General features: G+C 36.5%; 3 protein-coding genes across 4 annotated transcripts; 2 read left to right on the top strand and 1 right to left on the bottom strand.

The window, feature by feature from the left end:
• The first annotated feature begins 5,221 nt into the window (after nucleotides 1-5,221).
• On the top strand, nucleotides 5,222-33,915 carry LOC131154936 (pentatricopeptide repeat-containing protein At4g38150). 2 transcript variants are annotated; one of them, XR_009136704.1, is made up of 3 exons: nucleotides 5,233-6,736; nucleotides 9,867-9,966; nucleotides 33,900-33,915. XR_009136704.1 is itself a non-coding variant. In XM_058107779.1 (2 exons), the coding sequence occupies exon 1, from the start codon at nucleotides 5,414-5,416 to the stop codon at nucleotides 6,707-6,709; it is 1,296 nt and encodes a 431-aa protein (XP_057963762.1). In that variant the 5' UTR covers nucleotides 5,222-5,413; the 3' UTR covers nucleotides 6,710-6,736; nucleotides 9,867-10,021. The 2 variants fall into 2 exon arrangements, 1 of the variants encoding a protein (XP_057963762.1); XM_058107779.1 differs by lacking the exon at nucleotides 33,900-33,915 and having other exon boundaries at nucleotides 5,222-6,736; nucleotides 9,867-10,021.
• Nucleotides 7,514-36,735, bottom strand: LOC131154935 (pentatricopeptide repeat-containing protein MRL1, chloroplastic). The gene is made up of 19 exons (XM_058107778.1): nucleotides 36,353-36,735; nucleotides 33,979-34,750; nucleotides 33,592-33,823; nucleotides 33,247-33,310; nucleotides 33,008-33,152; nucleotides 32,804-32,919; nucleotides 31,274-31,402; nucleotides 30,938-31,111; nucleotides 30,633-30,797; nucleotides 23,994-24,134; nucleotides 23,149-23,248; nucleotides 21,662-21,770; nucleotides 21,445-21,536; nucleotides 20,133-20,223; nucleotides 19,385-19,616; nucleotides 19,203-19,295; nucleotides 18,767-18,815; nucleotides 9,806-9,899; nucleotides 7,514-8,326 (listed from the first exon to the last, which is right to left on the bottom strand). The coding sequence occupies exons 1-19, from the start codon at nucleotides 36,662-36,664 to the stop codon at nucleotides 8,092-8,094; spliced, it is 3,345 nt and encodes a 1,114-aa protein (XP_057963761.1). The 5' UTR covers nucleotides 36,665-36,735; the 3' UTR covers nucleotides 7,514-8,091.
• A 1,269-nt stretch (nucleotides 36,736-38,004) lies between these two features.
• On the top strand, nucleotides 38,005-39,854 carry LOC131155530 (HVA22-like protein i). Its single transcript, XM_058108746.1, has 6 exons — nucleotides 38,005-38,067; nucleotides 38,685-38,780; nucleotides 38,874-38,972; nucleotides 39,059-39,115; nucleotides 39,213-39,276; nucleotides 39,381-39,854. Exons 2-6 carry the CDS (start codon nucleotides 38,749-38,751, stop codon nucleotides 39,615-39,617), a joined length of 489 nt encoding a protein of 162 aa, XP_057964729.1. The 5' UTR covers nucleotides 38,005-38,067; nucleotides 38,685-38,748; the 3' UTR covers nucleotides 39,618-39,854.
• Nucleotides 39,855-59,413: the final 19,559 nt, after the last annotated feature.

Raw genomic sequence — 59,413 nt, 5'->3', positions numbered from 1 at the left:
GGATTTTCAAATCACTTTTGCTGAAACATAGGTACTTATCAATAGTGTCACGTAGAATATCTCAAAATTCACTTCACTACTTTTTGGTGTGTCTTCCCTGGATTCGACATATACCTGCTGACAGCTCCCACTGCTTGGCCAATATCTGGTCTGGTACCAACCATCACATACATTAGACTTCCAACGGCTGAGGCATATGGTACCTTAGCCATGAAATCTTTTTTTGCATCTGTCTAGGGAGACTGATCCTTAGAGAGACGAAAGTGACATGCCAATGGTGTATTTACAGCTTGGGCGCTGCTCATGTTAAACCTCTGTAAAACACGGCTGATGTACTCTGACTGAGATAACCACAATGTTCCTTGTTATTTATCTCTAGAGATTCACATTCCAAGAATTTGCTTTGCAGGACCTAAGTTTTTCATATCAAATTCCTCTGACAATTGCTGCTTCAGTTTTCTGATCTCTTCTATATCTTATCCTGCTACTAGTATATCATCAACATATAACAATAGGATAATATAGATAGTACAATACCTCTTGAAGTAGCAACAGTGGTTGACATTGCACTTCTGAAAATTATTCCTCTGCATACAGCTATCAAATTTCTTGTACCACTATCTAGAAGCTTGTTTGAGACCATACAAACTATTTTTCAATTTGCATATAAGATTCTCTTTACCTTTAATTGAGAAACCTTCTGACTGTTGCATATAAATTTCCTCATCAAGATCACCATGAAGAAATGTCGTCTTCACGTCCAACTACTCAAGATGTAAACCCTATGAGGCAACAATACTCAAAACAAATCTGATGGTTGTCAGCTTCACAGCTGGTGCAAAAATATCAGTGTAGTGAATTCCTTCCTTCTGTTTGAAACCTTTGACTACTAACTGGGCTTTATACCTCTTGGATTCATCATGCTCTTCTTTAATCCTATACACCCATTTGTTGTAATGAGCCTTCTTACCTTTGGGCAACTTAGCTAGTTCTCATGTTTTGTTGGAGTTAAGAGACTTCATCTCGTCTTTCATTGCAAGCTCTCACTTGCTCGATTCTCCTGCCTGACATGCTTCAACATAGCATTCATGTTCTCCTCCATCTGCAAGAAATAAATAATTCACATACCTCATATTTGGTATATGCTGCCGAGAAGATCTCTTAAACTCTGGTGCTGGAGTAGGAGGTGGTGGTGCAACAATCTGCTCCATAGGTTCCTCTGCCTGAGGATTCTCAGTGTTCTTCTGAGGATCGGTGTTCCGCTGACGTGTCCTTACACCTTCTAAGACATCATCCACATCTACAAAGGTTATTTCAAACTCTGTAGGTTCTGTTGTGTGTCTATCTTTGTACATTACCTTTTTATCAAAAATCACATCTCTGCTTATGATCACCTTTTTGTTTTCATTATCTCAAATGCGATACTGATATTCATCTCCACCATAACCGACGAAGGTGCATTTCCAAGATTTTAGATCAATCTTATTCCTAACATGATCATTGATATGTACATATGCAACACAACTAAAAACTCTCAAATGTGAACGTTTTACCTCTTTACTGCTCCATACTTCTTCTGGTAGACTATAGTCCAATGGTACTGATGGACTCCTGCTAATCAAATAAGTTGCTGTGTTGACTGCTTCTACCCAAAACATCTTTAGTAAGTCTGACTACATACGCATACTTCTAGTTTTTTCTGTCAACGTTATGTTCATCCGCTCGGCTATGCCGTTGTGTTGAGGCGTACTTGCCACAGTTCTTTCCATTCTGATATCATGTTCATAACAGAATTTCTTGAACTTGGTGTCATCATACTCACCACCGCTATCTGTTCTCAACCTCTTAATTTTCAAACCAATTTCATTTTCTACCATTGCTTTCTAAATTTTAAAAGCATCAAAAACATCAGATTTATATTTTAGGAAGTAAATCCATACCTTATGTGAATTATCGCAAATAAATGTTACGAAGTAATGCTTCCCACTTGTGGATAAAATGGTTGTTGGTCCTCATACATATGAATGGACTAGCTCAAGTCTCTCATTCTTTTGGGTACTGATGTTTGTCTGAAAACTGACTCTTTTCTGTTTCCCAAATATGCAATCCTCACATGTGTCAATATTCACCGACAGTAAATCACTCAACTTTCCTTTTGAGTGCATCACCCTGAGTCCTTTCTCACTCAGGTGTCCAAGTCGTTGATGTTATATGTTTCTATCATCATTTCTTGTAGCAACTGTAATAGAAATGCATACATTAGGATTTACATAAAGAACACTACTTTTCTTACCTCGTGCAATCGTCAGTGCACCATTCGAAATCTTCCATTCATCACCAATGAAAGTTGTATTATATCCTTCACCTGCCAGTTGACCAATTGAGATCAAGTTTTTCTCAAGCTTGGAATATATTTGACATCTTTCAACTTCCATACTGACCCATTCATCTTGATCTTCACTGTCCCCTTGCCGGCAATGTCACAAAGTTGATCATTGTCAAGGTATACTTTACCGAAATCACCTGGTGTATACTCCTCTAAGCAATCTTTACTGCAAGTGGCATGGAATGAAGCTCCAGAGTCTAACATCCAAGACTCCTTTTTGCTCTCTAAAGAGCAGATCAACATATCATCATTTTTTAAAGCAACATTTGCTTCTGTCTTCGCCCTCATCTCATATTCTTTCTTCAGACTTTTGCACTGATTCTTATAATGACTAGTTTTTCCATAGTTCTAGCACTCAATAATTTTTGTGCCCTAAGAACCTGTATCCTGAAAACCTTTGGGATTTCTGGATTTAGGCTGCGTGGGCCTAGATCTGCCGCGGTTGTTTGATCTTCTATGCTTGTTTCCTCTACCTCGACTTTCCATATTCAAGGCTGAACTCTAAGTGGAACCATGGTTTGACTGCATTCTGATTTTTTCCATCAAAATCATGCTGACGACCTCATCGTATACTAGCTTTGATTTCCCTGCGGAGCTATTGATTGTAGTAACAACATCATTCCAACTTTTAGGCAACTGACTGAGAATCAGTAAGGCACGAATCTTACTATTAAATGTAATCCCAACTGAAGCAAATTGGTTCGACAACTCGTTAAAACTATTTAAATGTCTACTAAAACTTTCGCCTGCAAACATGGTCATAGTAAATAATCTTCTCATAAGATGTACCTTATTAGCGGCTGATGACTGTTTGTACATATTAGAAAGTGCATCCATCAAAGACTTGGTGGATAATATATGTTTGATATTAAATGCCACAAACTTTGACAACGCCATTCTGATAGCTCCGAGAGCTTTTTGGTCAAGCAACTTCCACTCGTCCTCATTTATAGATACTAGCTTACCCTTCAATGGTAAGTACAACTCCTTCCCAAACAAGTAATCTTCAATCTGCATCTTCTAGAAACCAAAATTGTTGTCATTGAATATCTCGATCTTTGAGCTCTTTTCATTTGAAATCTTTATTTACTGATCTAGAGATGGAATTAGCTCAAATGGACACCACAATTGGATCTGGAATGGTCGAAAACCTTAGAAACGGTTCAAGTCATTCGAAAAACGGACCCAAAATGACTCTGAAAAGCCCGGTCAAAGATTTGGTCAACAAAATATTCCCAAACTTAACGGAATATTCTTTCCGTTACTTGACGCCGTTATTGATGTGGCACTATAGGGCCCACTGCTGTCTGATTCTATGGGTCCCACTACTGATGTGGTAGTTGATGTGGCGACTGACATGGCAGCTGACGAGGCACTGACTCAGCGCTAACGCAGCATTGACAAGACGCCGCTGACGTGGACGGCTGGTCAGGTCGGTCAAACCGGATATGGACCTGGAGCAGGTTACCGGGTCGGGTTGAGGTGGCTAGGTGAGGAAGATGCGTGAGGTGCGTGCAGGCCCGTGGCCGGCAGGTCAGCGGCGCGTGAGGACACGAACAACTCTGGCGAGGCACGTGTTGGCGTGTGTGGTGCCGTCTAGACTCCTTTCAAGCTCCGGCTTGCACTGTTGCCTTCGTCTCAACGAGATGAACGTGATGGTAGCCTCAAAATTTAATTTCGAGCCACTGGACAGAGCTCTGGTTTCGGTGAAAATATCAAATCTGGCCTTTCTACTTCAAACTAGGCTCTAATACTACTTGTTAGGATCCTGTGAGCAATAAACAAGCACTAAAAATTTAGAAACACTAGAAATTTATGTGGTTCGGTCAAGATCGACCTACGTCCACGGAGCACACCACAATTCACTAAACCACCGGGAAAGAAAATACAATCTCTCAAGCCTCTCTTCTCTGTTCCTCACTCCTCTACACTCTCTTCTTCCTCTCTATATCTACCTCTCAACAGCTCCTCTATTTATAGATAGCTGGAATAAATCACAATAAATAAAAATTGAGGAATTACATTCATCTACAATAAATGGACATGGATCACAGTTGCGATCTCCAGCTTGCATCTCCTGGCTCCAGCTACCACGTCTCCAGTTTGCGTCTCCTAGCTTCAGCTACACAACAGGAGCGCCCTCAATTCAACTCATTTTCATCATTTTTTTTCCTTAATGAAAAGGGTGATAAAGGCACCTAATGTAGCAAATTTTTGGGCTTATTCATAAGACCAACCAGCATAGTAACTCCACTGAATGTATTAAGGGCTCTCAAGCACTAGATGGTTTAGATGTCTCACTGCATGTTCCATTAATGAAAAGGGTGATAGGGGCACCTAATGTAGCAAATTTTTTGGGCTCAATCATAAGACCAGCCAACATAGTAACTCCATTGAATGTATTAAGTGCTCTTAAGCACTAGATGGTTTAGATGTCTCTCTGCATGTTCCAAAAGACATTACTTGCATAGAGCGACTTGACTTATATTTAATTTTCAACTTTTGATGTTGAAATCATGAAAGATTAACAACCATTACTAAGATACTCATTCAATGGTGATTTACCATGACTCAACTTTTAGTATTATATTTTGTTCACAAAATGTAATGGATTATAAAATTAATAGAATAAAAAATTAAATAAAAAGTATGATGAAAAAATTAGATGATAAATTTTATTTCACTATGCTATTTCTTTCTAAGTATGTATAGGTAGGTGCGAAGATTTCAAACGAGGGTGCAAAGTGCAATTATTCCTAACCACATAAGCATATTTACGTTTTTACCTTTATGGCCCTTCATATTTTTAAATCACCAATATGCCCTTTTCATGTCGAGTTCGCCATACTGTCTTCCGTCTCGCTGAAGTGGACTGGTTACAAAACCCTAAAACGCACGCAGCAAAACCTCTTTCCAATTCTTTTCTTCGCCGGAATTCCTATTTGAATCTCTCTTTCTGTTCACTTGCTAGTTTGAAGCTCATTGGTAACATAGAGAAAGCATAACACGAGTGCCGTCGACGTCGTCATGCCCGCGTTGCCAGGTAGGGTGGTTTCCAAGCGCATTTTCTCTAAATTTCTTTCGAACCCCCTTGCCTGCGTATCTGAATCCATTGCCGGCAATCGTCCTATTCCGTTCTCGTCTTCACCGTTTCTCCGTTTTAGCTCCATCGATGGTAACGCTCAAAAAAACGACCGTGGCAATGATCGCCTTAATGGTGACGATGGCGATAGTTACTACTCCAAAATTCACCAGAATCCGCCTGAGCCCATTCCCAACCGGCCATTGAGGGGTGAGAGACGAGTCTATAATCAACCCGACCGTATCTCGCAGAGAAATTTAGGGCTTCGAAGGAATGATGATGATTACGGCGACAGAGACGTGAAAACCACTGCCTCCGCCACCAATGGTAACTCGTACTCGCGGAATAAGCCCCTGTATAGCGGAGGAGGAAACAGAGGCCGCCCGCGATCCGCCGGGGAACTTTTCCCCGAGAAATTGAACAATATTGGGGATACAGGCAGTGGAAAAGCATCGCCGGCCAGAACATCCGACAATAAACTATCAGACGACAATTTTCTCGAAAGATTCAAGCTTGGAGGTGATCATAAAAGGGAAGAAACTAAAATTTCTGATGATTTCCTGGAAAAGCTCAAGCTTGGAGGTGATAAAAGTGAAAAAACACCCCAAAATGCCAGTACTAGTACTCCCCAATCCACTGGCAATGCAGAGAAGCAAGAGCAGCAGCCCCAGCCAGAGGATGCAGATGAAATATTCAGGAAAATGAAAGAGACCGGCCTCGTCCCAAATGCCGTAGCCATGCTCGATGGCCTCTGCAAGGATGGGCTGGTTCAAGAAGCCATGAAGCTGTTCGGGTCAATGCGGGAGAAGGGTACATTCCCAGAAGTTGTTATATACACGGCGGTGGTCGAAGGGTTCTGCAAGGCACAGAAGCTCGAAGATGCAAAACGGATTTTCAGGAAGATGCAGAGCAATGGGATTTCCCCCAATGCCTTCAGCTACACAGTGCTGATTCAGGGGATGTGTAATGGTGAGAGATTGGAGGATGGCGCTGAGTTTTGTGTGGAGATGTTGGAGGCAGGGCATTCACCAAATGTGGCAACCTTTGTGGGGGTGGTCAGTGGGTTTTGTAAGGAGAAGAGTGTGGAGGAAGCAGTGAGATTCATTGAAAGGTTGATGCAGAAGGGGTACTTTGTTAATGAGAAAGCTATTAGGGAGTATTTGGACAAGAAAGGACCATTTTTGCCATTGGTCTGGGAGGCAATTTTTGGGAAGAAGAAGAGCTCAAGGCTAGGTTTTTGAGTAATCTTGCTCAGAGCAATTGCTGTTGTAAGTTCTATTCTTCTGTTCTTACTAGGTGAAAGTCAACTTTTTGTTGCTCGTCTTTGCTTGCAATTGTGGTGATGTGATTATTTGAAAATGGCATCAATGTACTATCCCAATGTTTCAGTTTTGGCTTCATAACAATTGGTCCTTTCTTGTATCTGGGTGTTCTTGGTTCAGTTACCTAAACCGAAACTCTAAAAGCCGAATTGAACCAAAGGTTTTGATTTGGTATTTTTGTGAATCGAAACAAATCCAGACCCATCCCATGGGTTAACTGACGATTCAGCTCAGTTATCCAATCCGAACTATTATGATTTGTTTAAAGAATTTTGGATATTTTTTACTTGGCTTTTGATTTAATGTGTACACTTGCACTTTATTAATATAAATCAATCGCCCCAAAATATTTGTAATTACTATTCGTCACTTTAAGATATATTTTATATTATTACATTATAATATATCATGTAAATAATATATATTATAAATAAATACATATATCAGTTCATGAACATTAAAAACCCAAACCAAACTAATAGTTGAAAACCGTTTAAAAAATACAACGGCAACAACAACCAAAACTGAATCTATTTTCAAATAGGATCAGTTATTTCCTGAACAACCCTACCTATAACACAGACGCTTTCTATACTTTTAGAAAGCGTATTCCCTCTTCTTCAAATGGTACCCCCACCCCCACCCCCACCCCAATCCATCGGAGGGATGAAGAAGAAAGAGGAGGGCATTTTTACCTAATAATATTGTTATCCTGCTAATACATTGAAGAAAGATGAAGGTAAAATTTCAATATGCCAACTGCATTGGGAATTCTTGAATATTTCCAGAACTGAAAAGAAACAGATACTAGACTTAAGATTTTAACAGAAATGCAATGTGTAGCTTTCTCCAACATGAATTCATGTTGTTTAATGCACCACTGTAACATAGCAACCAGCATTTTATTAAATTTCTTAATGCCATAAAACCTAATCTATAGCCGCTGGGGTGGCATGGAGTGTGGATATTGCTACTTTCATAACTCAATATGCCTCTCATTGTGGACGCCGGGTTGCTGGTACAGGACTTCTATCTGTTCTTCACTAAAATTGCCTGAGCAAATTCAAGTTGGCTTTATTTCCTTCATATTTTGTCAGCCTACAGTCCTCTTCCACAAAATTGATCAAAGCAGCTTCGATCTTTGCATGTTTTCAAAGAAGAGCCGAGACTTGGGCTGCAAGTGGAACTTAGGGTTGGAAGTGCACATTTGATCATTGATCATTGGATAAAGCAAGAGCTTGTGTCGAGATTGATTGCATAACTTGGCCTCTGAGCTACTTGTAATCAACAGATGTTTTCCCTCAATCCAGGGACAGATTGCCAGTTCGAATATTACGCTGCTGATGGGTGATTCCTTTTGCCAACCATGTGTGGGATGAGCTTAATTCCTCTGGTTTCCCACTGAAAGGAGAGCCAAGCTTTGGCTGAAACCATCTTCTAATGGCTAGACCACTGATTCTGATTTTCCCGAATGATTCGTTTCCTTGGTAAGGTAGACCTACCCTCCTCAATAATGCTGCAACTGCCTGGCCAATCCTGTTGACAAAAATGGTTCAAACATACAACAGGGCTTAAAACAAACGAGACGATGGATGTATATCCAGGGATTTATACCCCTAACACAAAACCACAATCCTTAGCGGAAAAGCAATATTATATTACACAATCAGAATGAAAGCAACTGGCTTTAATCAACACCCAACCTATAAAACAACAAACAGCATACCATTTTCCGCCAACTAACAAGGTCGGGGGCAATTTCTTATGACAATTTAAGGGCACCCAACCCATTACACAATTAAGATAACTCAATTAATGAACTTATCATATCCTCAATCTTCAGCTAATTTGATTCGTGGCAATAGAAAGATTGTCATGCAATAAAACATATAATTAAAATTATTATTGTCCTTACAAGAAGTTTATATTACATACAAATGGTTGAATAGCCATCTTATCATGCTAAAATTTAATATTATACATCCAAACAATAAGATAATCTAGAACAAAATCCTATTATCCTAACCATAACTTTTGATAATTTAAATCTTGGCGCTACAAGGATTGTGTCCAATTATATTTTATTTTATTTTCATTTCTTTCAGTTTTATTATTTATGCACATTGGATATGTGCTTTAATTGAATTTACAATTTAATTTCTTATGCATCAAAATTCTCAAGTGCAACACACATGAATGCTGTATATGTGTGTGCAAATGGGTATGCATGTATTCCAATAGTCCATTTAGACAATGAGTCATGCTATATGTGGACTGTGTTTCCAACAATGCACATATTTTTTATTCAAATATGTCAAAAGCCTTTTGGAAAAAAAAAAAGGAAATAAATAACTCCTTTAACATTCTCTCTGTCTACAAATAGGGATAGAGATTTTGGGCCAAACAGAATTGCAATGGATGCTCAGCATAATTGAAAATAATTTAGCATATCGTGAATATTCCTCATTTTAATTTATATGCCGCCAATGGGTGCCTAGCAGCACAAACTTAGCAACCCTATCATGCATGATTGTTTTTTGAGATATTAATGAGTTAATGGATGTGTTTTCCTCTTTCAAGGTTTCTCCCCTTTTTTTCTCTGGTTAATACATGAAATGGACATGCTTAGTCCTAAGTTTCCCCAAATCTTGTAGTTGCTTTTATTTAAATGATAAGAAAAATAAAAATGCTTAAGTTGTGGAATTGGGATTCTTAGATCCAAGAACAGCATAAATTGGGGTAATAACAAATCTAGGAGGCAACTCACAAAGTAGATACTGGATTAAGAAACTTAATATGTGTATTAACGACAGATTATTTTATGAGGATTTGGTTACCAAAACAGCATAATTGCAATCTGTACCATTAGCTCATTCTTCTCCCTTCTCATCTAAGTCATAAAGTCCCCACATATGGACCAAGAAATATATCAAGAAATTTGTAAGTTAAAAAAGAAGAAGAAGAAGAAGCCTAAAGATGATTACCATGTTAGAATTATAAAAATGCTCTTCTCACCTTCCTGCAATGTTGATTGATTTCTCCCCATTTGGATACTGAATCTGCGTCTTCTCTGTAGGTAGTAAAATGGTAATATTTGGTAGCTTCGTACCTGCGAAAATTTGGAGGGAAGCAAAAGCAACCAAGAGACTTGTCATTAGGCTATAAAATGCACAAAGGTATCTTCTGCAGATTTGTAATCTCTTACTAAGAAATGGTATCATATTTCTTAAATAGATTCTCTTAACAAACATTTGGCTTTACTAAGAAAAGAACTCCAAAAACTGCTAGAGTATGTGAGAAAGAAAAGAGATAGGAATACAGTGGGCCAACCAAAAACAGACTACGCATTGAAAGAACCCTCGGTCAATGCACCCCCAAGCTAATAAATATTTGTTATAGCTTATGAAATTTTGTCCAAATTTTAAATGAAAAGGTTCACATGCATGAAGGATTTACTTCTTTTGAAAACCAATACAGTTTTCATAACATATTTGTAGGCATTAGCTGAAGGGAACAAAAACATCCGAAGCCAGTTTATGTAGGACAATAGGGAGATGGGAGAGAGGAGAGAAAAAGAAGAGTGAGAAAGAGGAGGGAGGAAGCAGAAGAAAGAAGTGTTGTAGGTAGAGAGGGGAGGAAAATTCTAATTGATTCAGAACTGAATCTCCTAACTGTTTGTTCCACAACATAACTACCTAATATTTCTCTATCTTAAGAGTAAACTAAAAACATAATCACACTTTAACCCCCTAAAAAAAGCCACAAAAAAAAAAAAAAAGTTTTGAATTTTATACATGCATCCAGTTACACCTAAAATATGTAGGCCAAATAGGCAGCCTAAATGTGCTGCAGTCCTCTGTCACCAGTTAGAAAAGAAAAGGCAAAAATGTGACGGATATTCCAGAAGAATACCATTGAAGACATGCAAATTCTGCAGAGGCATAGACACACTCAAGCAAAGATACATATATACCCATAAGAATAGATCCTCTATTGAACAAGTCTGGGGGGTGTTAAATTGAATAATAAAACATACTAAAAGGGATCAAAAACATGCAAATTTAGAGATGTTTTGGGAGGGTAGTGGATAAAGTTGATTTGCAAAGAGCATATATATCAAAGATTTGATGTAGGAGGAAGAGATAGGTTGACACATAGATATCTCATCACTATCTTAATGATTTTCAACTGTGCTCCTGCATATTATTTTAAAAGCACTGGAGGTTTGAGACAACATAATCCCTTGGCCACCACTTCTGGTTATTATACCGGTCCTTATTTTGAGCAAGCTACTTCACAAGAATATGGAAGTTGGGGCTTTGGTGGTGAGCCTTTCAGAGGCATTATCATAGTTATGATTGTTTGTTTTATGATTACAGCTGGAACTCAAGGTTCATCTAAGTAGTTTCACCTGAGAATTTCAGTGGAGCATTAGCAACGTGCAATAATAATCTATTTTCACACACATGGCGCCTTTACAAATAACATTGAAACAAGTCTACCTAGTATATTTGAGATGGTTCATCAAGACACTTGTCAATTCCCAGTGGTACCAACATCCATGGATGTCCATTCTTTGGGAATCATAAAGAGGTGAGAATAAAATACCCTAAAATTCAGGGCTGGGGCTTATGCCTAACACAACTGCAGTAGTGAAATCAGAAAAGAGAAGTTGGACAAATAATGCTACAATTGAAACAAGATGTCATGCTACCAACACACAAGGAACTTTTTGGCTGTTAGTAATAAGACATTGTTTTGACATCACAAATATAACACCTAAGGGAGAAGGCTCCCACACCATCAGAGGTTTGGAGGGCACAATGTACAATCGTAAGCCTAGGATTGCAAAAAATCATAAGAACAGCCAGAATCACAAGATATAAAGGGAATACAATAGCATTCTAAAACTAGACAATTAGTAATAAACTATGCTGGATTTTGATGAGCAGGGTTGGTAGGCCGCCTCACTCAGCTGTGATGGTCTGCTGGTGTGTGTTTCGTTTGCAAGTTTTTCATAAGACTGAGCTGGACTCAATGGTATTGGACTGGATAGGCTATGATGATTATCCTGATTTGCCATTTATAAGGATGTGATAAGAACATCAGCGAATTCTTTTTGCATTTTATGCCTTTGGTCTGCCTTAGCCTGAGCTAGCTGGTGGGAGGAACTCGCCAGCTCTAGCCCACGTGCATGAGCAAATAACCCCCCCCCCCCCCCCCCTCTTTATCCTGTCCACCAAACATGGGCTAAGCATAACTTAGCCAAGCCTAGCCACTCCTAGCCCATGAAACAATCACACCCCCAAGGTCCTGTGTTTGAATCAGCCCAATTCCTAGGGTAATGTGGTCCTTGCGAAAATAATGAAAGAATTAAGAAGTGGTAGTTACATTAGAGACCAATGGAGGCAGAAGCTCACCTCTTTACTTCACCCATATAGCAACTGATAAGTAGGTGGAAAATCATCCTAAGAATCAGGATTGCATATGCAATCTCAAGTATAGGGCTGAAAAGAATCCTCACCAAAAAATTATTGAGCTCAAAAGAAGTCAACAACTCACTACATTTGAAACTAAGAAATTTTGATCTTTTGTAGGGAAATCTCTTCTTCTGGTCTTTGAAAATTGAACCAGCCCATCTTTTGTAATTCAATGCAACAGAAACCCAGTTTAACTCTTGGCCAACATTCATAACACATGCGCACTGAAATCAGTATAATTGTTGAATATCCTTTTTATCATCCACAGCCTGGAACTCAATAGATTGTTTTGAATATTCTGGTATTTGCAAAACACTTGCCATGATTTTCCCAAGGCACATATTTGCATGAAGCGGTTGCTCTCAAGACCTGAAGATATTCATTAGCACTCAACAGCCTGATGCTTTTACCACCAAACCAGACAATTATAATACTAAAGGAACCTGATGTTTTGTTTGACCAAGCAAGATCCTGGAAGGGTTGAGTTGTATACAGTCTTATCCAATGCTATTACTTGATGTTGGTTTGGCCAAGCAAGGTCCTGGAAGGGTTGAGTTGTATACAGGCCTATCCAAGGCTATTACTTGATGTTGGTTTGACCAAGCAAGGTCCTGGAAGGGTTGAGTTGTATGCAGTCCTATCCTTCAGCATTTTAGGACAATATAGCCACTCTTTTATACTCAAACCCACAAATGTGCATTCAACAAATGAAAACCGTCTACCATTATGCTGGATAGTGGCCCTACAAGAACTACAGAACATCAAACTTAAAGATGCGCACTAAAATCAGTATAATTGTCAACTATCTTTTTTATCATCCAGAGTCTGGAACTCAATAGATTGTTTTGAATATTCTAGTATTTGCAAAAAACTTACCATGATTTTCCCAAGGCACATGTTTGCATGAAGTGGTTGCTCTCAAGACCTGAAGATATACATTAGCACTCAACAGCATGGTATTAAATAACGGCCGTTATGTAGCATAACGGACGTTACGTTACGGAAAAATAGGTGGCCGATACCGTTACAGGCCACATTAGTGGCAAGCAGAAAATTCACGTGGGTAAAATCTGTTATGGAAATGTAACAGCCCGTAACGGCCGTTACACTTACGTTACGGCCAACAGCCCATTCCAGCGTAGCTTATCTCCTCGAATCTGCTCCAATAAAAATCATGCAATAACCTAGTGCTAAACAAGCCCTAGTGTCTTTTATCCCTCTTATCTCTATGTCTTTCTCTCACTTTCTTCTCCCTTTAGTATCTTCCCTCTCTATATCTCATTACCTCTTCTAAGTCTCTTCACCTCCCTCTTTTCTCCTTCCTTCTATGATTTCTATGATTCATACTATCTCTATCCTCGTGATTTTGATGAGAGTTAGCATAAAGAGTCCATTCACAACCAATTCACCATCAACCCATTTAAATCCACACCATCCCTTATAAGGTGCTCGATTTTTTATCAAACAACATGACAAAGTAGCAACAACAATAAACCAAACCTTCAGTTATCCTAGGTGTGAGGTCAGCTACATGAATCCTTTTCTACCAATTCACACAATTGAGGACATTTTTGTCTAACAACTTGAGAATTATTAAATCTTTTCTTACTATTTCATTCCATATAATTCTAGGTCTACCCTTATTCCTTCTACTACCAGTAAAAATAATTATCTCACTCATCCTCATTGGTGCATTATTTGGCTTATGTTTCATATTCCCAAACTATCTATGCCCTGCTTAGCTGCCTCCTTTTAGCATATCTTCTACCAATGCAATGCCTAATTTATTGCGAATATGTTCATTTATCTTGTAATGTTATGCTACTCATCCACCTTAGCAATCATATTTTGGCAACATTTACTTTTTGGATATGTCGTTTCTTAGTTGTCCAACATTCTTATATATATACCATGGCTAGTCTTATAGCCATTCAATAGAACTTTTCTTTTAATTTTAAAGGGTATTCTATGATCGCACACCACACCTGAAGCAGTGTAGGGTTTAGGCACGTCTAAAAGTCGTTTACAAAAGTTAATGAGGAAATTTTCGCCTTCTATTTTGGTTCTTTCAGAGCCATTTTCTGATGAAAGTTTGATGTTGCAATGGGCTGGCTTTCTAAATTTTCAAATTTTTTGCGCGAATGCATCGGTGGGGGGTAAACTCTGGGTGTTTTGGGAAGAGGAAGTGCACTTTGAGTTACAACATATGTCTGATCAAGTTATTTTGGGTATTTTTAGTTCTGTGGACCAGAATTTCTTGGCTTCATTTGTTTATGCTAAATGTTGTCAAACAAATCGCCGGGAACTTTGGAATGATTTGGAGTTTGTAAAGAGGGATGATTTCCCTTGGTTAGTGGCGAGAGATTTTAATATCCATTCAAATTCGGAATGTATTGGTGGTCATACGAGGTCGTTATCGGCTATGGAGGAATTTAATACTTGCTTGGACAATTGTGGTCTTATGAATTTGCTTGTTACTAGCAGCAACATGTCTTGGTATAATGGTCACAGTGGAGATTCTTGGAGTTTGGCAAAATTGGATAGGGTCCTCTATAGTTCAACTCTTCTTCAATCTTTTCCAAATATTTATTTTGAGCATGGAAATAGGAGGACTTTAGATCATAACCCATTGATTATTAGGTTGCATAGAAATTTGCATCGGTATGGTCCTTCTCCCTTCAGTTATCAGAATATGTAGAGCACTCATCAGTCTTTTAAGTCTTGCGTGGAGGAAGCCCATGGCTCGGGTTTAGTTAGACTTGCTGCTGGGTTTAGTAAGACTTGCTGCTAAATTGAAGCATACGAAAGTTGCAATACGAAATTGGAACAAGCAGATATTTGGACATGTGCATCAGAACATTAAAAAATTGGAGGAAAGTATGGAGGTTCTAAAGGCTCAGCTTCAGGAAGGGTATTTGCTAGAAATTGAGGAAGATTTCTTTCTTTCTAAACTCGAGTTGGAAGCTTGGGAAAAGAGGGAGGAGATTCGTATTTCTCAGCTAGCCAAAAAGAAGTGATTGGAGGCGGGGGATAATAATACAAAGTTCTTTCATGCATTTTTGAACCAAAAGAGGAAAAAGACTATGATTCATTTATTGAAGCTTCCGAATGGAGATGTGTTGGATTCTATGGAGGCTGTTCATGAGGGTGCAGTAAGGTATTTTCAAACTTTCTTAATAGGTGCAGGACCCAGTCGAACAACTTACCTTGATGATATTATATCTCCTATGGTTTCTGAAGAGGAGAATATTGCTCTTTGTCATGTTCCGTTCGAGATGGAGGTAAGGGATGCTATTCTTTCTATCCCGAAAAATAGTAGCCCAGGTTTAGATGGTTTTGGTTCAGCTTTTTTTCATGATTGTTGGGATATTGTAAAAGAAGAGGTGATCAATGCAGCTAGAAATTTTTTTGCTGGGTCTCCTCTTCCTATATTTTATTCAGCATCTTACATTGTTCTAATCTCAAAAGTTCAGAATCCCCAGAGTTTTGACAAGTTCAGGCCTATTAGTTTTGTAATGTTATTTAAAAACTTTTTCGAAAATTATTGTTGCAAGGATGATAGGTTTATTGTTTGCATTGATTTCTCCGGAGCAGAGAGCTTTCATTCCCGGTAGAAGTATATTTGAAAATATTACATTGGTGCAAGAAATGGTTCATTCTCTATATAAGAAGTCTAATGGTGGAAATGTAATTATCAAAGTAGACATGACTAAGGCTTATGATAGGGTCGATTAGGATTTTTTAAACTTGGTTCTGAAAATTTTTGGATTCTCCTAGAGATTCTGTGGTTTAGTGGCGAAATGTGTTTCCTCTCCTTGGTTCTCCATTATGATGAATGACACTTATAAAAGTTTTTTTAGACATTCTTGAGGGCTTCGCCAAGGAGACCCTCTATCTCCTTATTTGTTTATTATTTTACAGGAAGTTCTTTCTCGGCTTCTAAAGGAAAAATTTATAGAGAATAAAATAGGAGCTTGCTATCATCCTTGTGGGGCGCCTTTGGTATCTCACCTACTCCATGCGGATGACATTCTTATTTTTGCCAATGGTAAGAGAAGTTCCATTCGAATGCTTATCAAGACTCTTAAGAAATATGAGGATTGGTATGGCCAAATGATAAATAAAGACAAGTCAAGTATTTTTTTGTCAAAGAGAATTGCTTATGCTCGAAAGCGATCCTTGTTAAGGATGACTGGCTTTGTGGAAGGAGGGTTCCTTGCTACATACTTGGGTGTTCCTTTGGTATCGGGTCGTCTTATGACCCATATTTTAGAGCCTCTAGTTGCTAAATTGAGGAAGAAGATAGCGGGTTGGAAATTTAAGCTCTTATCTCAAGGAGGCCATTTAGTTTTAATTAAGCATGTATTATCATCAATGGCGCTTCATCAATTGGCGGTAATTGACATTCCTTATATTCTCTTCACAAAGATAAATTATATGTTATCGAATTTTTTTTTGGAGTGGAGTAAATGATAAAAGAAAAAGGAAATGGTGTTCCTGACCTAATATATGTAAGCTTGTTTGTGAGGGTGGTTTAGGTATTAGGGGTTTTGAGGAAGTAAAAAAAAATCATTGCATATGAAGTTTGTGTAGAGATTGTTAACTATGGATAATCTGTGGACTAAATTTTAAAGTCAAGTATTTGAATAATAGACACCACTTGAGAGAAATAAGCCAGATAAAGGAACCAAATTTTGGAGATCGATTGCTAGTGTGATACCTGAAGTATTAGAGCATGTTCGTGTTCAAATTAAAGAAGGGTTGGCCTCTTTCTAGTTTGATCGATGGTTAGCCTCCGGTCCCCTTTGTGCTAAGGTTCAAGAAATCAGAAACCATAAGCTACGAACACAAGATTGTTGGGATAGAGATGGGTGGAATGTTGATTTATTAGTGGATTTGTTAGGTGAAAAACAGACTGAGGAAGTAATGAACTCTGCTATTTCTTGCAAGGAAGGTCCAAATACAGTAATTTGAGAACCTTCAACAGATGGGAAATTTACCACGACAAGTGTTTGGGAAATTATAAAGGAGCGTAAAGAGGAATTCTTAGTTTCAAAATGGATTGGGCATCCTATGTTGCCAAAACGGGTGTTAATTTGTATGTGAAAGTCTTGGTTTGCTTGTCTTCTGGTCGATCTCATATTCAAGAAGTAGGTGTTCAGTTGGCCTCTCGGTGTGATTGTTGTTCAAATGCCAAGATTGAATCTCTAGACCATGTGTTTTGCACGGAATCTTTTGCTTAGGAGGTATGGAAACAAGCAGCAGTGGCGTTGGGTGTTAGTTGTATAGCAATGAATACATGGAAAGCCAGAGTTAATTTCTGGTTTAGTTGTGCAAGACGGGCCTCACAATTAGGCATTTTGGTAGGTCTCATACCTAGTCTCATCATTTGGAGACTTTGGACTCGTCGATGTAGAGTCAGGATGGAATCAATTCATGATTCGGTAAGAACTGTGTGGCTTGATATTAAATATTGACTGAGATCCATTTTGGACAAGTTAACTAAATGTGCACCTGCTTCTTGCATGGATATTGCAGTTTTTCGTGCTTTGGATATTCAAGTAAAAAATGTGAGGGTTCGTCATCCTCGTGTAGTCAGATGGTGTAAACCTGGAATAGGTTGGGCTAAGTTGAATGTGGATGGAAACTGTAGAGGTAACCCAGGTAATTGTAGTGGTGGAGGCATGATAAGAGATGAAAGAGAATTATTTAAAGCAGCTTTTTCCTCATTACTGGGTTATGGAATCAATAATATGGCTGAATTTGAAAACGATTATTATAGGGATTAATCTATGCAAAGTTCTCGGATTAGATCAAGTGGAGATTGCCTGTGACTCTGATTTGTTGGTTCAGTGGATTAATTTTGGGAAGTGTTCGGCTTGGAACTTATGGGAATTGTGGGAAGAGCTTGTGTTAGCATTGAGAGACATACATTATAAAGTGGAACACGTTTACAGGGATGCGAATCAAAGTGCAGATTTCTTTATCAAGCAGGGTGAATCTGGTATATCTCAATCATATAGTTGCCAGGATGAGCTTCCACAGCAAGTCAGGAGAATGATTAGATTAGATTTATTGGGATTTCTTTCCTTGTGCTCATGATGCTTTGTGCCGGTGTTTGTGAAGGTTGTAGTGGTTGGTTTATTCCTCGAGATTTTCCAAAGTTTTGTTTGTTTTCCACTTATAGTTGTTTAGTTCTTATTTATTTGTTTGGTTGTTGGTCATTGGTTTATTGGTTTTGAATAAGTTGATTAAATCAGTTTTAGATTCTTGGGGTTTATTTTCCCCAAGTTTCAAGGTTAGAACCATGGTATTTCTCCGCCATAAGTGAAGGGTTTTCTAATAAAGCAAGGAGGGGCTGCCCTCTTTATTTATTTATTTTTTAAAAAGAAGTCCTCCATTTCACTCAACTGCTCTATGTTTACATGCTTGACAAAGCAATATGAGTAAATCTCGCTGTGAAAAGTGAAAATAAGAGTAGTGTAGATAATTTTACCAGCAGCAAGTCGATACTTGAGGCCTTTCAACACTGTTAAGAGATATACCTGGAAAATTTTATAGGAAAATTAGTAAACTTGAAATCATGAGCTGCAATAGCATGTATTTAGGCTGTGCAGAGATGCAGCAAAATGGGGCTTTAATTAATCCATACTAGAGTTGAAGCACATCTTATATAGTTATATCACAGTAATGTTTGGTAGCTAGAAAGTTGAGATGCTTCAGTTTCCAGAAGGCTGGAAACGTGTTTCTAGCAATATTATGAACAGTTGAAACATCTTCACTGGGAAATTAAAATAAACAAACATTTCACAAGGTACTAAGAAGGGCAAAAATAAAATGGAGAAAATGGCCGTGGCACAAACTAAGATATTTTTCTGTGTAACATCATTGTAGCAGTAACAAACTGCAGTTCAGTAGAAAGACAAGCTCACCTCAGCAGTGTGAATCTGCAACTTCCTTGCATCAATGACAATGGGACTTTCTTTGAGAGATACACATGGAACAATTCCAAGTGAAGCAGCTTCCTAAAATTTGGTGACAATTGCATATCAATGCTTAGCTTCATGATAAAGCATGTGTTCAGAAGGATAAAAAATTTTAGTTTAATACTAGCCTCAAGTAATGAAAAGGCACGAGGGTCGTATTCTCCAAATCCATCAATCAATGAACACAGGTTTGAATATTTTGATGTATTAGTATTGACTCCTAAATTTTCAATGAGCCTGTTTCTCAAAGAACCATCATGAGGAAGCTGCAGGCACCCCAAAAGTTGAGAAAAAACTTCCATTGTAGGGACTACATCAGTTTTCATTGTTTCACGATAGATCATTAAAGCCAATGATGTCCTGCAGAAAATTTCAGATTACAAAAGCCACTCAGAGAACAATTTGACAATGCAGGGTATTTATTACGATACCTTCTTATGTTGGTTGATTGCAAGATGAAAAAAAAAATGATTTAAGAAATAGTTTTCAAAGCACCAATTCATTGACAAATCAAGTAGAGTGGGGGAGCAAGTTGAAACAAACAAATCAGAAGGGTTTTTCTCGATACAAGCTAGAATAAAAAATTCCCCCTTTGCTCTCCTAAGAAAAAATAAAGGCAATAAATCAAATATCTAGTATTAAAAAAACCATAATTAATATAACTGCATAAACCATAAATTGCATGATATATTAAAGAATCATTACTTGGTTTTCGTGGTCACATTTAGGAATATATTTGAAAATTCAAAAAATTTTATAAAACATGTCCCACATGATCGCTCGCAGCAGCACCAGTAACTTGATGTTGCTCATGGTTACCTTTAATATAAACGCATTGCTAGGAGAATATTAGCAACAGTAAATAGAATCAAATACCATTCATTATCAAGATGTGGCCGTCCTGTGTCGAAAGACAAAGCAGGCTCACCAAGTGTACAAGCCTTCTTGAATCTCCGCAAGCACATGCCTTCACAGAGAGATTATTTAGTGGATTACTAAAACCTGATCAAATTGAAAACTCTACCATTTAAAATTAAACGCTTCAGGTCTTCAAACATGAGTGACTTCGATATAGGAGGGAAAAAACCCAATGCACGCTTTCTGGTGGAGCTCAAAAAACAGTACAAATAAAATTAAAGCCATGAAAAGAAAGCTAGTAACATGATGATTGTAGATGTAAGTTGGAAAGCCAAAATTAACTTTACAATAAGGGACCTCTATAAGAAGCATTGTTACATTTGCCTAATCCTGGAAGCCATGTAACAAGTCAGCCAAGAACAATCAATTTTTTCATATTTTTTTAATTTGTAAAGAATTTAGAGAGATGGATGATCTTGTGTAGTGTATTGCGCTATATGGGATAAGCTGGCATTTTGTTTTATTTTATTTTACTCCTTTGGCAAGACAATCTAATGGGCCAATTAACATTGAGGTCTGTCACTATAGGATCAAAGTCCACTGGTGAACTTAACCACATGTTATTAAGGTATAAGGTTTCTGAGCAATAAATAAAAAAATGCTATGTGCTCTATGTTGTTCAATACTTCAGGGGCCACTGGATGAAAGGTTACAGGTTTACACCTTTGCAATCAGCTAATGTGTCAACAGTTTTTTTTTTTTTTTTCTGGCCAACAGTAGCTTTAAGATCAGTAATTCTACGTCAGCTAAAAGTTTTTAATCACTCAACAAAAAGAGGGCGCCAGCTCAATATTGTTCATTGAAAGAGGGATGGCATGGGCTTAGATCCAGGCATTCAGATAATTGCACCATGTAATTAGTATTCTAGAGTTAGCAACAGCACGTGGTTACCCATACAACTGCTAAAGATACTATAATACTGGGAAAATATGTCCAAACATGGGAACTAAAAAATCATGGTTTTCACTTCTATAGTCTGGCAAATTTTCTTAGTATTAAGAGAGCATTTGGACAACCAATAGAAGTTCATTTTTATTATGGAATGGAAGAAAAATGCGTATATTGCAATTTGCGTAGTTTTGCTAAATAATAAATAACAAATAAATATATGATGCCTTTTGCTGAGATGCCAAAAAAAATATATTTCATGTGTGCGCTAATTTCATATGCTGCATAAAACCAGATAAAAGGAAAAACAAAAATATTGATTCATTTTCATCAAATCATTAAGAAAAGAAAACACATATGAAAGGCAAAATATTAAACTTACCAATTAGGCATCTACACATAACAAGCTTAGGAGCAACACCATCCTTTTTGGCTTGAGAAAGGAGCATGAGACCTGCTTCTAGATCATCCTTCCTATAAAAGAAAGGGGAGGACAAAAATGAATGAATAAATAAACAAAAAAAAAAAAGATCAAGGTTCATGAGGATAGCATGAAATATAAATTCTATTTGCAACGTTGCGAAGTCTAGAGAAATTACTTTTCACTTGCTACTAGAAGAACAGAGTATGTGATGGTATTTGGGTACAAGCCTGCATTCTTCATTTCAGATAAAACTTCCATAGCCTTTGGCAGTTGATCCCCATCACCTGCAGTTTAGTCTGCTTGTAATCTTTGAATCCAATGATGCTACAATATCATATAATCCCATTTTAAACAGAGCAAATCAATAACATGCTTTCTACTCATTCAGGTCTCAAATACATCAGAATACATAGAGAATCCCAAAAATGGAAGGGGGAAAAACGTAGTAGAATTGCATCATTCAGGAATACAAAATTCATGTGGCACCTGAAAATATAAAACTTATGAAGTTCTAAAAAATTTTCTTGTACTTTCATATCACATTGGAATCCATTTCAATTAACTAACGACTTTATTCAAAAAGTTAAAATGCTAACTGATATATCACTAATATGCAAGACCCCTGCCACTGAAGACTATGGCAAGTTTCCACAGGTATCTATTGCTTACAAATTTAGCTAACTTTCACCGGAAATTGAACCACAAGGAAACAGTTTTGCATCAATCAGCATATAAAAATATAATTAAAATGATAGGGAAAAACTTTATAAGCTTACAATTTCATATTGATTCAGATATTTTAAAATTTCTTAAATAATGCTTATTCATGCTTCTACTGAAGGAGTACCTTGTTGTGTCTTTGTAATTATCAGGCTACATCAAACGCCACTAATACCAAACAGAAACATCTTGTATCCTCACTCCCCTCTTCTTCAAACTTAGGTTGAATTATTGTACATTGGCTCAATAACATCTCTCCCTCAGAAAATAGTTCCTTAGCCTAAACCACCACCAACACCTCCTTCCATAATGGAATCAACAGAATAAAGATATGTTAGATGGACATTCTATCAGCGCAAGAAATTTATACTTCTGCTTGAATATCCCTTAATAGCTATTAAGATAAGGCACTGCAACTAAATTCTTGCAAGGCTTTCATCATTTATGTTTCATTATAAACATTTTCTTTATGCTGAATTATACTAGGGAAAATTCATCTTTATATTTCATAAACCAAACAGACAGAAGGTTTCCTCTTTAAGTTTGGGTAAGCCTGCTTTCTCTTTAAGGCTAGATGTTTTTTGAATATTCACACACACACAGAGGACTTCCTCTTTAAGTTTCGGAAGTCCCTATTTATGAAGCTTGCCACATTTGGATTTCCCTATTCTCATAGATGATTTTATTCATTGTGAACTTAGGTTAATGGATAACAAGGTAATTTAATAAAATGATATTAGAATGTTTAGAACTTCAAGCTCACAACTGCATGGATACACTGATCTCAGCTCTACCATAGGGTTGTTAATGTACAAGCATTGAGAAGAAGATTGAGTCATATTCTAGCAACACAACATAGATATTAAGAAGCAGATTTGAGTTGTCGTCACACTAATATTTTTGTATTGTGTTGATGAAAGTCACACAAGAAAATAGACCTACACAAGGCAGTTATTAAGGCATTCACAGTTGGAACTGTTGGACTTAATTTAGTGGACTTGATATCTTCATATAGCTCCAGTGCCTTCTGCCAGTTTTTGGCCTGAAAAAAAAATAAAAATAAATATATTATGATTGCTGGAGCAGATTCTACACTTGGTGTGCAACTTTGTTTTATTCACCAGCATATTTTAAATGCAATATCATGTAAAAACAATAAAGAAACCTACTTGCACACATAATATTATGTTTCTATATGTGTGTTCTCACCTAACTTCAAAAGATCATCATTATGCAATGATTTCTAAGTTCAAACTTCTTCAAAGACCCAAAACTTCAAATGCAAGTGCATTAAGCAGCACAAAATGGTGTTTTTTATTTCTTTTCACTTTATTGGTTTTCTGGCTCTGTTGATCTGCCTTCTTCCTTTCAAATATCTTTGAAACAGATTTTAGTATTTACTATTTTTTTTTAATTAAAAAAAGAAAAGAAAAGAAAAGAAAAGTTCAGGGGATGCAAACTGAAATAAAAAATAAATAAATGGGTTTCATAATCATAAAACTTGATTTCACATCAAAGTCATAAAAGTTGTTACTCACGGCTTAAATCCTTGGACGTGCTGCAAATCCATAGATAAACAACAAGTGTTTCAATTTGCTATTAAAATCAGATTGTATTCAGAGACTTTAAAACCTACTAATAAGTTGCCCTTATTATTCATGGAAAAATTAATAACAAAAATTGAAATTAAGAAAAAAGAAAATTTTGTATTAAAAAAAAAAAAAGTGTCTGTGTGTATATTAACAAATTAACACAACTTTATCCTACAACTACTAAATGGTACATACATTGCAACATGCTCCCATCAATGAGCTATATGATATGATCCCTAGCTGTACTCCTCGCATCCTGGCCTCATGTAGGATTTTGAAGGCAGCATCCAGCTTTCCAGCGTGCCCTGCAACATCTATTAATGCACTAAGAAACATCTGCATGAAAGCAAAGAAACTTGGGTAAGTGAGCAACCAATATGTTGCAAAACTATTGTTAGTATGCAATTTTTTTTTTATAATCTGGGGACTCCAGCCACCGTCGCACCACTTTGGATATTATGGTGAGGCATCAAACCCGCCCTGAGGGGAGGGGAGGGTGAAAGCCGCCCGCCCATTGATGCACCTCTGGTAATTCACTAAGGTAAACTCTCAAAGGAGAATCGAATTCGTGACCTTGGGGTCACCAAAATTACAAGTCGCCCTTACCACTTGAGCCAACCTAACTGGGCGCTGGTATGCAACTTTAATCATTAGTCAGCAGTTAACACAAACTATTGCAATCATTATCATTACTATTATCACCTTTTTTGTAATCTAAAAAAAAAATCATCATCACCTCTTTTTCTTTCCACAATAATGTATTGATGTTGGTCAATAAAGAATTAATTGCCATCCTTGCTCCTACATTTTCATTGGTTTTATAATGAATTTACAATTTTTATGGCAACTGTTATACCCCAACCAAATCTTAGTCATGGTTGGTTTTGTTCATCTCCTTGGTCTAATTTCAGTTTTCGGATTTTGAGCTATCTCCAATCACAAACCAAAAAAAACCCTGTGTTCCTTGTGTTTTGTCCCGGTGATGGTATGTCACAGAATATGCTTCAACAAGTTGATACTCTCAACTCCTCTAGGCTATTATTATGTAAGTTAGGAAATAGTGGAAGTGTTTTAAGCTACAAATATTAATTCCACACTTCATCAATCAAGTACCAACAAGAATAAATTGGAGTTCTAATAGAATCAAGGCTATGCAGATGACATTGTAGCAACAAGTTATGATGTAGGGAAGAAATGCAAAATGAAAATTAATTTGGCTGGAAATGCTCCCCGAGAAGCTTCACACATCAAACCAAAAAAATCGTGTTGTGATAATAAAGCCATCATTACTTCATTAATATTGTTCATACCTACAACAGTGCCAAGCAAAACACAACAAGATGGATAGAATGCATAGACCATGTCAATTTCAAGTCCCTAGAAAAAGATTGAATGTGCAAATTCAGAATTACATCCATAAATAGGGCACAAATTTTCCCCCTTTTGGAGCAGTATGGCTGTGAAAAAAAAAGACTTCAGAATAAAAGTAATCACATTAGGTATGTAAACAACATAAATATTTATAATCTTGAAAGAGGCATGTTAGTATACTTCCTAAGTTACCCTTGTACCCTTGTATATTTCCTAAGTTATCCTTGTATACCTTGCCTTCTTTAGCTATAAAGCCTTGTACAGTGTTAATAAGAAATACTGAGAGTTTCTCTTTTAACATGGTATCAGAGCCCTGGTTACCAGGAGGTCCTGGGTTCTAATCTTGCCGTCCATCTTTATTCTGTGACATTATTTGTCATCTGTTTATCTCTCCACGTGCTATCGGGCTGCACATGCTGGGGAGTGTTAAGCTTGATATATATTGTTGGCCCACAACCTAACACCTTAAGCTTTTAGGTAAAGTGGTAATCTAGCATGGTATCAGAGCATAGGGTTCTTTAATTTTTTTTTTTTTTTTTTCAGCCACCGCCGTCCGCTCCAGCTCTCCTTCTGGTTTCCGGCACCCCTCGTCAATCCTTTGGCTCCCTCTCAGTGTTCTCCGGCGTTGTCTTAGTTCTCCACCGTCTCGCGTCTCCTTCTCCGGCGTCGTCTCTGCACTCGTCGTGGTCATGGTCTCGCGGACTCTGCTGCTGCCACTCTCCGTTCTCAGCTGTCTTGGTCTCGTGTCCTTCTTGATTCTCCGGCGATCTTGCTTATCGGCGTTGTCTCATCGGCTTTGTCCCTCCGGTAGCAACAGCATCGGCTCCACTGCTGCGGCTTCTGGTGGTCCCTCCGCAACGGCCGACTGTGCTCCACTGCAACTCTCCTGACACCAGAGAAGCGCCCCTTCTCTCTTTACTGTGATTCCAATTTCTAATCATTTTTTTTTAATTCCTACTCTCCAATAGAAGCACACTACTAAACACCAAAAAAAAAAAAACAAGCTGCTGAGTTCTTACTCTCTTTACTGTATTTCAAATTTTCCAAAATTGTCCTTGCATTATTATTATTTTTTTAATGGCGTCTTTCACCGATGTTGCTCGCCCTATCGAGATTGTTTTGAATGGCTCCAATTACAATGCGTGGGCTCAACAAATGTCTATTTTTTTGATTGGTTGGCAATTATGGCGTTTTGTCACTGGAACAAAACCGAAACCTACCAAAACTGCCATGCAATCCATAGAGGAGTTTGATGAGGCTCTTGATGAATGGGAAAGTACTCACTGTAAGATTCTTTCCTGGTTTATTAATACCTCAATTCCTACTATTCAGAGTCTTCTTCCTAAGTTTCGTAATGCCAAACTTGCTTGGGATTTTTTGGCCAAACGATACAACTGTGGCAGTGATACTGCTCTCGAGTTTCAGTTAGAAACTAGGCTTTCTCAGATGCATCAAGCACCTGAACAGTCTATTGCCGAGTTTCATGCTCAAGTTAGTGGCATTTGGGATCAGCTTTCTCATGCTGACCCTGCTTTTTCTGATGAGCAATCAATTAGGCTTTTTGCGGCATATCGGGATCGTCGTCAGTTGCTATACTTTATGATGCATATCCGGGATGAATTTGAGACTACTCGAGCTTCTTTGTTACATCGATCTCCTCTTCCTACACTTGAGGTTGCTCTTGCGGAGCTCATTTATGAGGAGACACAACAACAGACTCGTCGGGTTCATTCTACCTACATGATCTTGGCTACTGCTCCATCTAGCTCCTTTACTCCTGCTGCAGCTGTTGCTTCTTCTAGACCACGACATTTCAATGACCAGTGCCACTATTGTGAGGAGGACGGTCACCGTATTTCTGATTGTCCTAAGAAGAAGGCCAAGTATGCTAGGGATGCTCTCAAGGCTAAGACATCTTCCTCTTCCAGGCCTGTTGCTGCTGTCTCCACCAACTCCTCAGTTTCTGCTCCATCTTCTACACCTCCTTTGTCGTCTCTTTCTGCAGCTGACCTTGAGGCAATTATCACCTAGGTTCTCTCCCGCACTTCTACTGCCTTATCAGTCTCCATAGGTACCTCTACACCTTAGTTTATTGATTCTGCCTGTTGCAATCATATGACCTCTGATTCTTCTTTAGTGACGCATAAGCAGTCTGTAACTCCTGTTTCCTTGATTTATACTGCTGATGGTTCGCATATGTTTGTTAGTCATCTTGGTCATGTTTCTACTCCTACTTTTTCTGTCCCTAACACATATGTTGTGCCTAACTTGTCTCTCAATTTCCTTTCTATTGGTCAACTTGTTGAAAGTGGTTTGATTTTAACCTTTTCTCACAAAGGTTGTGATGTGCAGGATCCGAAGACGGGCCAGCTTGTTGGGATCGGGCTTAAAGTTGGTCGCCTTTTCGAGTTCACGTCTCTACATTTGCCTCATTTGTGTTCTCCCCCATCTCTTTCTGCTGCAGTGTCTTCCCGTGTTTGGCATTCTCATCTCGGTCATACCTCATTATCTCGTGTTCAGTCTTTAGCTTCTAGTGGTTGCTTGGGAAATGTTAAGTTTGAACCTTTTGATTGTATGTCTTGTCAACTTGGGAAACAGAAAGCTTTACCTTTAATGAAAGTAATTATCTGTCTTCTTCACCTTTTGATTTGGTTCATTCTGATATTTGGGGACTTGCTCCTGTCCCTACTAAGGGTGGGTCTCGTTACTTTGTTATTTTTATCGATGATTACTCTCAGTTTACATGGATTTATCTTTTGCATGATCGCACTGGTTACTTACTATTTTTCGTGACTTTAAGCAAATGATTAAAACTCAGTTTAATCGCACCATTAAAGTCTTTCGGTCCGACAATGCCTTAGAATATACTTCTACTCCTTTCATTGCAGAACTTCACGAGGCCGGCACCTTATCCTATCGATCCTGTCCATTCACCTCCCAACAAAATGGTCGTGCTGAATGTAAGCATCATCACATCCTTGACACTATTCGCTCTCAACTCTTCTCTGCATCCCTCCCAGAATCCTTTTGGGGACAAGCTGCTCTTACCGTTGTTTACACTATTAATCGGGTTCCAACCCCTACTCTTTCTAATAAATCCCCATATAAGGCTCTCTATGGAAAGGTACCTGATTAGTCTCTTCTCAAAGTATTTGGTTGTGCTTGCTTTGTTTTGCTCCCACCTCATGAACATACAAAACTTGAACCTCGTTCTCGTCTCTGTTGCTTTCTTGGTTATGGCATTGAACACAAGGGTTATCGATGCTACAACCCCATAGCCAAGCGTCTTCGAGTCTCTCGACGTGTTCAGTTTTGGGAACACAAAATGTTCACTAGTATCTCTCCATTTTCTTCTAATTGTCCCTCATACTCTCCCATTTTCACTGACCCTGCCATTGATCTCTCTCCCGGTTTTTCCTCTAGTGCAGATCATGACAGCTCATCAGGCGATCACTCTGTGTCTGCCTCTCCCAAACCTGGCCCGTTTGATGATCATGCCATCGCATCCACTCCGCCTGAGTCCTCTGATTTGGATGTACGTCTTTCTAGTCGGGTAAGGGCACCTCCTACCTATCTTAGTGATTATCACTGTTTTTCTACTCTTGACTCCCTTCACGAGCCTCGCGATTATCGTGAAGCTTGTTCTGTTTCTGTTTGGCAACAAGCTATGTCTGAAGAACTTGACGCCCTTCACAAAACTCATACTTGGGACCTGGTTGACCTGCCTCCTAAAAAGACTATAGTTGGGAACAAATGGGTGTATGAACGGAAAACGAACTCCGACGGTTCTGAAGTAAGATATAAAGCTCATTTAGTGGCAAAGGGCTTTACTCAGGAATATGACATTGATTATGAGGAGACATTTTCCCCTGTTGCTCGTATTACCTTCGTTCGCTCGCTTTTGGCTATTGCCTCTGCTCGCCAATGGCCTTTATTTCAGATGGATGTCAAGAATGCCTTCGTACATGGTGATTTGGCTAAGGAGGTATATATGCAGCCCCCTTCGGGATATCCTCATCCTTTTGGTAAGGTATGTCGTCTCCGTCGTGCTTTATATGGGCTTAAGCAAGCTCCCCGTGCTTGGTTTGCCAAGTTCAACTCCACTATTGCACAGCTTGGGTTTGCCTCTAGCCCTTTTTACCCGTCACATAGCTACTGACATCACTATTTTACTACTTTAAGTTGATGATATGATCATCTATTTTACTACTTTAAGTTGATGATATGATCATTACTGGTGATGATACTTCTGGTATTCATAAGCTTAAGCAATTTCTGTGTCAGCAGTTTGAGATGAAAGACCTCGGTTCTCTTCGCTACTTCCTCGGCTTAGAAGTGTCTCCTACCTCTGATGGCTACTCTTTGACTCAAGCTAAATATACTTCTAATCTTCTGACACGTGCCGGTATCAAAGATTGTAAGATCACCGATAGTCCACTGGAGCCCAACATCAAACTCCGTCCTACTGATGGGGAGCTTCTTCCTGATGCCACTCGTTACCGACAACTAGTTGGGAGCTTGATTTATCTCACTGTCACTAGACCAGACATTGCCTATGCAGTGCACCTTGTTAGCCAGTTTATGTCGGCTCCTTGTTTCGTTCACTATGCAGTTGTTCTTCACATCTTACGATATGTGAAGGGAACCCTATTTCATGGGCTTTTCTTTTCCTCTCACTCATCCTTGACGTTGCAGGTTTATTCAGATGCTGATTGGGCAGGGGACCCCACTGATCGTCGGTCTACCACTGGTTTTCTTTTTCTATTTGGTGATTCTCTTATCTCTTGGCAAAGCAAAAAACAGACTGTTGTTGCTCACTCTAGTACTGAGGCTGAGTGTCGGGCTCTTGCTGATACAACTTCTGAGCTTCTTTGGCTTCGTTGGCTTCTCCACGATATGGGTGTTCCTCAGCCCTCGCGCACTCCACTTTACTGTGACAATCATGGTGCTATCCAGATCGCTTACAACGATGTTTTTCATGAACGCACCAAACACATCAAGATCGATTGTCATTTCGTGCGTCATCATCTTCAGGAAGGGACACTTTGCCTCCTGTCAGTTCCTTCGACTGATCAATTGGCTGATATCTTCACAAAGGCTCATCCACCTGGTCGCCATCGTACTTTAGTATGCAAACTCTAGTTGACATCTTCAATACCACCTTGAGTTTGAGGGGGGATGTTAGTATACTTCCTAAGTTACCCTTGTACCCTTGTATATTTCCTAAGTTACCCTTGTATACCCTGCCTCCTTTAGCTATAAAGCCTTGTACGGTGTTAATAAGAAATACTAAGAGTTTCTCTTTTAACAAGGCAGAACCACGAGCCCTCCCATTTCTTCCCTTTTTGTATGAATTCTAAATCATCTGAATATAACCAACCGAAGCTAGTCTTTTAGTCACGAGTCCAGAAAAATATGGTGTACTTTTATAGCCAGTCAAAGACCGAAAGTTAAAAGATATACCTCATCTAGGACCACGCCTTTCCTTGTCATGTCATCGTAAACATTGCATGCAAAGTCCCAATCACCAGTCTGACTGCAACTATTGACAGCAATAGTGTAAACTTCTGGAGTGCCCTTGATTTTGTATTGATGAATCATCTTGTATACTTCTCGTGCCCGATCAACCTATAACAATCCACAAAACCATGTTTATTGAAACTAAATACCAACAGGAAAATATGGAAACAGATATAGGAAACCAAATGCATAAATCAAAAGGGAAATTAACAAAGTTGACATATCAGAAAAAGGGAGAGAAATCTCACTTGACCAGCATTCGAGCAAGCCTTTATCAAAGCACCAACAGTTATATGATCGGGTTCTATCGGCTGTGTCTCGGCCCTCATTTCTGCCAACACATCAAAAGCACGATCAACTGCTCCTGATTGACCACATGCAGTGATAAGTGCATTGAAGACAACCCGGTCTGGCTTCACTTTCTACTGCATATAACATCCAATTAGCATGAAGATTTATTTGATGACTCAATGCAGAACTAAGCAAGAATAGTGACATCCTAGTTTTCTAGCATCAAGCACTAGAAATAATAAGTTGACTTATAATTGTAGAAAGGACTGAGAAATCTACTGCTAGGATCATACCTTAGACGTCATTATTCCATAAGCACCAAATGCCTTTGGGACTTGCCCAGCTCTGGCACAACCATCTATAAGCGCTCCATACGTATGAACATTAGGTTCCACTCCAGCATTGACCATTTCATGAAATGCCTAGAAAGACATCATCAAAGTAATCAAAGAATAAGGGAAACTCCTAATAAAATATAGAAAATTTCACTTTTCAAAGAAAACTCAAAAATAGAGAATAAACTTGGCTATCAAAGGTGCTGAAACATGAAACACAAATATAGTCAAATATATGTTAATCAGATAGGAATTGACTTTGTGAGAAGAATTTTTTACAGATAAGGATTTTGCGGAGAGCATGGCCTTCAAAAGGCCCAAATGGACTTCAGCGATGGACTAATAGAAAAACCTAACTATAGGCTAAAGTCCAGGTTCCCATGTAGTCAGCAGGACAGGTCTCTGCACTTCCTCATCATCCTCTTGATTCATTTACTTCTTTCAATCAATAAATTCTATCACAATGAATACACAGGCAGTGTTACTCCTCTTGCAAGTTGCAGCATATATATCGACATAGATAGCAACAAAGTTACAAGAAGAAATGGTTCAGTTAAACTAGAAAAGAAGAAAAAGGACTTCATTGGAAAAAAAAAATGTAAGGGAGATAGAGAGAGAGAGAGAAAGAATAGTTAAATTATGGGAACCACTTGACTGAAGAGTTTATAAAGAAAAGGAAGTAGTTGGGGGGTGGGGAAGGCAAAATTAGAAAGGGGGAGGAGAAGCGGGAAGGAGTGGAGGAAGGCAGGAAAGTAAATGTTCATTCTTTGTACTTATTTTTACCCCTTCAATCTCTGGAGCAAGTCAGTCGAGTAGAATTAAAATGGGACATTATCTACTTAATTTTTTTGTAGTAAACAAACAACTTTGTTCTAGGGTCTATGGTTCTTTTATGGGTAAATTGTACCAATATTCCCCAAACTATGACCCTTGTCTCATACTCTCCCCAAACTTCAATTCGTCTCACCATCAGTCGCAAATTTCCAAAATGGAATCAATTTTTTTGTCCCATCATTAGTCTGAATTGGGGATTTTGGATGGAACTCCATGCTGGAACCCCTTTATTCAACTAAATTGCAGTAGTGGTCCCCAAGCTATTGACTAACTTTCATATTCATCTCCAAACAGCTAACTAAAAAATATACAACACAAACAACATTGCCGGATGAGGAAAATGGCCACCCCTGACTTTATGTACTGTCAAGGAGAAGAAGGATAATAAAGAATATGTTGCATATTAATTACTGAAAAAAAGAACTGCACGAGAATACTGAAAAAAGGGCCTAAAAGCAAGGGAGAGAACAATAGCCAAAAGCCTCAAGTGTTGATTGTAATCAACAGTTGGAACCACGGTATTCCTCCACTATAAGTAAGGGGTTTTCTAATAAAAATAGGAGGTGCCACCCTCTTTTACACAAAAAAAAAACAAAAAAAACAAAAAATGATTGTAATCAACAACATAAGATGCCAAGAGGAAAGAGGTCATACTTCAAACATTGCATCAACCTTTCCACATTTAGCGCAAGTTGATATTAGAGTTGTGTAAAGTTTGCAATCAGCTTTAAATCCAGTCTCCTTAACAAGTCGCAAAACCTGAAAAGCTCCTATGTACAAAAGGAAATCATAAGGAATTTGAAATAATGGAGATTCTGGCAAGGAATCCATGGATAAACTGAATAAACAGTAATGAACCTTCAGAATCTTGAGAACTGGCACACACAGACATAAGCATATTGAATGTACTCAAGGTAGGATTTGGGATTAGCTTCATGAAACGAAAAGCTTCTTTACCAGCCTTTTGACTTTTGCAAGTTTTGAAAAACCTTGCATGATAAACCTAAATTAGAGAATTTGATATATTAGCAATAGGGTAACTTAAAAAATTAGCAAGTACAAAACATTGAGTGAAAGTCGAGGGAATACAGCCTTACCTTATTCATGTCTAACAAACCTATTCTTTCCAGATGTTCAAGCAATTCCACACACTCAATTAACCTAATAAACCCAAGATTCATTCAAAAAGAAGCTCGAGAAAAAGCATCAAATCAAATGCATATTTTCACAAATCAAGCATCAAAGAAAACTCATAGCAACCGTATATTGTCACAATATTACAATTTCAGTGCCACAAAATATTTTTTTAAAAAAATAAAATTGCTTCAACTTTTACCCTTTTCAAGTTTTGACCTTGTAAAGCAATAGTTCTCCTGTGGAAATCTGTATAAAATCAACAACCAAACATTGATTTAAGTGTAAATGTAAAAGATGAAAGTTACCTCCCATCTCTCAGCATACGATTGTAATCACTGAATTTCTCTGAAGGAAGATGTTTGTTTTTGACATGTAAATCATTTGCCTTAAAGAGCTCAGGCAAATTTTCAGGGTTGTTGCTAGGAAAAATTTTCCTGCCCCTGTCTCCTGGAAATTGACCAGATTTTCCTAAATATTTTCTTTTGCAGGAAGAGTCTTCTTTGTAAGATGCACGAGGCATCGTTTCTCTAATGTAATCTGAATGAACAAAGATCCTTTATATAAAATTAGTACAACGAAAACTCAAATTATGGGACTCATTGATGTAATGCAGGGCAAAGCAGGACAAAGGAAAAGTCAATGGTATGCTGCAACATAAATGGAAAGTGAGATCAGACAGCCAATCACATAACCTGTGGTGTGAAGATATTCTCCTGCTGATAATTCTGCTCCTTTTACAGTGAAATTCCTTGATGAAGAAAATCTATGGCCATCCATAGGAGAGGCGTGGGAGGATACTGCTCTCAGGACATTTGATTCTGCTGTAAGTTTGGTAGCAGACAGATTTTCCACATAAAATGTGTGAAGCTCTTCTCTAACAAGTTTCCTGGATATGTCACTATGGGTGACAACTCCACCAACTTCCCCTAGTTCATAATTGTGTATTTTATGTCTACTCACTTCTGCTGCTGCATTATTTACAGGGGCCAGAGAAACACTACATATAGCTTTAACTGTAGCAGTAGACAACTCAGCGATACCCTCAATTTCTTTTCGTTGTCGTTCCTGTTGCATCTCAAAAATTTCCTCTACAAACATAAGAGGTTGCACACCAGAATAAGAAAGAAGAATATGTGAAGGAGATGGGATGTTCGCTTCAAATTCCTTTATGGATTCAGAATCACTATCACTGGTGACAAGAACATCAGAACTAGGTGGCTCCAAAGCCTTAGTGGGTGTAAATTCTTCATGTGTAAAAGCAGTTTCCAGAACTTGCTGCAGTGCATTTTCATCTTCAGATGGATAATTATCTTGTACAATGTCATCCACAAAAGATTTTCTTTCTTCAGCAGAGGCCTTCCTAAGAAAGTCTCCATAACCCATAATCCAATTCTCAATAAACTTTCTTGAGATTAAGATTCCATTGCCCTCTTGGAATAATGCAAGAGTAGGTTGACCTGACTCCTACAAGATCAGCAAATACAGTTGGGTCTTGCATCATGTGAACCCAATTTAAACCAATCTCAACTGCAATTAACCATGCCGATTCAAGAATTTTTCAAATCGAAAAGAAAACTAAACTATAACTCTCTTTTTGGCCAAAATAAGTGGAAAATTTTGAAAATTAGGGTTTTTCTTTTTCTCTTTTGGTGGTACTAAAGAAAAGATTACCTCAACTGCTCCATTTATTTGCATTAGGCACAATTTTTCACGCCAGAAAAGGCAATGAAAATGCAATCTTTTGTGTCCTTTCTTAGCAGCCACAGAAAAGCAAAAGTAAATCTAGGCGACAAACTTATTCAAATACATAAATTTTTTAGTATGAGATGAAGTTTGGAACCAATAAATCAACTAAATATTTTTTAAAAATAAAGGAAATTAATGAATTAAGTTTAAAATAATTAGGAAACAATGATAAGTAGCCAGATTAGACATGAAATTAGGAAGGTTGGAAAACTATCACCATCTCAATTGATTAGCTAACCCAGATTACTATTAAGGAAAATCATCACTATCATTCCATCTAAGTTTACAAACTTTTCCTTCCTTGCATGCAATGAATGCGCGACCTGATAAAAATGGGAATAAATTTTGGAACACCTAAGATTGCATCCAAAGTCCAAACACCTGATGTCCAGCCTTGCGAATTGGCCATTTTTTCTTGCTTTATTTTACAAACGCTTGAAAATATTAAATGTATTTCCCCATCTCAATAGAAAAAATATGTAAAAGATGCAACATATTTTCACGAAGAAAATTTCAAAACTATATAAGAAGCTATAAACCTAGGTTTTTTTAATTCATCTCAAAATTCAAGATTTGAGTAGTGTACCACTACCACATGATGATTTGAAATTAAGAACTACATTTTGCATCCATAGATCCCATATGTTCCAGGGATCCCATGACACTAAAATAGTAAATGCAGTTCTTAACGCCTTCTAATTAATACCAAATGACCATAAGAATTAACACGACACTAATAAATTCACGAGAGTCATTTCATTTTGAGACTAACAGAGCAAATAATGAGCTATGTTAGTCATCAGTATAGACTTTAAGTAGTTGGTTCAAGTTTTTCATTTGCAAGGCATTGCTCTTTCATAATTCAAACCACAAACTGCTGCTCCTATATACAGTAATAAAATACAGAGGCATAAAGCATGACAATTTCACTCCGTGGTCTCCTTCAACACACAAATTATCAGCATAGCGCTATTTTTATGAACTAAAAAGTGCTTCTAGAACATAAATACGAACTGAATTTTTCCACAAGTTTTTCCTTTGCATGACAGTGCTCTTTCATAATTCAAACCTCCAAATGCACGTTCTATAATCCCAAAACACAGAGGCGAACACGTATTAATTTAAACGTTTCGTGCATCAAAACATAAGTAATCATCAAAACGCTAATTTTATCAACAAAAACAGTGCACTTCCAACGTGCAAATCCATTTCCACACTAAAAAGCCACAAATTCAACTACTCTACCCCTCCGAACTCCATTCACAAACTGAATTTCAATTTTCAACAGAAATTCTAAAAGAGACGCTGGTCCGAATTTACCTCTTTTGCGGTCTTCTTTCTCGTACAGTAATTCACATAGAAAACAACGAGGGCGGAAAACACAGTGGCCGCGGCGACCATTACGAGGAAAGGATCCGAATCCATTGAAGCTCTCATGTAAAAACGAGAGGTTTGAATGTGAAACCCCGATTTGTTACGCTTCCTCGGAGAGCGAAGACCTGGAGGCCTCAGATTGTGGCCGGAGCCAAGAAATTGTCTTCGAATGGATCGAAGCGAAGGCGGAGATATTGAAGTGCAAGAAACCAGCGAGAAAGCTTGAGATTTCGCAGCGAGCAGAGAGTTCAGGTCCATTGAAGAGAGAGAGAGAGAGAGAGAGAGAGAGAGAGAATCAGTGACTGTGTGAGGATAGAAGACGGAGGAGAGGTTGTGAAGTGACGATGGCTCAGTGGCTACTTCGCTCATCCATTTGGCGCCGACGTGGCAGCTGTTACGGTACTTCCCATACCGTTAATTAGTTAAAAATCAAATGAGAGAAAATTAAATGCATCTCACGCATTTTACAAATTTTACACCGCACTAATCGTATTAGGTCACGTCAGAAAAATGCACGTATATTTAGTTTTTTCATTGTTTTTTCTCTTGGCACGTTATATTTTACATGCTTAAGATTTTGACATTTAATAATATATTTATTGCCTAAGACGATCTTACGTCATTTAATTCTTATTAATACTACAATGTTATCAGAATATATTAGATTTGAATTTACGAAATAAACTAATTTAAAGTTTAATTCAAGATAACTAAGAACGTAATAGTAAGGAAACATTTTAAATATTTCAAACTTTTTATTTGCTTTAAAACTATAACATTTCAAGTCTAAATTCATTACTTATTATCATCTTTTATAAATATTACAGCCTATTTAAATTGAGTCGAGGTATAACGGACTAATTCTTATTTTAAACAAATTTTTACCTCGTAATTTGATTTCTTGAATACTCTTTTTTCAGTAACGTAATATAATTTTACATGTGAAAAGTAAATTATGAATTATCATTAGAGTATATTTGGTGTTTATTGTGTATGATTACATATTTTGAATCATCTTAATTTATTATTCGGGATTGTTGATTATTTTGTTGATTTTTTTTTTTATGACATAGCATGATCTTTATTTACATCATGTTGCATTGGTTGCTTGCAAGAAATACTTGAATATAATATATAAATTATTTTTTCTTATAAATAATAATAAATCTTCCTGTAATATAATAGTATATAAAATATGGATATATACTTTTAAAAATAAATAAATAATTTTTAATAATACACAATTCTCGTGCATATAAAATAATTATTTCTTGATTCGATTATCTAATGTAAGTTGATAGTTAATTAATAATTTGATTAATCGTGATTCAGTTCGATTATCAAATCAGTTCGGGTGGTAATTTAAAAAACCGGTAATCAAAAGCTTTAAAAAAATAAATTAAACTAGAACGGAATAAAAAACTGAAATATCAGTTTGGTTTGATTCGGTTCTTGGTCCGGTTTGTTTTGTTCTCTCTCGCAAACGCAGTTTTCTTGTCGTTTTGGCATGTCGCTGCATCGCCTTCGACCATGCGACGCGACTGAAGGCTCTGTAAACCGTTTTTCCGCTTAAGGCCATTTTAAACCCCTTGCCCCCTTCCAATCTCTCTCTCTCTCTCTCTCTCTCTCTCTCTCTCTCGGTGGATACACGCATTCTGCAGGTATGGATTTTTTTCTCCATTTTCGATTTGTAGGAAGGTGACCAGTGACCACTGGTTTGGCTACCGTCGTGGTTTTCATTCATACTCTTGCTCGGTTTGGTTTTATTTGATTCTCTGTTATTTCTGTTTGGTTGCCGAGAAATTGCATTTAAAGAAGGGAAAGGTTTAGGAATCGGAGTGACTGAACTTTACGCCTAACTGACTCCAGTTGGTTAATTTGATCATTCTTGCTTATTAATTGAGGACCTGAGGTGGCTTAGTGGCCTGTTCTTGGGAAAAATCTTGAACAATTTCTCAGATACCAAAAAAGGTTGTTGTAATTAGGTCTACTTGCCTTGAATGTTTTCCAAATGTTATTTTCACAAAGAACGAAAATTCTAGTTGAGGACTGTTGCCTGTTATTTCCCACTTCTCTTGGAGTGTCATTAGTTGGAGGTTGATTAATTGAACTATGAATTCCTCCTTCTACGTTGATTTGGTTTTTCTACTTTATCTTTATAGAATCGTTAGTTATATTCAATTCATTTGATTGCAATATTCTTTGACTTTTGTCTCAATTGTTTCTGATTTTTCTTTTCCTTTTCCATTTTTTTCTGATTTCTGGTGAACTTTGCCAGACAAATTCAGCAAGGAAGCAGCAGTTTCTGTTTTCTATCCATTTGCACATGTTGGGGAATCAAAATGATGGGATCTTTTCTTTCAAGAGCCCTTGTGTATGCTGCTAGACAAAATCTTGTGTAATTTTCTTTTTGCTAATTCCCGCTGTTTGTTTGAGAAGAAAATTAAATTTGGGGATGCTTTTGTAGAATGGTTTTTGGTTATGCTTATCCTGCATATGACTGCTTCAAATCTGTGGAGAAGAACAAACCCAAGATTGAGCAACTCATATTTTGGTGCCAGTACTGGTATGCATTGTCACATTGTGTAGCATCATTTACAAGAAACACCTTAGTGGCTTAGTTTTAAAAGATCTCTCATTTGAATTTTGTAGGATTTTAGTTGCCATGCTTACGGTTTGCGAGAGAGTTGGGGATGCTTTTATCTCATGGTAGAGAATCTTACTTTGGCAATATTTTTCTTATTTCCCATGGAATACATGTCACTTAGATGTATGAATATTGTTTCCTTTTGTTTTTTCCTTGAAGGTTACCAATGTACAGCGAAGCAAAGGTGGCACTTCTTATATACCTTTGGCATCCTAAGACAAAAGTATGTATTTTACTTCTTGAACATGGATGAAAATATGCTTTTGGTTGTCTTAATGACTGGGTTCCTGTCATTTTAAACTCTTTTGACTTACATAAATGTTGCAGGGGACAATATATGTTTATAATTCTTTTTTTCGGCCGTTTTTGGCAAAGCATGAGAAAGAAATCGACCGTAACTTGTTGGAGATGAGGACTAGGGCTGGGGAGATTGCAATTGTGTATTGGCAAAAGACTGCAAGTTATGGCCAGGCAAGGTTTTTTGAGATTTTGCAGTATGTTTCTTCTCAATCTGCATTAAGGTCTTATGCTGCTCAAGAATCCATGGGCAAAGAAAAGAAGTAGATCATTTTTTTGTTGCATACCAGCTGGTAACCCTTTAATCAGGCGACTGAGGTGAGGAATTTTTCCTTCTCCTTGTGCCTTAATTTTTTGTTTTCTGTTTATGAAGAACTTGTGCATAATTGTTTCTAGTAATGACATGGGAGAGGTACATTGTAGAAATATGATGAACAAGAAATTTTGAATGTTTCCTTTTTTTCCCAAAAAGATTCTAGCCTTACATGAAACTTCTATCTGTTAGTCAGTTTGTAGCTAGCTAGCAAAACTTGTTTGAATTTTCACGAGTCAGATGTGTTGTTGCCATAAAACTCGGATCAGTATCTAAGTTAAGATTCTTATTTCATGAATATACAAGAAATTATGACCAAAAGTTAATCTATAAGGTAACCCAACCACGAAGTTTTGACCAACTTTTTTCTGTAGAAGCAAAAAATTTTGTTCTCACTCGAGTCATTTCTCAATATATCTCAAATATGTAAAGTGTATAGCAACTTGCAGCTTTATTTCTCAACCCAAAACATCATTAGAGAATCAATGGAATGGCAAAATTCTTCATTCCTTAATGTTAATGACAAAATCTTATGACAACTTGTTCCCAAAATCAGAAGCACTGTTAATCTTTTTGAAACATTAAAAAGTGATTACTATGTCAATTAATATCCTATATAAAAACTTCTTCTAAACAGTAACATTGTTAATCTGTATGACTTTATGTTATGACAAGAAGTGATCACAAGCTCATTTTATTTTCTCTTTACCAATATTTTACAGTTCATGATTTTTGCATTGCCAAATGATGCAACTTATTACTTAATTATCACACCAAATATTTTACATTGGTCATCGTGGCTGTACTATTTAGAACTGTGTCAGTACATTCATGCTGCCGTTGCCATTATAATAGGTTCTGTGTAGTATTATAATTTTAATTTTTCACATTAAAATTCAAACTTTAATATAAAATATTTTTACTAATGTTCATATAAAATTCAAAGTTTACTTTCGCGGTCAATGACAAACATGTCAAATTATGCTTCTGTATTTTTTTTTATTATCTGTTAATGGTAAATCATATTGATCAAAATGGATATGTACAATATACACTAGGTACCCAAGCAAGGGGAATTCAAGCTCCCAATCAATAGATCAAATCAAAACCAGACAATGGCTAGATACAGATCAACCTAGGCATACCCAGAAGCCAAGAGGCCAAAAGAAACAGAACAACTGAAAGCAAAAACGAGCAATTAAAAACTCAATCAAAGGAGTACAATCCAAATTTATCATAAAAAACTCTATAAGTGCGACTCTGAATCACCTTAAACAGCCCCTTTGGTTCAATTGATTTGCTTTTAAACTTCCTTTTGTTCTTGAAATGTCAGAGGAAGTACACAGTATCAGCTAAGCAAATCTTATTTTCAATAGATTTAATACTTGTGCCATTTGCCTCCTTATGCAACCACTTCAAAGCAGCTTTCAGGGATGACATAACTCTAGTGAACCCCATCCAGTGTCGGACAAGATCCCACACAATTATAGAAAATTTACATCTAAAAAAGATATGATCAATAATCTTAATATTAATTCTGCAAAATATACAGTTCTGGGCAACTCTTTCAACAAGCAATTTATCGCGCTTGTAAAAAGTTTCCCTTTTATTCCCAACCATAGTTAAATGATTATTTTAAAAAATCTAAAATATATGAAAAATAAATAATCTAATAATTCAGAAAAAAATACTTAAATTGCGCCTTTCCAAAACTCAATTTACAACCCAAGAGATATAGAAACGTACTTAATTCAGAATAATTACAAACCCCTACTCTAAACTATATTATCTCACCCCTTCCCAAAGCTCGCTAAGCCAGCTTTCCTGTAAGTCTTGAAAAGTTGAAATATTTGTTAGGGTGAGACACCTCTCAGTAAGATGGAATAGATTATTATCAATGTGCAGCTAACATGAGTTTTAGTGTAAGAAAAATACATTCATTAATTTAACTTTAAATAAAACTGCATTTATAAATTGTAATTCACACTTACATATCTCAATAATAACCTCATTTACAAAAACCTACAAATATGCATAGAAGAACTCCTCACTTGGACTAACGACATGTTTAACCCCCATGATGAGTTGTGCGGTTTGAAAACTGGACTTAGCCTTAGCTGGCCTACCACTAAGTTAAGTCAAAATACCTCATCTGTAAGTATGATTTGCCTACGCAACCTGGTCCAAACTTCAGGAGGGTACACAACCCTTTTCTAGCTAAATCGACTTTTCATTAACCAACACGTCCACAACAGTGTGGCTGCACTAAAAATTTCACTAGTTATGGTACCAAGCTTTCATCACACCTGATCCATCAGGGTTCTTAAACCATATATTGCAATTTACATAATAAAATAGATTAAATGATCTCATTTTTTTTCAACATATGATTCATAATAGCTTTTCCACAATTTTTCCGAAATCCTCGGGATAGGTATAAAACCGTCAAATTCACAATATGCACATTATTCTCAACCATCAAGAAATTAGTATAATATCACAACTTTCATCATATAATACCATATAAATTCCAACTAGTTTAATTATATAATAAAAGTAAATCATTCTCATGCCACACAATTTGAATGTTAATAATTATAATTTCATAAATTTCCTGAGAACTTCTTATAAATATAAATACGCAATAAATTTAAATAAAAACGCGAGTATGATCAATTTCAACTATTTAATTTAATTTCAGTATATTCCCAAAAATCTGATTTCATCAAATCCCCGCAGTTTAAATTAATTCAAATATATTCCCAAAAACCCGATTTGATCAAATCCCCACAGTTTAATTTAACTCAAATATATTCCCAAAAATCCGATTTGATCACATCCCCGCAGTTTAATTTAATCCAAACATTTGGAAATAATTAAAATAAAAATAATCAATTTAAATCAGGCATATTTTAAAATAAGTCTGACATAATATATTCTCCTCAACTTAACCTTGGAGTGGTACCTACGACGTTCAAACGATGAAATCTCTCCAGTTAAAATGTTGAGGAGCGGAGTTAGGACCCGAAAATGATGTTCGCTTTTTAATTTGGCTGAGAGATTGAAGAGAAATTAAGAGAGAGAGAGAGAGAGGGATAATATTACATTATTTAATTAATAATAATTATTAATTAATTAATTAATTTTTTTAAGAATCACTACAATATTTATTATATACAATTAACATGCAAATTAAATGACTAAATATATCTTTAAAATTAAATATAGCTTAAAATTTGACTCAGATCAATTGATTGGTCGTGTTGTGACTCGTTTTTTGAGTCTAGTTGAATCTTATATTTAATAGCATAGCAACTTGGATAAAATTTAAAAGATTGGTGAATTGGTTAGATCGAAGGTCAATCAATTAATATAAATTTGGGTGTTCTTTATCCATTTAGCACTCATATTTTACACCAATCACAAGCTAACATTCAACTTTATAATTTTAATTTATAAAGTATGAATTTTGAAATTTGAGTTTATGTTTTCTTCATCATTATGTTTGATAGGTTATTTGAATTTAAAAATATTAAATTATATTTTATTTATTTTATTATGTGTTTAGACATTAAATTTTTATGAAATTACATGAAACAAACATTTTGTAATACTATAACTATTAGGCACTTTTTTTATGATTTATTGTAATTCTTATTTTTTATATATTTTTCAAAAAAAATAAAAATAATACTAAAATTATTTAGTCAAGTTTATGTCACTCGATTGATCTAAAGTGAGGATTAGTAAACCGTTCAATTTGAGAATCGATTAGGTTTTCAATTCATTTATTTAGTTTTCAAGACATTACACTAACCAATTTTTTCAATTTAAGTTGATATCATTTTATATCTATATATATAGATATTTTTAAAATAATAATAAAATTATTTTTTTATATTTATGTCAATTGATTGATCCAAAGCGATTAGACTAGTAAACAATTCAAGAATTGGTTAAGTTTTCAATTCATTTATCTACTACTAATTTTTTTTTATTTAATTTGTTTAAGTCAATATCATTTTAAAATATTATTTTATTAAGAGTAAAATATTATTTTTTTCACATATACTTAACGATTGACTAATGGTCAACTGGCGGAAGGTTCATATTGTCAGATTTAAACTATAGGGAGTTTTCTGATAATTTTCAAAAATGCAGGGGGTGAAATGTCATATTAAAAAAAATTTAGGGAGTGTTGTTGGATTGTCTTATTTTATATAATTTTAAAAAACATAAGAGAGTTCAATGGTTGTGATGAAACCACAATTCACATTCTTGTTCTCAATTCAAATCATGGACATATTTACCCCTCTATTAAACTATTTGGGATCATATATTTCGAACCTTAAATTTAATATAATTTTATGTTACATATATGGGCGCATGGATATTGATATTTGGAAGAAATTTAATACAATATTATACTTTGTTTGGTACAAGTTTATATAAATCAAAATTCAAGTGTCAAAATTCATATTTTTAAAACAAGGTTTTTTTTTAAATAAATATATAACATAGTTATATAGAAAATAGTGAATTCAAATTTTAGAAAAAAGTTTACTATTTTTTTTTAAAGCACTTTGAATTTATATTTGTATGAATTTGAATAAATTTTAATATAATTTATGTAGATTTTGTGAATTTGGATTGCATTTTTTTTTCTTAAATGTGTACAAATCCAAATCTAAGCATCTTAAGTTCTTGTGTAACGTCCTTCAATTTCTTAACATAAAATATCACATAATAAATAAAATGGTCAACCCGAACCCGTGGGTAGCGGGGACACCTGTCAAACACAGCAAAAAACCTAGCAGCAGTAAACATAAAATCTCAAACATCCAATCATAAAACATAATACCAGAGCATTCTATACATCAATATACTATTTGTATATACAATCTCCAAAAAGTCAAAATAACACTAGGACTATACAACAAAAATCTCTGGTTCCTAGTTCAATGCTTACCCTTCTAGTAGAGAAGCTCCAATCACTCAATGGCAGCTTTGGCCCACCGATCTCACTGGATTTCCTAAAAATCATTTAATGTTCTGGGTGAGACACTTCTCAGTAAGGGAAAATAAACTAAATACAACTGTGTTGCAACATAAATATTTAAGGTACATATACGTATACATATGCAGTACATTTCATAATTCTGTAAACATCCATCATATCGTACTGGATAAACATATATTTTCACATCTGTTAATAAATCATAACATACATAAAATCATCTGTTATAACTGTAGTACTGAAAATAAACCAAGGATGAATAGTTAGCTGGTGTCATGTATTACCCCCCATGACGGGTTGTGCAGCCGAAGGCGGAACCTGACAATGGCTGGCCGACCACTGCCGAATCAAATATGTCTGTAAGTACGATGAGTCTGCCACACCCTAGTCCAGACTGTCAGGTGGACGTCCACACTCTACTAAAAGTCACATTGACTATCCATCTCCCATCTCCTCGTGGGATGGTTAGCACTAATCTGACGTAGATATCTGATCTACACATAAAGCTACAGTACTGAGCCCCTGAACTAAACTAAACTAACATCCTGGTGGTGATAACATATAATACATGCTCATATATATAATATCATTACGGTCTCGTGCCGAAAATATAGTAATTACGACCTCGTGCCGAAAACATAAATATATGGCATCGCGCCAATAACATAAATACGGCGTCGTGCCGATAACATAAATACATGGTCTCGCGCCAATAACATAAATATATGGCCTCGCGCCAATAACATAAATACGGCTTCATTCCGAAATTGTTTCAGATATATATATATTCTGAAAATACATCATTTATCATATAATCATCAAAACCATCACAACATAATTCATCTTTTCATAATACCTGAAAACATGTTTCATTCGTAAAATTTTTCAAATCATAATACATTCCACGTAAAACAATATTCATGCCACACGTGCTGTAAAAAAAAAAAAATCATACTTCATATTCTAAAATCGTGAATTCCTTACATTTCATACATACATATACATTTTAATCATCATAACAATATTTTCCCAATCGTACATTTCATTCGCAATACACAATATAACATATGCTTTTCTGAAAATAAATTTACTCATAATTAATAATAATTTGTATGGAAAATTGCTACTTTAATTTATTCCCTTACCTTACTACTGAAAAATTCGTTAGGACCCAAATCTTATGCCCTTGGCGCCCGAAATTTAACTCCTGCAATTTACATTTTCCCTAGATTAATTAATCTATTTCTTCAAAATAATACTCATCTAGCATTCTCTAGGCTCCATATACCTCAAATTAATATTTAAACTATTATTTAACATCCTCACTTAATTTTTCAAATTTTACCTGCGGGTCCCAAAATTACACCCGCAGCGCTCACCCGGATCCTAAATTCCAGAAATCCAACTTCAGTCCCAGATGCTTAATATTTTAGCATTTCTAAATTAATGCTAATTAATTAAAAATAAGCCCCTTAATAACCCCTGCACCCCAAATTTGAGGTTTTGGCCCGACACCCCCACGAGAATTTCGTCCCACTAGACTTGTAGAGAATCATCCCTAAATTCTCGTGGTCGTTCATCAATTGAGCTTATATTTTGCAAAAAATTAAAGAAAAAGGGAAAAATGACTTACCCCAGGGAATACACTTACGTCGCTCCTACCACCGATCCGCTCCGGTAGAAATGACGGCAGTGGCGAATGGAGTCCAATGGTATCTTCAGATTTTCAATCGGACGAAAATTCGTCACGAAATCAAGGAGAGAGAGAGAGAGAGAAAGAACGTGAGGAGAGAGAGAGAGAGAGAGAGAGAGAGAGAGAGTTGCAGAGAAAAAAAAAAGAAATGAAGAAGAAGAAAATACATGGGGGGGTGAATTCAAATTTAACATATATATATATATATTAATATAATAATAATAATAATAATTTATTTAATTAATATTAATAATATATTTTATTAATAAAAATAAAAATAAATTTTAATTATTATTTTTTTTATTTTTCTTTTAAATCCGATTATTTATTTATTTATTTATTTTTATTTTTTTTTGGAAATCAATCCACTAATCTTTTATATCTCTTTTTTGGGGTTTTTACATTCTCTTCTCCTTATAAAAATTTTGTCCTCGAAATTTGTCATTCCCCTGTTTCTTTTGAAACACTTCTAATTTTTTTTTATTAATTACCCTCACTTATGACGGAGGAATACCGTGGTTACAACGAGGGCTCTGAGAGATTACAACTATTCAAAATTCTCCCAAAACCATTCACGTTTCAAAACTAAAAACTCTATCCATCTTACGTTACACTATACAAATAAAAACTACAATACTATTCCATTCACTTGACTGGCTCAGCTCTAAACTCCACTGAATAAGTGTGGATATCTCTGACACATTTGATCCTCTAATTCTCATTAAGCCTCCTCAATGGCATGGTTGCGCCACAGAACTTTTACCAGTGGAATCTTCTTCGTGCATAGCTCCTGTTCCTTCCAGTCAAGAATCTGCACTGGCACTTCCTCATAACCTAAAGTATCGCCCAACTCCAGTGCTTCATATCTAATCACATGGGAGGGGTCTGGAACGTATTTCCTCAGCATAGAAACGTGGAATACGTCATGGATCCTAGATAGGACTGGTGGTAATGCCAAACGATAGGCAACTGGACCCACTCTCTCAAGAATCTCGAATGGTCCAATATACCTAGGGCTCAGCTTACCCTTTCTCCCGAACCTCATAACACCCTTCAACGGTGCCACCTTTAGGAACACGTGATCTTTTATGTCGAACTCCAATTCTCGCCGACGTATCAGCATAACTCTTCTGCCGGCTCTGCGCTGTCCTGATCCTGTCTCTGATGAGTCTGACTTTATCCTGAGTCTACTGTATCAGCTCTGGCCCCAATACCTGTCTCTCACCAACCTCATCCCAGTACAATGGGGATCGGCACCTCCTGCCATACGGTGCCTCATATGGTGTCATCCCAATGCTAGCCTGGTAGCTGTTATTATACGCAAACTCAACCAGTGGCAAATACTGCATCCAACGACCTCCAAAGTCCAGCACACATGCTCGCAGCATATCCTCCAGAATTTGTATCGTCCTCTCTATTTGTCCATCTGTCTGAGGATGAAAAGTTGTGCTGAACGACAACTGAGAACCCATGGCCCCTTGCAGACTCTTCCAAAAATGAGATGTGAATCGTGGGTCTCTATCTAAAACTATGGACACTGGGACGCTGTGGAGTCTAACTATCTCCTAGATGTATAACTTAGCCAATCTGTCCAAGGAGTAGCTAACTCTGATCATTAAAAAGTGGGTAGTCTTTGTCAATCGATCCACCACTACCCAAATAGCGTCCTTTTCATGCAATGCTGGCAGTAATCCTGAGACGAAATCCATCATTATATGCTCCCACTTCCATTCAGGAATGTGGAGTGGCTGCAACGATCCTGCCGACCTCTGCTGCTCAGCCTTCACTTGCTAGCACATCAAACACTGACCCACAAACTAAGTTATCTCCTTCTTTATGTTGCTCCACCAGAAGGACTCTCGGAAATCCCTATACATTTTAGTGCTACCTGGATGTACAGTATATAAGGACCGATGCGCTTCCTCTAGAATGACCCTCTTGATCTTATGATCGGCAGGGACGCATAACCTGGTACGGAACCTCGAGGCTCCATCATTTGAAATGCTGAACTCTAGTTCTTGACCATCCTGTACCTTTCCCATAAGCTTTACTAATTCTGTATCATTCCTCTGAGCTGCTTAATCATCTCCTGTAGAGTCGGCTGCAAAACCAAATCAGCAATGAACACCTAGGGATCGCCCTCTACCAGCTCCACGTCGAGCCTCTCCAAATCCATCTGAATCGGATGTTGAATCTCCACTGCAGATACAGATGAATCCACTAATTTCTGACTCAAAGCATCAGCAACCACATTAGCCTTTCCCAGATGGTAGCTGATAGTGCAGTCGTAATAATTTATTAGCTCCAGCCATCTCCTCTGCCTCATATCCAATTCCTTCTGCGTGAAGAAATACTTTAAATTCTTATGGTCAATAAATATCTCACACCTACCCCCATATAGATAATGCCTCCAAATCTTCAGCGCGTAAACAACCGCCGCCAACTCTAGATCGTGGGTAGGGTAGTTCTTCTCATATTCTTTCAACTGTCGTGAAGCATAGGCTATTACTCTCCCCCGTTGCATCAATACACATCCGAGCCCTTTATGGGATGCATCACTATAAATTACGAACCCCTCTTCTCCTGAAGGTATCATCAACACAAGCGCAGTGATGAGTCGCTGCTTCAACTCCTGGAAGCTTTGTTCACATTCATCAGACCGCTCAAACTTCACTCCCTTCTTGGTCAATCGAGTAAGTGGACCTGACAATCTAGAGAAACCCTCAACAAACCTGCAGTAGTACCCAGCCAATCCCAGGAAACTCCTGATCTCGTGCACGTTCTTTGGTCGTACCCAATCTACTACCGCCTCAATCTTACTCGGATCAACAGAAATACCACCCTTGGATGTAACGTGTCCAAGGAAAGTAACCTGTTCCAACCAAAACTCACACTTCTTGAGCTTCGCATATAGCTTCTTCTCTCACAACACCTACAACACTATATTCAAATGCTCCTCATGCTCCTCTGGACTCTTCGAATACACCAGTATATCATCAATAAATACTACCACAAACTGATCCAAGTACTGGTGAAAAACCCTGTTCATGAGATCTATGAACACTGCAAGAGCATTCGTCAATCCAAACGGCATAACTAGAAATTCATAGTGACCATACCGTGTTCTGAATGCTGTCTTCAGAACATCTTCCGCCCTGACTTTCGCCTGATGGTACCCAGAGCGTAAATCTATCTTCGAAAAGATTTTTGTCCCCTGTAACTGGTCAAACAAATCATCAATACGCGAGAGCGGGTATTTATTCTTGATAGTTACTTTATTTATTTCTCGATAGTCGATGCACAATCTCATCGAGCCATCCTTCTTCCTCACAAAAAAAATCAGTGCTCCCCAGGGTGACACACTGGGCCGAATGAAGCCCTTATCTAACAACTCCTACAACTGTTCTTTCAATTCTTTCAACTCTGCCAGTTCCATTCTATACGGCGCCTTCAAAATCGGCGCTGTCCCCAGAACCAGATCAATAACGAACTCTACCTCATGATCAGGAGGTAATCCCGACAAATCCTCGGGAAATACATCAGGAAAATCCCTCACCACTGGGATATCCTCCACCCTCAGTTCCCTTTCTGATATAGCCTTCACATAGGCTAAATATCCCTGACAGCCTTCTAATAGCCATCTATGCGCCTGAATAACAAATAATAACTGAGGTGGGGTGCGCACACATGATCCCACGAATCTGTACTCCTATCCCTCTCGAGGTCGGAACACTACCACTCTCTGATGGCAATCAATGCTAGCATAGTGGGAAGCTAGCCAATCCATGCCCAAGATTACCTCAAACTTATGCATGTCTAAAACCACCATATTAGCTAACAAAGACCTCCCTTGAATATCCACTCGACAGTTCCTGAGTACCTTTCTACATACCCCTACGGTCCCAGTTGGCGTAGCAACAGACAAACTAATTTCTAACTGCTGAGGCTCAAACCCACACAATTTAACATAATCCCGGGCGATAAATGAATGTGTCGCCCTAGAATCAAATAAAACAGTAGCTTTAAATGACAGTATTGAAACAGTACCTGTCACCGCATCTCCTGCCGCCTCAGCATCTCCTGGCATCAAAGCGAAAAATCTGGCTGGGGCTATATTCCTCTGCTGGCCTCCTCATGGCGCCTGATAACCTCCTCGGGCAGGTCTAAAAGCAGTACCTGTTTGTGTCGGACACTCCCTCATCATATGTCCTGACTCCCCACACCTGTAGTAGAGACCTCGCCCAGCACGGCACTCTTTCAGGTGTCTCTTTCCACAAGATGGGCAAGCTGGAGATGGCTGCACACCCTAGAAACCACGATTCTCGGTCTTCTGTCTCTGGTCCCTATAATAGCCACCTCTCTTCCATGCGGCACGGCCGACTCCCTGCTGGAAACCAGAAGGTGTAAACCTTTTCTTCTGCCTCTGCTCCTCAGCCTCCAACCGATCACCAATTTCTGCTATAGTGGCTCAGTCAACTAGCTCGGTGAAGTCTTGCAACTTCAAAATCGATACCTGCTTATAAATTTCTATCCTTAAGCCTCTTTCAAACTATCATACCTTCTTTGCCTCATCTGGAATAATGTACGGGGTGAAACGAGATAGCTCGATGAACCTCGCCATATACTGCTCACTGATAGCTGTCCCTGCTTCAGATTCAGGAACTCTTCAATTTTAGCCTCCCTAGAAGAGGCTGGAAAATACCTGTCGAAAAATGTTTCTTTAAACCGTTCTCACGTAATCTCTACGGGTACAATCCTCTGCTGCTCTATTACTCTCACCGCCAACCACCACCTTTCGGCCTTTCCAGTCAATTTATATGTGGCAAATAGTACCCTCTGTTCTTCAGAACACTGCAGCACTGCAAATATTTTCTCCATCTCCTGCACCAAATTTTCAGCGACTGCAGGATCCGTTCCCCCTGAGAAATCTGGAGAATTCATCTTTATGAACTTCTCTATCGAGCTACCGTGGCATGTCGATGGACCACCTTGTTCCTTTAAACTTCTAGCAATCTCTGCCATCACTTGCTGTGCTACGCTGCGTAAAACGGCATCTGAATCACTACCCACAGCGCCCGAGGGTCCAGCACCCTCACTCCCACTGGCGTGGGCACTATTGCCACCAAGGTCCATCCTGAAAAACATGTAACTTAACTCAAAACCTCATTCTCTATACATATCACTCAGCTCATATAGTATATTTTCCTAATTAACTCGTTACTCTTGATCTTAATTAAAGGTTCAATCCTGCAACCTAGATACCCGACCCGACGATAGTTTACAATAAATTTCCTAAAGTTGTCACCTCAGGAAAATCACACAAACCACCACTGAAGTCCTGCATCTAGACTACAAAACTAAACCTCAAATTCCCTTATCTTATACTCTAGTATTTTTACTGCTGCGCTTTAGAGTCTACAGAACCTAGTATCCTAGGTTCTGATACTAAATGTAACGTCCCTCAATTTCTTAACATAAAATATCACATAATAAATAAAATGATCAACCCAAACCCGTGGGTAGTGAGGACACCTGTCAAACACAGCGGAAAACCTAGCAACAGTAAACATAAAATCTCAAACATCCAATCATAAAACATAATACCAGAGCATTCTATACATCAATATACTATTTGTATGTACAATCTCCAAAAAGTCAAAATAACACTAGGACTATACAACAAAAATCTTCTGGTCCTAGTTCAATGCTTACCCTTCTAGTAGGGAAGCTCCAATCACTCAATGGCGGCTCTGGCTCGCCGATCTCACTGGATTTCCTAAAATTCATTTAATGTTCGGGGGTGAAACACTTCTCAGTAAGGAAAAATAAACTAAATACAGCTGTGTTGCAACATAAATATTTAAGGTACATATACGTATACATATGCAGTACATTTCATAATTCTGTAAACATCCATCATATCGTATTGGATAAACATATATTTTCACATTTGTTAATAAATCATAACATACATAAAATCATTTGTTATAACTGTAGTACTGAAAATAAACTCAGGATGAATAGCTAGCTGATATCATGTATTACCCCCCATAACGGGTTGTGCAGCCCGAAGGCGGGACCCGACAATGGCTGGCCGACCACTGCCGAATCAAATATGTCTGTAAGTACGATGAGCCCGCCACACCCTATTCCGGACTGCGAGGTGGATGTCCACACTCTACTGAAAGCCACATAGACTATCCATCTCCCATCCCCTCGTGGGATGGTTAGCATTAATCTAACGTAGATATCTGATCTACACATAAAGCTACGGTACCGAGCCCCTGAACTAAACTAAACTAACATCCAGGTGGTGATAACATATAAATCACGCTCATATATATATATATAATATCATTACGACCTCGTGCTGAAAATATAGTAATTACGGCCTCATGCCGAAAACATAAATATATGGCCTCGCGCCAATAACATAAATACGGCCTCGTGCCGATAACATAAATACGGCCTTGTGCCGATAACATAAATACATGGCCTCGTGCCAATAACATAAATATATGGCCTCGCGCCAATAACATAAATACGGCCTTGTGCCGAAATTGTTTTAGATATATATATTCTAAAAATACATCATTTATCATATAATCGTCAAAACCATCACAACATAATTCATTTCTTCATAATACCTGAAAACATGTTTCGTTCGTAAAATTTTTCAAATCATAATACATTCCACGTAAAACAATATTCATGCCACACATGTGCTGTAAAAAAAAAAAAAACCATACTTCATATTCTAAAATCGTGAATTCCTTACATCTCATACATACATATACATTTTAATCATCATAACAGTATTTTCTCAATCATACATTTCATTCGTAATACACAATATAATATATGCTTTTCTGAAAAGAAATTTACTCATAATCAATAATAATTTGTATGAAAAATTACTGCTTTAATTTATTCCCTTACCTAGCTACTGAAAAATTCGTTAGGACCCAAATCTTATGCCCTTGGTGCTCGAAATTTAACTCCTACAATTTACATTTTTCCTAGATTAATTAATCTATTTCTCCAAAATAATACTCATCTAGCCTTCCCTAGGCTTCATATACCTCAAATTAATATTTAAATTATTATTTAACATCCCCACTTAATTTTCTAAATTTTGCATGCGGGTCCCAAAATTACACCCTCAGCGCTCACCCGGGTCCTAAATTTCAGAAATCCTACTTCAGTCACAGATGCTTAATATTTTAGCATTTCTAAATTAATGCTAATTAATTAAAAATAAGCCCCTTAATAACCCCTGCACCCCAAATTTGGGGTTTTGGCCCAACACCCCCACGAGAATTTTGTCCCACTAGACTTGTAGAGAATCATCCCTAGATTCTCGTGGCGGTGTCCATTCGTCAATTGGACTTATATTTTGCAAGAAATTAAAGAAAAAGGAAAAAATGACTTACCCTAGGGAATACACTTACGCCACTCCTACCACCGATCTGCTCCAGTAGAAATGACGGCAACGGCGAATGGAGTCCAGTGATATTTTCGGATTTTCGATCGAGTAAAAATTCGTCACGAAATCGAGGAGAGAGGGAGAGAGAACGTGAGGAGAGAGAGAGAGAGAGTTCAGAGAGTTGCAGAGAAAAGAAAAGAAAAGAAAAAAAGAAGAAGAAAATACCGGGGGGGGGGCGTGAATTCAAATTAAGAATCCACCTGAAGCTTCAAAGAAGCTTAAGGTGGTTTAACATATATATATATTAATATAATAATAATAATAATTTATTTAATTAATATTAATAATATATTTTATTAATAAAAATAAAAATAAATTTTAATTATTATTATTTTTTCTTTTTCTTTTAAATTAGATTAATTAATTAATTAATTAATTATTATTATTATTTTTTTTTTTTTGGAAATCAATCTACTAATCTTTTATATCTCTCTTTTGGGGTTTTTACATCTTATCTCTAAATATTTCTGTTGTGGGATAAAATCAGTGATGACCAATATGACTGCTCCCAGATCTTCGATGACCTGAAAAGGATAGAAACAAAAAGGCTTGGAGGACTCGGGGTGTAATCCGAGGGATCACTCTAATGCCTAAATAAGAGGAATATTCTAGAGAGCCTGAATGTAATAGTAGAATGGATTGTATGACTTATCTTGGCCTCTTTCCCGCATCCCTTCTTATAGGGACTGGAGTTGACCCTTGGGTTAATCCATCTTTATTGCACGGGGGCGTGAATCGCTCCTAGGTCATAAAGTATTTGCATGCATCACTCGACTATTTAAGTCGCTGACGTGGATCTCTCCTTCTCTTTATTGGCTTGGAGTTGATTGCTCTCGCCAGAAGATTTGACTTAGGGGGTGCGGGTCAGGTGTTGACTCGCTCTTATTGGCCGGTTTATTTTGGGCATATCAATTTCTAACATTATTTTTCTTCAAAGGTAGCCTTTTATTTCAACCGAAAGATAAACTTTACATAGCCTTTTATCGCATATTTTCTTTTATTTATTCTCGAGATTCATTGAGATGATTTATTATAGTGAATCACTAAAATGTCTCTTAAAAGACAAAAATTAAGATTCATCATGAGTTTATAAGGTCACTAATTGACATGATGAGCAAGCAAAACATGGGCTCTATTAGACAAGAAATTATTAAGTTAGACAGGCTAAACAAACTCTATTTTAAGATTAGGTCAATATATTTCATCATATCCTAAAATTTTGTATGATTTTAATGTATTTGGATTTAGTGGTTTTAGACAAAATTTAATATATTTTTGTATAATACTTTTTCCAAATGCACATAAAATCAAATCCAAGACATCTCCCAAATATAGAGTAATGTTGCATTTGCAAGCATGAATTTTGGACCTTGGTTTTGAATTTGGGTGGATTTGGATAAATTGTATTATTTCAATATAATTTTGTATTTCATCTTATCCAAATTTAAAGGCTATCCAAACATAGGGTAAGTGATTTTTGGGAAAGTTTAAATTAAATAATTAATTTTTAATTGAAAAATTGGAGATTTGATCGGTTGTCTATTGGGATGGGTAAGAAAAAATTAAAAATCCTAACCAAACAGCCAGCAAAATCAAACCAAATCGAATAAAAAAATTGGTTTGTTACTTTTTTTTATTTGATTTTGGTTAGTTACTTTTTTTATTTGGTTTTGGTTCAAAATTTTCAATTTTTTCAATAATTGATTAAGTTTCGGTCCAACTCATTCAATGACCACAGTTAATCGTACTCATATACTATTAATATGCATAAAATTATATACAGCAACAACAACAATAAGTCTCGTGAATTGTAGTTGATTAGTTTCGGAAAGGTAGATATAGTTGTGGTATCTTTGGGAATTTTGGGAGGAACTCGTGGTAGAGTTAGAAGGAGTGAACATCATGGTGATGCATCAATATAGGGAAGGGATTAGTGCGGCTAATTTTCTTACTAAAGAAGGAGAAATGAGAAACAATATAATTTAAGAAGAACAACACCTTCTACACGTTATCTAAAATGTATTCTTCAGATGGATAGGCGGGGTATCGTTTCCATTCGTCGTTAGTTCAACTATAGAATTTCATTTGGTATATTTTTGTTTTGAGTTTGGTTGTGTTTATGTTTTTATCTTCTTTGTTAGTTATGTTTAGTTTTGTTGTCCTAATTTGATTGGTTGCTGGTGTTGGCTTGGAAGGGTTTTTCTATACTCTCCCTTTTGTTTTATCTTGTAACCACGGTATTCCTCCGCCAAAAGTGAGGGTATATTTAATAAATAAATGGAGGTGACGCCCTCTTTTAGTAATAAAAAAAAAAAAAAAAAAGTCTTAAGTTCCATTATGTGAGATTGATTACAAGAATCCTTTTTTGCCAATTCATTTGTTTGAGAATATTTTCCTCTATTAGATTAAGGACTATTAAATTCTTCCTCGTTATTTCATTTTAAATTATTGTAGACCTATTCCTATCTCTTTTATACCAAAATCACTAACTAATTGGCTCTTCCTCACCGGTGTTCTACTAGGCATATGTTTCAAATATCCAAACCATCTAAATTATCTCTCCCTTATCTTGTCTTCAACTAGTGTTATACCTAAATTATTAAATATATACTCATTTTTAACTTTATCTTTTAATGTTATACCACCCATATATCTTAATATTCACATTTTAGTAAGTTTACTTTTTATACATGTTGTTTCTTAATTATCCAATATTTTGAAATATAAAGTGTAGTTAATCTTATAGTTATCTTATAAATTTTTTTTTTAATTTTAAAGATATTTTACAATCACACAACACACCTAATGCACTCCTCCATTTTACCCAATCTATTTTAATTATATGCACAACATCGTCTTTAATTTTCCCTTCTGTTTGCATAACAGATCCAAGATATCGAAATTTGATAGTGATAATAATTTCTTGATTATCAAGTTTAGTCGTGCTCCTTGTGGTATTTGTGGGATTTTTGGGAGCAGCTTATTGGTTTATTAGAGGGAGTAGACTTTTCGATAAATCATTGGTATAGAGAAGGGAATAAAGTAGCAGATGCATTTGCTCGACAAGGTGATATGGGGAGGAATAGTTTATTTACCAATAGTAGTTAACTCCCTAAAGTTATCAATGATTTGTATAAACTGGAAAAATGAGTACAGTGTATATGAGATATGTTTAGTTGATTTTCTTTTGGTTTTGGTTTATGTTTTATGTTATTTATCTTTTGTTTGTTTTGTTGCGTGAGGTTTGTTTTGTAGGTACTTGTTTTGTTTTATTTTGTTTGAACTTGTAAAATTATTTTGGCTGAATGTTGGTGTTGTTTTTTAGGAAGCCTTTAAAGTTTTGTCTTTTATTTCTCCCATTGATTGTCTTGTAACCACGGTATTCCTCCACCAAAAGTGAGGGTTTATCAATAAATAAATGGAGGTGCCGCCCTTCTTAAAAAAACAAAAAAAAATTGATTATCAAGTTTAGTCTTATCTCTGCTACTACTTTTTTTGGTATCAAAATTACCTTTCATATATTCTATCTTGTTCTTACTTATCCCCTTTTATATACACATTTTGGTAACTTTTACTTTTTATATATGTTGTTTCTAAGTTGTCCAATATTTTAAACTATAAAGTATAGTTGGTCTTATAGTCATCTTATAAATTTTTTTTTAAAATTTTAAAGATATTTTACAAGCACACAACACACATGACACACTTCTCCACTTTACTATAATTTAAATTTTGAGAATCAAATGAATAGCTATTCCTCATATATTCTTGATTATTTCATTCAAGATGTAATATGAAAAGAATAAACATCTCCATGGTAAAATTTGGAGTAGTTATTCCTTATTAATTTCCTATTATAGACTCATAAAAAGTTTCACATTATTATTTGTTTTATAGTAGTAACATAATTTTTAGATAACTAGTTGTAACTAACATATTAAAACTAATGTATTCTTGAGAATAAACATTCCGCAAACCAAAGGTAATCTTAGTTTGTTATTCAAATATTCAATATTTGTTATTTTCCACAAACGGTTGAATATTGTTCTATGCCGATACTCGTGGAGAGTTTTTCTTTCTATTTTTATTTTTTGGTATTAAGTTTTTGTAACAGAATGTGATAAAATAATTTTATTACTTTTTGCTTTTGATAAATAAGTGATTTTACTTCATTGAAAAAGAGAATAGAAAGTAAGTAGGTGCAAGAAATGTTACAAATAAGTTTCTCCATCTTACCTTAGATGGTGCTTATTCTATAATTTCAATGAGTTTTTAATTAATTCTAATTCAATAGATGGTTAAAATGTCTATTGCATCTTTCAAAAGTTTTGGGCTCATCATTGAATCTATGATTTACAAGGTGTAAGTATATTTTCTTCAACTTTTTTTTTTTAATTTTTTTTTATTAATACTCATTGTGGATATGTAATAGGTGCACATTATGTTTGTATCGCATAATTTTAAATATATTATTTTTTAAAAAAGATCCAATGTTATGGAGATAGACATTATAAGAATATTCGAAAAAACTAAAGTTATTTTATTAAATTTATTCATGTATGAGAGTAATGAAAAATTTTGAAAATAATGTGAAAAATATTAATTAAAAATTATACTAATTGAAGTATAAAAATAACTTTTATAAATTTTTAAGTCTTGTTTGAAAAAAGAAAAATATGAAAAATTCTTTCACATATTTTAGTTATAAAAACAAGCGAAGGAAAAAAAAGACTAATCAATCAACAAAATAAACATGACTAATATTTATTTTAATTTTTAATTACATTGAAATAAATTTTCATTTTCAGTAACATGAAAAAAATATAAGAAAAAAATTAAATTTCTTTTCCCCCATAAAATCCTTAATTCAGCTGCAGCTCGAAGCCTCGAACCAAACCAGAGCGTCCACTGTTTCTCACTAGAGCAGAAGTGAGAGGAAAATCAAAGAAGCAAAGATTGAATTTCTATATGTTATATTTCAATTCGTACAATCTCTATTTATATAAAGAATTGGGAAACATTCAAACAATCTGTACACCGATATTTTCTAACTTTTCTCCTTACGTGATTTCAGTCGTGATTTGATTTCTTGATTCATGTCAAAGATTGTGACATTTCTCAATGCTCGATTTAAGTCGTGAGGTGCGGCATTCCTCAATAGTCCACCTCAAGTTGGCATGGATGTTTCTCTTCCGCTTGCATAATAGATCAAAGATATTAAAATTTGTTAGTATTAATAATTTCTTGACTATTCTCGCCACTACTATTCCTTGCATTACTAAATTACATTTGATATAGCTTGTCTTATTCCTACTTATCATAAACCCTTTAGACTCTAATGTAACTCTCCAAAGTTATAGCTTAAATTTCACTCCACTCCTACTATCATCAATCAACCAATATCATTTGCAAAGAACATATATCATCTCATTTCAAATATTCATAATAGGTTTATCAATCATTAAAGTAAAAAGATAAGGATTCAAAGTAAAACCTTGAAGTATACCTATTATGATGGAAAAATTTCTACATTATTTCCTATAATCCTAATGCT

Source organism: Malania oleifera, chromosome 5 (assembly GCF_029873635.1).
Source record: "Malania oleifera isolate guangnan ecotype guangnan chromosome 5, ASM2987363v1, whole genome shotgun sequence".
Classification (NCBI taxonomy): domain Eukaryota; kingdom Viridiplantae; phylum Streptophyta; class Magnoliopsida; order Santalales; family Ximeniaceae; genus Malania; species Malania oleifera.
The sequence above is the reverse complement of the archived record's forward strand: the minus strand, read 5'-3'. Positions and strand labels throughout refer to the sequence as shown.

What these genes read in the sequence shown, in the direction of transcription:
- LOC131154936 (XM_058107779.1), top strand. Translation starts at nt 5,414, where the DNA reads ATGCCCGCGTTGCCAGGTAGGGTGGTTTCCAAGCGCATTTTCTCTAAA.
- LOC131154935 (XM_058107778.1), bottom strand. Translation starts at nt 36,664, where the DNA reads ATGGACCTGAACTCTCTGCTCGCTGCGAAATCTCAAGCTTTCTCGCTG. An exon ending in AGAATATCTTCACACCACAG is followed by an intron (nt 33,824 to 33,978) that starts GTTATGTGATTG and finishes TTGTTCATTCAG; the next exon opens with ATTACATTAGAGAAACGATG. An exon ending in CAAGTATCGACTTGCTGCTG is followed by an intron (nt 9,900 to 18,766) that starts GTAAAATTATCT and finishes AAATTTTCGCAG; the next exon opens with GTACGAAGCTACCAAATATT.
- LOC131155530 (XM_058108746.1), top strand. Translation starts at nt 38,749, where the DNA reads ATGATGGGATCTTTTCTTTCAAGAGCCCTTGT. An exon ending in GGGGATGCTTTTATCTCATG is followed by an intron (nt 39,116 to 39,212) that starts GTAGAGAATCTT and finishes TTTTCCTTGAAG; the next exon opens with GTTACCAATGTACAGCGAAG. An exon ending in TTTGGCATCCTAAGACAAAA is followed by an intron (nt 39,277 to 39,380) that starts GTATGTATTTTA and finishes TAAATGTTGCAG; the next exon opens with GGGACAATATATGTTTATAA.